The sequence below is a fragment of the Adiantum capillus-veneris genome, chromosome 29 (assembly GCF_014529385.1).
Source record: "Adiantum capillus-veneris isolate H3 chromosome 29, ASM1452938v2, whole genome shotgun sequence".
Classification (NCBI taxonomy): domain Eukaryota; kingdom Viridiplantae; phylum Streptophyta; class Polypodiopsida; order Polypodiales; family Pteridaceae; genus Adiantum; species Adiantum capillus-veneris.
The window spans coordinates 38,225,636-38,297,724 of NC_140959.1; the positions used below are offsets into that span (position 1 = coordinate 38,225,636).

Here is a 72,089-nt window from a genome sequence, read left to right on the forward strand (position 1 = left end):
GATTATAGAGAACCCATTTTGAACGCCAAAAGTGAGAAGAGGGGACAATACAAGGCAATACAACAAGGTAGTCCAATCGCATGGAAAGAATGAGCCGATTACAAGAAGTTTAGGAAAAAACAAGCACCCCAATTACAGTGGTAGAGAAAGTATACCAAAGGAGAAAATGTGGGGACACCGATAGGCATGGCAAAGACTGAGAGTTTGCAAGGGTGTCATCATAACATATACTCTGGTGAGAGGGTAAGTGACAGAAGAGAGAAAGGAGATGCTGGAACATATACTAGAGATAAAAACAACTACAAACAGTGAAACAATTATAGATAGCTTACTAAGAGGGATAATAGCATTTGATTTGGGAGCCATTTACCAATGGTGGCAAGGGGACACCTTCCAAAGTCACTAACTGGTTCACTCCTTGTGGAAAAATCTCTTGTACCATGAATGGTCTTTGCCAAGCTGGACCAACTTCTTTGCTTTTTTTGATATCTAGCTTGATACAGTAGCACTAGTGATCTTTTCATTATTTTTGGCTTATGAAGATGGCGATCATTCCATGCTTTGCGAGGAAGCTTCTTTGCTTGCAGCACGTAAAACGCTAACCTGTGGCTTTCATCCAACATTGAGAGATGAGACAGATTGGCAGAGGCAATCCCTGATGTGTCATGGAGACTACCCACCCTAGCGGAACCGGAGTTGAATTCAAAAGGTGCGATTGCTTCTAACCCAAAAGACAATTGAAAAGGATTGTAGTTCCTAGTTGCTTTGTGGGAAGTGTGATACGCCCAAATAGTGTCGAGGATTGCTTGATCCCAAGATGTCGCATGCAAATGACAAGCATTGCAAAGTAGAGAAATGAGAACTTTGTTGGTGCTCTCTGCCTGCCCATTTTCTCTGGGATAGTAAGAGCACAACTTGCAATGAAAGGATTTGTAGTTGCCTAGCACTGTGGCGATCAGATCATTGACAAAATGGCTGCCCCCCCTGTCATTGGTAATCTCTAAGGACACCCAAACCTGCAAAATATATTCTCATACAAGAATTTTCTATTGTAGAGCTAGTGAAATCAATCATTGCTAGAACCTCTACCCATTTAGTGGCATAAACTGTACCACCACAAGCAAATAGTTCTAATCACCTGGTTGGGTCGGCGGAGAAATTGGACCCATGAATTCTAGACCCCATCTTTCAAATGGAAGCCATGCCATGGATACATATAAGGGATGGTTTGATTGCTTACGAGGTTTAGGTGCACAACACTGACATACATCACAGACCTTCACATGAGCAATGGCATCCCGAAACACACAGGGCCACCATAAGACACTTTGTAGAATTATTTGAGCTATAACCTGACAAGACAATGGACACCACTGGGACCGCTATAGGGATCTTCTAAGATAGATTCCACTTCATGGGAAGAGACACACCAACTTAGAACACCATTAGGTCCAACCTTATAGAGCTGACTGCCAATCAAAGTGAATGGTCAAGATTTGAACAGAAACCTGCATTTCTACAATGGAGAAGCATTCTCTGGAAACATGCCAGTGGATAACAAGTATAGAACATCGCCGTACCACTTTGGAGTTGTATCAATCTAAAATAGACTGCTATCTGGAAATTCATCCTCAATACCAATAACTTCCTCACCAGAGTGGACGCGAGAGAGATAGTCGGCCATGACATGAAGTTTGCTAGGACAAGGTACCACTTCAAAATCAAACTCTTGGAACAGAAGGAGCCATCGCCAGACTCAGCGTGTAACTTGTGGCTTATTGGGCAGGTAACGAAGAGCATGATGATCAGTAATAACTGTGAAGTGAACCCCTAATAAATAGTGTCAAAATTTTTGAAGAGCATAAACAATGGCCAAACCTTCCCTCTCAGTAGTACTCTAATTGCACTCATCTTTTGTGAGCAACCTGTTTGCACAGTGAATGGGACAATTGAGATTCAATTCCTTGCTAGCCTGAGTGAGGACAACACCCATAGTTGTCTAACTAGCATCAGTACATACATGGAAAGTTAGAGACCAATAAGGGGCTACCAAAATCGGAGCTTCAATTAGGCGCTTTTTTAGCTAAGCAAAGGCTTAAGACAAGCCTGATTGAGTTCATTTTTACAACATGACAAAATATTTCATTGAAGTCAATACCTTTCTTTTGAGAAAACCCTTTTACCACAAGCCTAGACTTGTACCTTTTCTTCCCACTGAAATGGTACATCAGCACTGGTCAGGCCGGCGGGTCAGGGGTTGGGCAACATTGGCATACATCCTAATGAATCGGCGATGATACCCTATATGGCCTACAAAGGAGTTGATGGTTTCAATTGAAAACATATTAAAAATATTTACCATTTCATTGTAAATCACTCCTAGTGTAGAATCTGGCCAATCTATCATAACGAACAGCTCCAAAACTCCCCACCCCTTTAGAATGATTCTTCAAAGTTGGAGTTTCAAATTGAAAATTATGACAATTTTATGTTTTGTTGAATTTTGGATTCTTGCTACGTATGCGCTGCGCGAAACCACGGGAGGCAAAAAATGTCCTATTTCTATGAAGAAAAAGCAACCACACTCTAATACCATGTTGAGTAGAAAGAGAAAAAGAAGAGCAGAAAGATGATATGCAAAATGTGCAATCGCAAAGTGTATAGGATACATGCACATGATGATATATATATATATATATATATATATATATATATATATATATACATATATATATATGACCCACGGATATATTTAGAGTAGCTTCACATATAAGCTCAACACATGCTACCATTCTAGTTTGAAGCTGAGATTCTTGCTTCCATGTCCATGCTTCCATGCATAAATAAGTATGAATAGTCTCTAGACGAGGGTATAAAGTGTCACCCAAGGACCACATAAGTGTCATAGGGTTGCAGAACCCTATCTCCCTTATGTATCAATAGTCTCTAAACCAAGGTATATAAGGGTGATAGAGTTATAATATCATGCCAAACAATCTCTTTCCATGTAAGAAAGATAGGTCTTGAAGACCTTTTTGAGTTCATAATATCATAATTAAAATTCAAAGTCATCATGGTCCCAAAAGCACATACCAATAGCAAATTCTTGGTCATGTAAAATTTAGGAAAGTGCTAAGTTTGACCTTGCTTAATCTACATACCACAGTAAATAGCTCCAAACTAGGATGATTGGTCACATGAAATCTACTAGCAATTCTTGATGTTAGGACAAATGATCAAATGTGAAACATGAGCATGATCTTAAGAGGATGTTAAATTAAAAGGTAAGAACCATGACATCTATTGAATGCAACAATTGACCAATGTCTATGCAAGAGAATGCTAGAAGGAAAGGTATAGATGGGATGCTTGGTCCTGGGACCATGCTAGAATACAAAAACCAAACATAGTTCTCATTTCTTTTTAGGTTTTTTCATCCAAGATCATGTAGAATGTAGTAATGTGCTAAATAATTAGCGCATGATTAACTCTGGCCCATGATGTTTCAAAGCTGCAAGAAGCGGCTCAGTCTTCATCCTCTGATGCACTCATTACTAGTGACGCCTTCAAACCCGATTAGAAAAGTCAAATTAGGTGACCCTAACGACCCTAAGCACATCCTTCTAGCCTCTTGGTTATGGGATCATCCCACACTACTCGATCAAGTAGTCTCACTTATGTACTCAAGATGTTTTTGCATGGTCTTACAAGGATTTGGAAGGAATCCCACCAGAACTGGGTGTCCATACTAGCCCTCTCGTTGAAGGGGCCAATCCAGTTAGAGGACAGGCTTACAAACTCAACCCTAACTATGCCGAAGCTCTCAAGATAGATCTAGAAAAGATGCAAGAAGTAGGGATCATTGTGCGAGTGGAGCACTCTGAGTGGCTATCATGCCATGGTCATCGCGGCTAAAAAACAATCAAATAAAATCCACGTGTGTGCTAGCTACCGTGCGTTGAAAAGGTAACTATCCCATATGGTTTCCCCACCCCCTTCACTGAGCGTTTGAAGATGTGGCAGGGCACGTACTGTAGAGTTTCATGGATGGCTTCAGGGGTTACAATCAGTTAGGCATCCATCTGCATGATCTGATCAAAACGGATTTGTCACTCCATGGGGCTAAAAAAATGGTTCGCCCTCTTTCAATCGCAGAATATATCTCATCTTTTGTCCTTGCTTACGGATCATCTTCGCATCTTCATAGATGATTCGGGTGCTCAATGTTCGACCTCAGTGGAGAATCTAGAGGAACACCTTGCCCAACTCTCAATCGTCATCCTCAGGTGCAGGGAGTCACGTTTGAAACTCAATCCCAGAAAATGTCAATTTTTGGTCACTGAAGATACATTACTGGGCCATGTTTTATATTTTTGAATCCATTTGTATTAAGATTCTTGTTATGAATGTTTGAATTGATTTTTATGCATCATATATAATTGAGATTGCATAAAAGAAATTAGGTCAAAAGTTAATTATTTGAAATTACAATGTATTCAATTAGATTTACATATTGATACGTGTTGAATTTCTTATTGCATGATTCTTAGATTTGATTTTCATGCATCATACGAAATTTGGTTTGTATGAAATAAGTTAGATCAAGAGTAAGCATATTGAATTTACATCATTTTCAATTATATTGAAAGAAGTAGATAATTTGATTGATCTCCATATTTACTCTTTATGTGTATCACATATATTTCGATGCATGATTGTGTATGATGTATGATAAATATGAAATCAAGATTTTCTTTGACTGAATCTACTAAGAGTTACATGATGTTTTTGTAGAGAGAATACTATCCATCATCTAATATTTTACACAGAAATTTGATATATGACGTTTCACTTGAAGAAAGAGATTTCAATTCATTGTAGATATTGAAGGGTTATGCATTTGATGATTCATAAAGAATTATAATTGTAGATATGGAAATGCAAAACCTAAGCAAGAATGCATGGTATTGTGACCATGATATATATTTTGGAACTCAAGACTTTTCCATATACTAGGAATTTGGAGCAAGATTCCTAGCTTCACATTCATCCTTAATATTTCCCTTTCAAGCATGGCCCTAAGATCAAGCATTTTGAGGATTTGTTTTTTCAAATTGAAGTATGCTATTACTATCTAGAATTCAATCTTGGATTTGATCCTTGTAATGATAGAATGGTCTTATGACCATTGTCAAGAAATGTGCATTGTGGCTAGGAAAGCCTCCGGCCTCTTACTGTGAGGGTTTGCAACAAAATCAAGCAAGTCATAGAAGATTTGAAGCTAAAGCAACACTCATAAAGACCAAAACTCTAGTCATGAATGTTTCACTTTGCACTACAAGAGGTTGTGTGCTCTTGTGGCGCTTTTAGCGATGGAAATACACTGGGTTTTTATAACCCCCAGCGTCGCTAAGAGAGTCGCTATGAGCGTCGATATGGGGACGTCGCTATACGCGTTGCTATGGCAGTCGCTATAAGCGTCGCTATATAGCAATGCCTATAGCGACGCTACAGGGCCATCAATAGCGACACTTATAGTGACGCTGCAGAGCCTAATATAGAGACGGTCATAGTGACGGCCGAGATGAAATTTTTTTGGTGGTAGGGCATTTACCCATCAACCATATTTAATGTTTCATTTGTCTATTTACATTTGAAAAAAAGTGCAAAGGTAAATATAGACCCAAAATAGTCACCCACGAGACAATATAATCATTAACTCCATCATCCATAGTTCGTATTGTTTGCAAAATAAAGATACAAAAATGACAAGCGTGAATTGATGAAGGTAAATCAATGACAATTGTACACATAGGAAAAATCACTTGATTGTTAATCATTGCAAATGTAATAGTTACAAACCATTGTCATTATTTAAAAAATATAAATGGTTTTCAAAAAGACGTATAAAAGTCGTCTCATGATACATAATCTATGACAAAAAGAAACTAATCCTATCTAGCTATGGCTAAACGACGTCGTCTAATCAGACGTCTCATCGCGTTGAAGCGCCGTATCTTTCGGATTCTGCAAAAAAAAACAATAAGCTAGCTTTTTGTAAGTATAAACATATAGCAACGTTTATAAAACAATACAATAAATAGAAAATAATAAACCCTAATACTAACCATGCCGCCGCGAGAACTCAGGATGTCTATAAGGGCGTTTAAGCCCTTCCTGCCTGCGTACTCACGCTCGTACAGTGTGGGATTGCGTCCTATAAACGACCACTGTCAAAACATACAAAGAATCCATTATGTTAGAATTTCAAATCCCATAAACCCTAAGCTATCAAACATAGATGCAAAAACACTTGCAAAATCGGCCTCAAATGATGCCCACCCGTCGCTCCCCAAGTGGTGCGAGCTCCCTGCCTCTACTCGGGCTCTGGCTAACTCCTTTTGCTGCTTCCACTTGTCGAAATTCTCGCGCGCTTCTTTCTTCGCATGCTTCCAATTTTCTTTGGCCAGCAAATCTGGTCTACTCCACCCATGCTTGATTGCTTTTTGCACTTCGGAACGGTTATGCTTGCAGTATTCGCGCATTCGAACCTTCATCACATCTTCATTGAAGCGGTCATCTCATGTTGGAACAGGAAACTCGTCATGAAGTATGCTGATGACTCTATCTTTTAATTCATTCGGTACCTCACTCCAGGTGTTTAGTATGTAGTGTCTAAACACCTGAGAGCAAAGACTGCGCATGCGTGAAATCACCTTCTTGCCTTCATCATCCAAGATGGAACCGCCGCTGAAGTCGACGGAGTAAGGCAAGCCCTCTTGCCGCTGACGCGTGAACCTGGGTGTCTCGTTAGGGGTCTCTAGCGGCGTGTCAACTGGAGTCTGAGCCTCGAAGCTAGGAGTGTCCACTGGAGTGACTCCTGGAGGAGTAGCTAGTGCTGTGTAGCTACAGGGAACGGTAGTCAACTGTGCAAATCCAGATGTCGATGGCGATGCCGTGGCTGGTGTCGGGACGGGCAAAGAAGGGGAGGGTAAAGCGCCTCATCGAACATGAGGCAGTGTCGAAGCATCGGTGGCGCCACCCCACAACAACCGCCACCGCCACCACTAGAGCGTCGGTGCCTAGACAAGTGTGAAGATCGTCTCATCGACACCGACGCTTCAGAGCGTGCTGAGGACTCCGAAACAGAAGGAGATGCGGATGGAGTAGGAACGCGCGATGGTACACCAAAGCGATGACGCTCCACGTACCATTGTCTCTACCGGGGTGACAAAGAAGAAAGAAACTCCTCATCATCCATGCCTGCATTAAACACACGAACATTTAAGCTTAATATTGAATGAATGGAGTAGAAAACATGGACAAGTAGATAGATAGATAGATACATAGATAGATAGAGAGAGAGAGAGAGAGAGAGAGAGAGGAGGTGCTTTTCCTCTCTGCTTATGAGAACATACCTAGAGCATACGTACGTGGAGTGGACGCAAAGACCATTAAATACAATGACGCAATGACGCATATAAATACAATGACGTAATGACGCAAATACTTAAAGAGCCAGAGTTTTTAGAAAACGGAGAAAAATTGTTCAAAACGGAGAATCGTACAAGAACTTGAATGTGCTTGTAGCTTTGGAATGTTCAAAGGCTAGTAGCAACAGAAAGCGTTCTTCTTCTATTCAACCTGAGTGATGGAAGAGGCAAGTGCATAACTCTGAATTTACAAAACGGAGCAAAATTGTTCAAATATAATATTTATGGATTCAAGAGATCTCTCTCTCATCCTCGCATAGCTCAGCATAACTTCCTATATATATAGAGAGCTCTCCGTTTAAATAGATGTCCTCTGTTTCATTTTGTAGATCATCTGCATGTACCCCATAGAGAGTGGAAGCTTGATGTTCATCTGGCACCACCTCCACGGCTTCTGATTAAGCATCTTCTCTGATCTCCTCCATTGATGCCGCTGTGATTGGCACATGGTAGCCTTCATACGTCCGTGCAGTACGAGGGGCTACCTCTATGACGTACCACCAGTTTGATGCAAACTTTGTAGGATGAAATATCACCTGCCAGAGCCACATAACTTACATGAGAGCTTCGAACCACATAAATTCTAAAATGGGATGTTAACTATTTACATACTTACTTGTTCACAATGCTCGGGTAGTACGAAAGTGTCTCTTAGGTCAGTCCATTTCTTAGTTGAATCCACCTCAAGAAAACCAGACTCTTCTCTACGCACAGTAGCGTTGCGACCCTCCATGACTATCTTGCACCATTGCACGTCGAACAAGTCGACAAAAAATCCTCTATAATCGATCCTCAAAATCTCTTGTAGCTTGCCGAAGTAAGTGAGTTGCACCACCACAGGATTTGCATCAGAGGACCGTCGTCGACTAGACTGTTCAAATTTTGCCATGATTCCACAATCTTGAGTAAACCGTTTTTTGTCGATCCGTTCCACCCTAAAATGTCGACCTTTACACCATGCTGCTGAGGAATCCGTAGCACACCATCCGAAGATTTATTCTCCTCATCCCATGATGCTAGGGCGGCCATGGACTTACATTCGAAGAAATGATTGATGCGAGGAAGCAGAGAAAAATGTTGCAAAACGTTTTGCGGAATTTTTGTTCCGTGGAGATCTACTCGATATCTTTCGGAATCACATTTCGGACACTTCTCCATGTTTATGTATTCCCCTCTGAAAAGAATGCAGCCATTAGGACAAGCATGGATCGAATTGTAATCCATCCCCAAGTTTCGCAAAATCTTTCTTGCTTCCTCTCGGGAATCTGGCATCACATTATCAGCTGGTAGTATGTGCTCTTTGAGCAATCTACACAACATAAAAATACGGTACAATTATGTAAAAATCTATTAGATCATTATACATTTAGAGTTTTATTAAAGTAAACTAATTATAATAGATCATTTGAAAAGCGTTGTGCGCTAGTGTCACTCCATCCAAACTTTGTCTGCATGTTGAGAAGAACCAGGAGCACTTTCAATCTAGATACACGTGCTCCATTATACAATGGCGTATCGGCTTCACTTTTCATATCATCATATACAAGTCTTTCTGAATCCATGATCGTCTCGATCATTTCATCAATCTCGGGCTCAAACATTGCCTCGTTGGGAATGTGGTCTGCATGATCATCCCCCGAGCTGTCAGAGGCTACATCTTGTGTCCTCACATATGCTGCTTGACCAAAGCGCCTGCGAACACGTCTATTGGGTTGCAAGATTGCTGCCTGTTGGCCAGCGTTAGAGTTCGACGAGTTATAATCGGCAAAAAGTGATCTATAATAGATGGATCAAACTTGCCAAATTCACAAACGTGCTGCAAAGAAATGCGTCTTGTCTGTTGCACAGCATACTTGCAATGGATACAAGGACATAAGATCCTTGTTGAGAGATAGGTGTTTCGGTTGGACGGCCCCACATCCTCGTCACTACTCATAATGAGGGTAAAAATCTTATAATTTGGACAACAAATTTCATCTTCTATTGGCATTCTTCGTGTTATCTCTCTCTCTCTCTCTCTCTCTCTCTCTCTCTCTCTTTGTTCACACTGTAAACTACCTCACATTCTCTAGTCATGTCCAATCCCCGCACACCTCAGTCTAGAGGTGCACGAAGATCAGAACCACCGGGTTATAATATCGTCTTTATTGGTCAATGCCTATATTTGTGGGTACAAGAAATCTACACACCCACATCTACATGATACTGCATGTAGTGGGCAAAACCCCTTTGCCTCTTCTCTAGCTGTAGTATTTCACAACATCTTAACATCTTTTCACAGTAGATCTTTGTTTGTAGCATGCAGGTACACCATTCTTGCAATGTAGCTGATGTCTGCTCAAGGCACTTAATTCTTACTCTAGATTTGACGGGATGTGGTGTGTGTGTGTGTGACCCTTGGAATCGTCATCTTGCATCACTAATTTCTGTGTAGGCTCAATTTGCTCTTCCACTAGCTGAACATGACAGATTATTGTATGGTAGCAGCAGTCGAACAAGCAGGTGGAGTTGCTGGTCCACATGGACTGTCGAGGCTATGAGCGCAGGAAATTTTCTCGCCACTTCTTCTAACCTTATCTTAAACGATAAAAAGAAGAAAATGGTATAACCATTCTATCACCCAAGTGTGGTAGATTGGTTATGCCAATTCCCTCTTCAATAACATGTAAATAACCTAAATCTAATCTACTATAACGTAAATCTAAATCAAACGTAAATGAACCTAAATCTAATCAAACGTAAATCTAACTAAAAATAAACATAAATCTAATCTAATTTAACTTAAATAAACCTGAATCTAATTTAACGTAAGTCTACATCTAACCTAATCTTTAACGTCTTTTGGGATAGTTTCCTACAGCGTTAAAACTCTCTTCTTCTTGTGTGTGTGTGTGTGTGTGTGTGCACGCCAATAAAAAGAGAAAAATGGTATAACCTTTCTATCACCCAAGTGTGGTAGATTGGTCATGCCATTTTCCCTCTTCAATAACAGATAAATAACCTAAATCTAATCTAATATAACATAAATAAACCTAAATGTACTAGGACTTGATTTTGAGGTGTTTTAGCAATAAATTTTGTTTTTCTAGGAAGTTTTGGTCGTTTTAAAGTTAGTCCACTGTGTAGAAGGATGTGTGGATTGTTTTCGTCCAATAAAATTTTTTGATCCAGAAGGCACTTTCTGGGGCATTTTTGAAGGTGTTAACGTGGGATTTTGCAAAAGTGATGTATGAAGCGATTGAAGCCTGTGTTATAAGGAACAACTTTGGTTCTCTGAGTCTTTAGAGATTTTGATGTTTTGATGCTCGTTGAGGGCCAAAGATTAAGAAAAAAGTGGGATTTGCTGTTTTTGCATCGTTTTTGTAGAAAATGTTGTTTTGCAGGTTGATTTTCAGCAAATCAGAGCAGGCTATGGAAATTTTCCATCACATAGCCGTCGAAGAGCGCAACGAGGGCAACAAGATTGTGTGAGACGGACTTGGGCTGTTTTTGCTCCGTTTGGGAGTTTCAAAAATCTGACCTTTACGGATCGCTTCACGATCACGTTTTTCCCCTATTCTTGTAGGTATACTTGGCGCGCAAGTCGAGTCGACCGAACGCCAAAAATAGAAAAGTGGCTATTTTGGGAGGTTGCATGCTTTTGGAGGAAAAAACGAGAAAAGAAAGACGGGTGGTGCGTTTTGGGGATCATTCAACGATCTCTGTTCTACGAGTGTGAGTGTGAGTGCGAGCGAACTGAAGCTCGAGGGTGGTCGGGAGGTTCGAGCTCCGTACAAAGGAGTGCGCCCATATATTTTATTGCTCCTCTGTTGTATCAAACACTATCAATACAAAGATCTCTTTCTCTGTCTTTGCTGTCTATCTCGATTATTCTGTTTCTGTGACACTAAATCCAATCTAATATAACGTAAATCTAAATCTAACGTAAATAAACCTATTTAATCTAATCAAACGTAAATCTAACTAAAAATAAACCTAAATCTAATTTAACGTAACTCTGCATCTAACCTAATCTTTAACGTCTTTTGGGATAGTTTCCTACGACGTTAAAACTCTCTTCTTCTTGTGTATGTGTGTGTGTATGTGGGAGTGTGTGTGCCAATAAAAAGAGAAAAATGGTATACGCTTTCTATCACCCGAGTGGTAGATTGGTTATGCCATTTTCCTCTTGAATAACAGGTCTTGAGTTCAACTCCTCGTCGGCTAGATTTTTAGGTCTCTTTAATTAGTTTCCTACGACGTTAAATTAAACTCTCTTCTTCTCGGGTGTGTGTGTGGGTGTTTGTGCACGCCAATAAAAAAAGGAGAAAAATGGTATAACTTTTCTATCACCGAAGTGTGATAGATTGGTTATGCCATTTCCCTTATGAATAACAGGTCTTGAGTTCAACTCCTGTCGACTAGATCTTTAAGGTCTCTTGGGATAGTTCCCTAGGATGTTAAGACTCTCTTCTTATTCTTCTTTTCTCTCTCTCTCTCTCTCTCTCTCTCTCTCTCTCTCTCTCTCTCTTCCTTTCTCAATGTGTGTGTGCATTTTTTGTTTATGCATGTGTGTGTGCGTTTTTGGTTTATGCATGCTCTCTCTATCTTTTCCTCTCTCAATGTGTCTATGATTTCCTTGTTTATGCATGTGTGTATGCGTTTTTTGTTTATGCTTGTGCTCTCTCTCTCTCTCTCTCTCTCTCTCTCTCTCTCTCTCTCTCAAAAACACAATGTGTGTGTGTGTGTGTGTGAGAGAGAGAGAGAGAGAGAGAGGGAGAGAGAAAGAGGGGAAGGGACCACGAGAGGGAGGAGAGGAAAGGAGCATACCTGGCTCTCCTTTCTCTCCTCGTGTGTGTGTGTGTGTGTGTGTGTGTGTGTGTGTGTGTGTTTGTGTGTGTGTGTGTGTGTGTGTGTGTGTGAGAGAGAGAGAGAGAGAGAGAGAGAGAAAGAGGGGAAGGGAACATGAGAGTGAGGAGAGGGAAGGAGCATACCTGGCTGTCCTTCCTCTCCTTGTGTGTGTGTGTGTGTGTGTGTATGTGTGTGTGGGTGTGTGTGGAGAAGAAAGAGAGAGAGAGAGGGAGAGCGTTACCTTGCTTGCTTGAGCGCGCGTTGAAAACTCAGATCTGAGATCTGAGTTTTCGGACGCTCTCGGTTATGTTTTTTAGCTCTGGCGGCGTCGCTATGTTACTTGTAACATAGCGACGCCGTGCTTTTTCATGTTTGAGCGTCGCACTACGAGCATCGCTACTATTAAGCACGTCTTGTAGTGTTGAAAAAGAACAAAATATAACTTAAAACTCTTGTGTGTGTGTGAAGATTTGGTGTAGCTAGCCTCGTTCCCAATTACACAGATGTAGTGCTCTTTCGCCCTGATAAAAACCTTAGATTAATGCTAGAATTATTTGTTACAACCATTTTATAAAAGCTTTAATGCTTCATTCGACAAGCCTAGTTGAACATTTTGATAGCGTCACATTCTAAAAATTGTAGTGGAAACATCACAGGACTACACTAGTATACCATAGAAGCAAGCTAGGTAACCCTTCACACAAAGAGACTGAACGAAAATATATATCTCTCAATGTTTATTTTTTAAGGCTCTCATAGTCATGGTACCATGAGTGATGTGGAATTTTGAGCCATGTATGACCATTTTTGAGTCATTTTTTGGCATTTTATGACTATTTTTTTGCCAATTTTAGCTAAACAATGCTCCTTTTTTAATCATAAAAAGCCCAAATGAGCTGCTAAGATCGCCCCCATTAAACTTTTTTGGCAAAACAAGCGTGCACACTTGAAATTTGTACAATTATAATCCAATTAATTGTGCACAGTTTAATGTGATAAAACAATCCATAGTGCCACATCTAGTGCCTCATCGCCTCAGTGAGGTAAATATAAGACAATAGTCATGGGATCTGTTCTCACACATTTGACATTATGTAAATTGTTGTGTTTGGTCCCTCATATTATAAAGCACAAAGAGAGGGGTGAAAATTTAGATTCACATTGTAAACATGTCATTTCATAACATCCATCCCCTCTAAACTTGCACATTGGTCAACATGTGCCACACATATTTAATGTCAATTTCATCATTATTTTAAAAGAAATATAATGCATTGCCCTCTCTTTCTTCATCTTTATCCATAACATGTTCATCAAAACCTTCATTTTTACTTTCTAGTAAAACAAAGGGATCTGTATTGACTCTTGTTAGCGGGTGGCCCTGATTGGACGTTTGTAGCTGCATATCTTTTTGGCCCTAACACATTGCCAATACTCAGGGAAGCGACTCGGATGGGGCACTGGACTCTTTGAGGGTGTAAACCTCAAGAAGTGAACCAGTGGAATATTTCTATCTCTAACACATCTCTCGCTCTTAGTTCTGGTAATTTACCTATGTCCTTCTCTATTTTAGCACTCAAAGGGACTCCAAATGCCACAAAACTTTAGGAGGATGTCCTCCACACTTAGGGACACTAACCTATGGAGTTTAATCACATTTTGCGGAGGTACCAAAATCACAATTGATCATAATTGAGGTCTCAAAAACTGCAATTGAACATATCAAGAGGGCCGTCCTAGGGTTTATGAACACTCTCCTACATTAAAAACACTATTTAACGCGCTCAAATCAATAGATTTAGTCTACAACCAAGTAGTCAAAATCAGAGTAGAATCGACAATGAGCATACTCAATTGAAAGAACATCCGAACAAGGAACACATTGCAAATTTCAAAACTGAAATATCATTATCATAGCTCAAAATGTGATGATTACAAGTTGTAGAGTAGAAGTCACTCTCAGCCGTACGCTTTAAACCTTTCAAAACATGATAATGATCCCCCCTTCCCACTTTACAACTTATGCTTTATACCTAGGGCTCTCTTGGCTAGTGGCCGACCATACAAGACTCGATTTCATTACAGACTCTATAACTTCGGTTCTCAGAGTTTTTCCATATTTAATCAAAGATGATCAAAATAATTACAAGGCTTCCAAAAAAGAATAGAAATACATCAAAATTTTAGGCTCTTAGAAGAAGGGGTGGACTTGAAGGGCACCCGTCTGGCTTGACTGCCAACATTCCCCCCTTCCTCGTCTTTGTACTCCCTCGTGCAAACTGCATCTAAAGGTGAAAATTCCCTTGATGGTTAACAATTCCTTGCTTGAACAACATGTTTTGATAGCTCAACTATCAAAATTGAGTAAAAAATTCTCCACGTTGAATGTTAAGGCTATTTAGATCTTAGTGGATCTCATAGAGAGTCTGCAAGAATGTATCAGATTTGTGGGTAAAGATATAGTAGCTCAGAGTAGATGATATGTGATTCATGCTCACTAATGCTTACATGCAATGAAAAAATGATTTCACTTGCACACATGTAGAGGAAATAGAAAGATTTGGAGAAAGGCTTATCATGCACGTGTATACAAATGTGTAGTTTTGCAAGGGAAGTACAATGCAAGGCCACCAAGTTTCGCCCAAATAGTGTTGTTTTGAAAGTTGTAGAAACAAGTATCCAATGCAAACAAGCAAGAAATATTGGCTAGGAGAGTGGCCATATAAAATTTCTCAAATCCAATGCTAGAGGTTATTAGAATTGAGTTACACTAATCTAATCCTAAAGAGTTAAAATTAATTTAGTGCTGTGAAAGAGAGAGAGAGAGAGAGAGAGAGAGAGAGAGAGCACTAAATCTAGTATAAGGATCTAACCAATGTAATTAGGAGATACTAGTTACATATATGTTAGCTCTAATACCACATGTAATTCCTATGGTGGATAGACCAATGAGGCATTCATTATTGTGAGAGCATCACAACCATAAGGAGGGAGTATATTAGAGATAGTTTACTGAATACAATGAAATGAACTTGCTTGATTGGTTGTAGAAATGAGAGAGAGAGAGAGATTATAAGATTTGGAAAATGGCCTTATATAGGATCAAGGTGGAGAAGTGAAATCCATGAGTGGATGAATATGCAACACAAGCGGTAATGGCAAGGGTCATGTGAGCTACCACAAGTAGCATGTCGCTATCTGTTGAGCTTATATGTGAAGCTACTCAATATATGGCTTCTCTATATATGGCACCCAGGTCCCCTCTATATATACATCATCTCATGTGTGTATTCTACACACTTTGGGGTTCTACTTCTGTGTTCTCTCCTTCTCTCTCAACATGGTATCAGAGCAGTACGTTTTTGTTTTCAATTTTTCTCCTGATCAAAATCGATTTTGCAGAAACTACCTGTCAAAGGGATCGGAATCGATGTGGTCTACAACTTTGCAGAAGAAAGTTTCTTCAAATTCTGCACCGATTTTGAGTTATCGTTCACGGACTGCGTACATACCTGAAAAACAGCTTCCGCATTTTGTTTTTGATTTTTCAGCTAATTGGTAACGATTTTGCAGAAACTACCCGCTGGAGAGACCGGAATCGATGTGGTCTACAACTTTGCGGAAGGAAGTTTCTTCAAATTCTGCACCGATTTTGAGTTATCGTTCGCGGACTGCGTACATACCTAAAAAGCAACTTCCGCTTTTTGTTTTTTATTTTTTTGCTAATTGGAAACGCTTTTGCAGAAACTACCCGCTCTGGAGACCGGAATCGATGTGGTCTACAACTTTGCAGAAGGAAGTGTTCTCAAATTCTGCACTGATTTTGAGTTATTGTTCGCGGACTGCGTACATACCTGAAAAGCAACTTCCGCTATTTGTTTTTGATTTTTTTTTTTTGCTAATTGAAAACGATTTTGCAGAAATTACTCGTTAGAGAGACTGGAATCGATGTGGTCTACAACTTTGCAGAAGGATTTTTTTTCCAATTCTGCACCGATTTTGAGTTATCGTTCGCGGACTGCGTACATACCTAAAAAGCAACTTCCGCTTTTTGTTTTTGATTTTTTTTTGCTAATTGAAAACGATTTTGCAGAAACTACCCGCTACGAAGACCGGAATGGATGTGGTCTACAACTTTGCAGAAGGAAGTGTTTTCAAATTCTGCACCGATTTTGAGTTATCGTTCGCGGACGCGTACATACATAAAAAGCAATTTCCGTTTTTAGTTTTTTATTTTTCTGCTTATTGAAAACGATTTTGCAGAAACTACCCGCGTGGGAGACCGGTATCGATGCGTTCTACAACTTTGCAGAAGAAACTACCCGCTATGGGAGACCGGAATCGATGTGGTCTATAACTTTGCAGAAGGAAGTTTCTCTAAATTCTGCACCGATTTTGGGTTATCGTCTCGGACTTCGAATATGTTTGAAAATCAAAATTTTACTTTTTGCTTTTGATTTTTCTCATAATTGAAAACTTCTCAATTATATTTTTCTTCATCAATCATATATTTGTTACTGACGTAACTTTGCTGCAGAAGCCAGCTACACATCGTTCTGATTCAGTCGAGCCGTTGATGATCGTCCAAATTCTATCGAGCTACTGTTGGTACATGATCTTTTGTTATATGATATACTCGTTCATTGATTCTCGTATATTTATTCTTTTAGAGATATAGTTTACGTCGTTTTATTGATAATTTCTCATTGATACCATAGTGATTTTGATGGTACCATGATGATGTTTTGTTAATACTTTGGTCATGGTGATTTTCGTTGATACCATGATGATATGTCATTGATACCATGGTTATTCTCGGTGGTTCCATGATGATATTTCATTGATACCATGGTTATTCTCGGTGATGCGATGATGATGTTTCGTTGATACCATGGTTATTCTCGGTGATGCCATGATGTTGTTTCGTTGATTCCATGGTGATTTTTGTTGATACCATGATGATGTTTTGTTGATACCATGGTTATTCTCGGTGATACCATGATGTTGTTTCGTTGATACCATGGTTATTCTCGGTGATGCCATGATGATGTTTCGTTGATACCATGGTTATTCTCGGTGATGCCATAATGTTGTTTCGTTGATACAATGATTATTCTCGGTGATATCATGATGCTTTTCGTTGATACCATGGTCATTTATTCATTTTTATTGATATAATGATGATATTTTGTTAATACTTTGATGGTATTCATTGATCACTACATTGATAAATGTTGTTTTATGTAGTATATACACATATCATTTGTATCACGTAATCACACATTTTGTACTTTTTACGTTTATACTTTATGTACCATATGTCGTCGTGCGTATATATGTCGTCAAAAGAGTGGCGTCGCGAACCATCTCTTATGGCATTGTGAACGTAATTATTTCATTAACGATGCTAATAATTTTCATGACATATTCTTTTTGGAGTCTATGATCTATGTAGGATTGATCAAAGAATTGATTTTATGAAGACAAACTTGGTGACAATAAAAGATTTATGAAGATATGTTTGGTGATGCCATATTGATGACAACATGAAGACATGTTTGGTGATGCGATATTGATGACAAGCTACACAGCAGATTCACGGAAACACTTTTGATTACAAGCTAATCGATAGCTTTTATACCTCTTTATTGAACCTTTGTATTCATTATTGTATTTGATAGGATAGGAGTAATGTAACTCCTCATAAAACATTCATTGTAAAAGGAGTGATGTAGCTCCTCGTAAACATTTGTATATTTAATGATTTTTATAATATAACGGTGGGTGTATATAGAGCTGTGGCTTTTTCCCTTGATCCCCCAAGGGTTTTTTCATCCACAGTTAGGGACCCTTATTTGAGCGGGGGTGTTGAGCTTATATGTGAAGCTATTCAATATATGGCTTCTCTATATATGGCACCCAGGTCCCCTCTATATATACATCATCTCATGTGTGTATTCTACACACTTTGGGGTTCTACTTCTGTGTTCTCTCCTTCTCTCTCAACACTATCAAGTGTGTAGGATATGTCTAGGGAATAAATAGCACGTGTGAGGCTTATAAGTTCCTTTCCAAAAGTATGACTATGCACATAAATGGTGCATGCTTGGCTTAAGTGTTTGTTCTCAATGTGAGTGTAAGCTACAATCTTACCTCAACAATTCAAAGATCTTGATATGGCTAAGATTGCATCACTCTATTGACATGGTCAAATCCCATGCATAGGGTAGAAGCATTAAACAAATGCTAGAGGAGATGGAACAACATATGAAAGTAGCTCAAAGGGAGATCAAAGTTGTACATCATTGGCATAAACTCTATGCGGATACCCAACATTTAGAGAAAAACATCAAGGAAGGAGATCTTGTTTTCCTTTGAGTTTGACCAAAGAGGAGCTCCCTATCTCTAGGGAACTATAAAAATCTTAGTCCAAAATATTGTTGGCCATGCCCTATCATTAGAAACATCAATGATACAGGCATGACCTTCTCACTCATCTTAAAATACACAATGTATTTCATGAAAGCTTCTTAAAAGCCTATGTTCCCAACCCTATCTTAATCTCCCATCCCCATTTTCCTATTAAACGGGTTGCCTTCTTGCACGTGGAAGCATATTGAGAGCTCCCAAGCTTGATGAAAATCCTTCTCCACCACTCCCCCTTGCTACGTCTATTGATGAGCATCAGGCTACCTTTGGACACCATTTCTACTTGCTCTCTCTCTTGCTAAGCAGACCTTGGTCTCAAGGATACTCAAACAATCTCTCTCTCTCTCTCTCTCTCTCTCTCTCTCTCTCTCTCTCAAACACCTCTCATCCCTAAACCCAAATTAAATTATTATTGTTGGAATTAGGGTTGCAGGAAAACACACACAACTTGGAGAAGACGAAGGAAGCTCAAGGCACACAATAGAGAGTGTATTACTTAGTGTGCAATGGAAAGGAGATAGCCCTAGAGTAATGGGCGTATATACAATGCACGGGGGAAAAAACCTCCTAAAGAGGGAAAAAATGCCCCGGCAGTCCTAGTGTGTTCACACACATCACTACCACGTGTATATAATAACAAATCCCCCCTGGAGTGATGCGGTGAACAAGAGCTAGCACATGAGTAAAGGGAAGTGTCATGCCCTGAGGACATGATCAGTCCACAAAGGGGAGTAAGCCCAAAGCTTTGTGGAAAGCTTCAAACTTCTCATGAGACAATGCCTTTGTGAAAAGATCTGCAAGGACATTGTCCTGTGTTGGCACATAAGCCAAGTTGATCTCTCTTGCTGAGAGCCTCTCCCTGACATAGTGGTAATGCACCTCAATGTGCTTTGTGAGAGCATGAAAAATTGGGCTCCTCACAACTGCCAATGTGCTCTGATTGTCAGTGTAGATAGTGTTGGAAGTGTCTTGTCCAACACCTAAATCATCCATAAGGCATCTGAGCCATACTCACTCAACCGTAGCTGTGAAGATTGCCGTGTACTTAGCCTCATAACTCAAAGTGGCCACAATAGGTTGCTTCTTGCTCAACCATGATATACATGAACTGCTAAGCATGAAAAAAAAACCACTTGTGGACACTCGCGGGTCAAAACAACCAGCCCAATCTCCAAAAAAGCATGTAAGTCTTGCAACAATGATCCCCCCTTGGGATAAAACAAGCCAAGATGTAAAATGCCACTAAGGTAGTGGAAAATCCTCTTGACATCCTACCAATGCTTAGACCATGGGCTATTCATAAATCTATTGACCTGTGAGACTGCAAACTGAATATCCGGCCTCGTGTTGCATACATAAATGAGGCATCCAACAGCAGTTTGGTAAAAAGTGACATGAGCAGGATCACTAGCATCATGAAGACTCAATTTCAAACCTATTTCAATGGGAGTGGCAATAGGTTTGCAATTCTCAAGTCCAAACTTACATAGCAATGTCTCTCTATAACTTTTCTGACACAAGGCAATACCACCATCACACTGCTTAAACTGTATACCCAAGTAATGATACAACAATCCCATGTCTTTCACCTTGAAAGTAGCATTCAAATCAGCCTTAAATTCAGCAATATGTCTCTCATTTAGTCCAGTGATCAACAAATCGTCTACATAAAGAACCTCAATGAGAAGTACATCACCCTCACACTTTACATACAATGTGCTTTCTGTTGGACTATTACAAAAGCCTCGTCTGACGAAATGAGTGTTAGCTTTCTCATACCAAGCAGGAGGAGGTTGCTTTAATTTTCTTTAATTTATACAAAGCCTTCTTACATATGCACAGTTTGTCATCAACTTGTCCTTTCATGACAAAACCGCGAGGCTGCATTACATATAGTTCCTCAAATATGTCACCATTCAAGAAAGCAGTAACAATGTCTGATTGATGTACATCCTAACCAAAATGAGCTAGCAATGCACATAGAAAATGAATAGTAGTCATACGAAAAGTGGGAGAAAAAGTTTCTTCATAATCTATGCCTTTTTTTCTATGCATAGACTTTTACAAGAAGTCAAGCCTTATGATGATCAATCTCACCATCCGGCTTGCATTTCAACTTGTAAAACCACTTTGTACCAATGGCTTTTTTCCAGGAGGCAAATCACATGAAGTCCATGTCTCATTTTCTATAAGTGCATCATATTTTGATTGCATGGCAACCATCCAATTTTTTGAATTTTGTGCTTCATCAAAAGAGAGAGGTTCCTCAACATCATGTAATCTAGACATAGCCAAAGCATAACAATCTGATGCATAAGATGCATGGCGAGAGCTTGAACGAGTACGAATAGACAAAGTTGCAGCAAATTTACTGTCACGCAATGTATGCACCAGCCATTTTGGCATACCTACCCTGCTCATTTTCAACCATTTCCTCATCAAGTACATCATGTACATCTGCATCAGTAATAGACTGATCTGTAACATTTTTGAAAACCCCCATAGGCTGTATATTTGCCTCATTGGAATTTACATTCCAACTTCCACCATTGAAAAGAGGCAACAAAGTATCATAAATGTCTTGTGAGCTTACATTACTATCTCTAGTACATGACAGCAAGGGCTGAACAGAATCTTCCACAAACATTACATCCCGTGAAACCAGAATACACTGTTTTCGGATAATACAACCTGTAACCTTTGCTTTCAACACTATAACAAAATAATAATAATTTGACAGCCTTATCATCCGACTTTCTGCACTGTGTTTGTGGCACCAAAGCATACGCGAAACAGCCAAAAACACGCATGTGCTCAATAGATTCTTTCTATCATGTCATGCTTCATATGGAGTAATAGACTGCAAAGATTTTGTACACTTCAAGAGGTTGTGTGCTCTTGTGACGCTGTTAGCAACGGAAATACACTGGGTTTTTATAACCCCCGACGTTGCTAAAACCGTCGCTAATAGCGCCGCTACGAGAGCGTCGCTATAGGCGTCTCTATAAGCGTCACTATATAGAGACGCTCATAGCGACGGTTATAGCGACGTTTACACAGAAGTCTATAGCGACGCTCATAGCGACGCTACAGAGCCATAAATAGCGACGGTTATAGCGACGCTCGAGAGAAATTTTTTTTGGTGACAGGGCATTGAATGCCCTACCACCCATCAACCATATTGTACTTGATTCACTTTTTAAAAAAAGTGCAAGGGTAGATAATAGACCCAAAATAGTCACCCACAAGACACATTGTTTGCAAAATTGACAAGCGTAAAATTGACAATTGTACACATCATAGGCAAAATGAATTGATTGGCAAATGTAATAATGACAATTGTACAACATCATAGGCATAAAGAATTGATTGGCAAAATGAACTGCGGTGACAAATGTAATAATAAACATGGTTCAAAAAGACGTATAAAATCCGTCTCATGATACATAAGCTATGAGAAACCCTAAACTAATGCTATCTAGCTACGGCTAAACTGACGTCGTTTAGTCAGACATCTCATCGCGTCCAAGCGGCGTATCTGTTGGATTCTGCAAAAAAAGACAATAAGACAGCTTTCAGTAAGTATAAACATATAACGACATTTATAAAACAATACAAAAAATAGAAAAGAGTAAACCCTAATACTAACCATGCCGCCGCGAGAACTGAGAATGTCCATCAGGGCGTTTAAGCCCTTCCTGCCTGCGTTCTCGCGCTCGTACAGTGTGGGATCACGTCCTGTCATCGACCACTGTCAAAACATACAAAGATTTAATTATGTTAGAATTAAAAAACTCATAAACCCTAAACTATCGAGCATAAAGAGCAATGCGAAAACACTTACAAAATCGGCCTCAAATGATGCCCATCCACCACACCCCAAGTGGTGCGAGCTCCCTACCTCTACTCGCGCTCTGGCTGCATCCTTTTGTTGCTTCCACTTGTCGGGATTCTTGCGCGCGTCTTTCTTCGCATTCTTCCAATCTTCTTTGGCCAGCCAATCTGGCCTATTCCACCCATGCTTGATTGCTTTTTGCACTTCGGAACGCTTGTGTTTGCAGTATTCGCGCATTCGAATCTTCATCACGTCTTCATTGAAGCGCTGATCCCGTGTTGGAATGGGAAACTCATCATGAAGTATGCTGATGACTCTGGCTTTTAAATCACTTGGTACTTCACTCCATTTGTTTAGTATGTAGTGTCTAAACAGCTGAGAGCAAAGACCACGCATGCGCGAGATCACCTTCTTGCCGTCATCATCCATGATGATGCCGCCGCTGAAGTTGACGGAGTAAGGCAATCCCTCTGGCCGGTGACGCATGAACCTGGGTGTCCCGGCAGGGGTCTCTAGCGGCGTGTCGATGGGGGTACGGACGTCAGGTGTCTCCACCGGCATCTGGGCCCCGAAGCGAGGAGTGTCGAGTGGGGTGGCTCCTGGCGGAGTAGGTAGAGGTGTGTAGCTGCTAGGAAGAGTCAGCCGCGCGAAACCTGGCGTAGATGGCGATGCTGTGGCTGGTGTGGGGGCGGGCAAAGAAGGGGAGGGTAAAGAGCCTCGTCGAACACGAGGCGGTGTGGAGGCATCGGCGGCGGAATCCCCACAACAACCGCCACCGCCACCACTAGAGCGCCAATGTCTAGACGAGTGTGAAAATCGTCTCGTCGACACCGAAGCTTTGGAGCGCGCTGAATGCTCCGAAAGAGAGGGAGATGCGGATGGAGTAGGAACGCGCGATGATGCGCCAGAGCGATGACACTCCACGTACCACTGTCTCTGCTGCGGTGACAAAGAAGAAAGAAACTCCTCATCATCCATACCTGCATTAAACACACGAATATTTAAACTTAATATTGAATGAATAGAGTAGACAATGACGCAAAGACCATTAAATACAATGACATAATGACGCATATAAATACAATGACGCAATGAATTGAGTGATACAAGAGGCAAGTTGAAAACTCAGAATTTTCAATCAAAAGATGTGAGCTCGAGTAGAAAAGAGCGTTATACACCATGGAAGGTACTTAGAGAGCCAGAGCTTTTACAACACGGAGAAAAATTGTTCAAATACAATATTTGTGGCTTTAAGAGATCTCTCTCTCATCCTCGCATAACTCAGCATAACTTCCTATATCTATATAGAGCTCTCCGTTTAAACACATATCCTCTGTTTCATTTTGTAGCTCCTCTGCATGCACCCCATATAGAGTAGTAGCATCTTGATGCTCATCTGGCACCACCGCAGCGGCTTCTGATTGAGCATCTTCTCTGATCTCCTCCATTGATGCCATTGTGATTCTCACATGGTAGCCTTCATACGTCCTTGCACTACGAGGGGCTACCTCGATGACGTAACACCAGTTTGATGTAGACTTTGTAGGATGAAATATTACCTGCCAGAGCCACATAACTTACATGAGAGCTTTCAAGCACATAACTTGTAAAAGGGGGATGTTAACTATTTACATACTTACTTGTTCTCTAGCTGTAGCACTTCACAGCATCTTAACATCTTTTCACAGTAGATCTTTTCACTGTTCGTCTAACTCTAAACCCTAAACCGTAAGTAATTCTTGCGTGGACTCGATCTAACGTAAATAAGCGTAAATCTAAATAAACCTAAATCTAATTTAACATAAGTCTACATCTAACCTAATCTTTAACGTCTTTTGGGATAGTTTCCTACGACGTTAAAACTCTCTTCTTCTTGTGTGTGTGTGTGTGTGTGGGTAAACCTAAATAAACCTAAGTCTAATCTAATATAACATAAATCTAAATCTAACATAAATTATGTTATATTAAAAACAAAGAACTAAACTAACAGGGATTATAAGAACCTTAAAACTGATTTAACACATAGTTTTTCACATAACTCGGCAAGAGTTGGCATTCTCATCACTAAAGATGTGAGAGTTAACTTCCGGCGATGACGCTGCCTCATCTCCATCCACATCTGATGACAGCAATTGGCCCTTTGGACCGTTCTTGCTCTTGTTACTAACTTTGAAGTTGCTGTTGAATGACTAGAGGTTTTCTAGATGGTCATTGTCGGGGATGTAGTGACTCTTGCCGCCCTGAAGATCCACCTTCTTCCCTATCTTCTGAAGACATTTCACCAGTACTTTTGGATCGACGGAGCCCACCATGAGTGAAGGCAGCAATACCCTATATTCCATTGAGGGCTTTCTTCACCCGCTTCATGCAGGCATCGCAGTCTATGGAGACCTAAATCTAATCTAATATAACATAAATCTAAATCTAGCGTAAGTAAACGTAAATCTAACTAAAAATAAACCTAAATCTAATCTAATTTAACTTAAATAAACCTAAATCTAATTTAACGTAAGTCTACATCTAACCTAATCTTCAACGTCTTTTAGGATAGTTTCCTACGACGTTATAACTCTCTTCTTCTTGTGTGTGTGCGCGTGTGTGGATGTGTGTGCCAATAAAAAGAGATAAATGGTATAACCTTTCTATCACCCATGCCAAGTATGATAGATTGGTTATGCCATTTCCCTCTTGAATAATAGGTCTTGAGTTCAACTCCTCGTCCGCTAGATCTTTAGGTCTTTTAATTTTAATTAGTTTCTTACGACGTTAAATTAGTTTCTCTCTCTTTCTCTCTCAATGTGTGTGCGTTTTTTTGTTTATGCATGTTTTCTCTCTCTTTTCCTCTCTCAATGTGTGCGTTTTTTGTTTATGCATGTTCTCTCTCTCTTTTCCTCTCTCAATGTGTGCGTTTTTTGTTTATGCATGCTCTCTCTCTCTTTTACTCTCTCAATGTGTGTGTGCATTCTTTGTTTATGTATGTGTGTGTGCGTTTTTGTTTATGTTTGTACTCTTTCTCTCTCTCTCTCTCTCTCTCTCTCTCTCTCTCTCTCTCTCTCTCTCTCTCTCTCTCAAAAACACTATGTGTGTGTGTGTGTGTGAGAGAGAGAGACAGAGGGAGAGAAAAAGAGGGGAAGGGAACATGAGAGTGAGGAGAGGGAAGGAGCATACCTGGCTCTCCTTCCTCTCCTCGTGTGTGTGTGTGTGTGTGTGTGTGTGGAGAAGAAAGAGAGAGAGAGAGAGAGAGAGAGAGAGGGAGAGCGTTACCTGCTCCTTGCTTGAGGGCGCCGAAAAACTCAGATCTGAGATCTGAGTTTTTGGGCGCTCTCTGTTATTTTTTTTAGCCCAGCCGGCGTCGCTATGAGCGTCGCAAATTTACTTGTAAATTTGCGACACTCATAGCGACGCCGGGAAAAAAAAAATTGAGCGTCGCTTTTGAGCGTCGCTAATATGAATAGCCTCTTGTAGTGGTAGGACACCTGTTAAGTACATAAGTGGCACACATGATGGCCTCAAGCCAAAAAGAATGCGGCAAAGCTTGACTTTTGACCATACATCATGCCATTTCCGTAAGTGACCTGTTTTTTCTCTCAGTTACACCATTTTGTTGAGGCGTGTAAGGCACTGTACATCGGTGTTTTATCCCACGACTAGCCAGAAATGCATTAAATTCATGAGACATATACTCCCCCCTCGATCAGAAATGGAGGGTGCCCATAGTACATTTTGAGACATTTTCAGTCATAGCCAGAAATTGTTTGAAGCACATAAAAAATTAGGACTTCACTTTAAGCAAAAATACCCATGCATGCCTAGAGTAATCATCAATGAAAGTCACGAAGTACAGGTAATTGCCCAAGGACAGAGTTTGCATGGGCCCACAAACATCACTATGCACAAGGTGAAACCTGCATGTGGCCCTAACGGAATCATCCTTTGGAAACTTAGAACATTGCATTTTACCCAAAATTCAGCCTTCACAAAAATGTTTGACAAGTGCTTCAAGAGGTGGCAAAGAAGCAACCATATCAAATTTCTGTAAATGCACCAAACTGGCAAAATTCAAATGCCCAAAACGTGCATGCCAAAGTTTTGCATCTAAAATAGCCCTTGCATCTGCAACTGCATTTGCAAAATTTTATCCACACTTGTCATACAAAGTGAGCTTATGCAACCCACGGCACAAAAGGCCAGATGCAACAATTTCATCACCAAAATTGAGATCATGAACTGTACATCTGTCATCCACAAATTTGACTACAAGTCCAAGTCTAGCAAGTGCAAATACGGACAAAAGATTCTTCGTGATCCCAGGTACTAAAGTGCATCAACAAGTGTGAAAGAACTTCCATTTGCAGCAGTAAGAACAATCTTCCAACTCCCTGAACAGGATAAGAGGCAAGTGACTCACTTCCCATGAGGGACAGACTCGAGAGATATGAACAATTCACAATGTGAGGTAATGTGCTTTGTAGCACCACTGTCGAAATACCACACATGTGAATCTGCAGCAACTAACATGCAGGCATCATGGACAGCAACAAAAGATTCTTCTTGATCCCAGGTACTAAAGTGCATCAACAAGTGTGAAAGAACTGCCATTTGTAGCAGTAAGCACAATCTTCCAACTCCCTGAACAGGATAAGAGGCAAGTGACTCAATTCCCATGAGGGACAGACTCGAGAGATATGAACAATTCACAATGTGAGGTAATGTGCTTTGTAGCACCACTGTCTAAATACCACACATGTGAATGTGCAGCAGCTAACATGCAGGCATCATGGACAGCAGGGTTGTAAGTGCACTCTGCACTAAAAGCCCATTCTTCATCAACATCAGCATCACAGTCTCCTTTCACAGAAGACTCAAGAATGGCTGCATTTGTAGTGGAACTAGCATTTGCAGTGAAACCACTCTTTTTCTTCTTAGCCTCTTTGGCCTTCAACTTAGGAAACTTCTTGATCATGTGATCATTAGCTTTACAAGAATGGCAATGCATCTTCTTTTGCCCTTATCACCATAATTGCCAGATGAAGTACTGCCAGCAGAAGCATTGGGAACATAAGTTTTGCCATTCGTAGCAGAACCATAAGAAGTGGCTGCATTGTTGTTACTACCCTTTCTTTGAAAAGAAATAAAAGCTTGTTCAATTGCACGTTGTCTAGTCCTGTTCTTTCTGGAAAGTAACTCTTGCAACAGCAATGTGCACAATGCATCAAACTTGACAACTTCAGGATTTCCTTGGGTCATAAGTCTCCAAGTACTAACAAAAGTCTGGTAAGACTCTGGCAAGGCATCAAGAACAGCGTGCACAAGGGAACTATCTGAAATGACTTCACCTATAGAAATAAGTTGCTCATTGATATCCTTAACACCAGTAAGGGAAGTGTCCATATCATCTTCCTCATGCATAATCTTCGACTCTAGCTCTTTACACAGCAATGCAATTTTAGCCTCATTGCGACTTGCATAAAGATCAACCAGATTATCCCAAGCCTATTTTGCAGATTTCGTTGAACGAATGTAAGAAGTAATGGTGCTCTTTACAAACAACGCAATCAATGCATGAGCCTGTGCATCCTTTATATCATAAGGCAAGCTTTTCCATGCATGGGAACCCCCCATATATTTTTGCCCTTTTACCAAAATATTTCCTATTATATAAGTTACTTTTGATTTTTTCTTCCTTTTTCACAAACATTTTAGCCTTTATTAAATAAATAAGACTTATGCTAATCAATCACGATGTAGCATAAATAAGTAAGCTTTCTTTGTTGATCTCTCTTTTGACCTTAAATATTAAATATATATATTCTAAATTACATTATATATTTTAGTATTTTCTAATATATTTTTCATGTATATATATTATTCCACCCTACCAAATATTTTATTCACTAGTTTTTAGTTTCAAACCTCAACCCCACTTTCAAATTTCAATAATACCTCCATCTAGATGATTGCCAATCTTTTCAAAACTCTAGGTCATGTTTTCATACACATGAAGGAGCTTACACTTGAAGGCAAGAGAGAAGTCCACTCAAAGGGGACCACCAAAAGACTTTCATCCTTGTATAGTATGTTTTCCATCTACCGAGCACCCATGTATTGAATCTCTATAAAAAACAAAATTAAAAAAAAAAATCTAAGTCGAGTTAATTTTCTCACTCTCACAATGGCAAGTGTAGCATTTCCAACATTTACTGGTAAGGTGGGTGAGGATGCTGCAGACTTTCTAAACAACTTGGACATATCATGTGTCATCTCTGCGAGAGATGATGATGCTTCACGCTTGCGCATCTTCCTAATTCTAATGAAGGTGGAGGCAAGATCATGGTACAATGCCTTGGCACAAGAAACCAAGGAATGGTGGGACTTATTAAGAGCAGCCTTTGTCAAGCGTTTTGGAGAGGGCACAACATCAGAGAAGCTATGGCAATTGTTGACAGAGTTGAAGCAGGGAAGTATGCTGGAATACGCATCATATGAGTCAAAGTTTGTAGATTTATGGGGGCGATGGGTTCCATCGCTAAGAGAGGATGAGGGGGCACCTGATTTCCTAAAGAAGGATTGGTTTGTGGCTGGGTTATGGCCAACTCTTAAAGACAAGGTGAAGGGAAGGTTTCCTGCTACGTATGAGCTAGCAGTTGAAGTGGCCCGCCTTAAAGACAAGAAGTTGCGCCTACAAGCCAGGAATATCGATGAAGAGGAAGCTGTTAGGAACCGACCACCTCTAGCACCACCTACAACAGCCGCCCAGAGGATTCAACCACAAGAACCAATTGAAGATCAGCAAGACCTGCTCAATCGAATCACCAATCAACTTAAGAATCTCTCAGTCCATTTGATACAACAAGGGCATGCACACAATCGCAACCAAGAGCAATGAAGAGGACAACGAAGGCAAAACCAAGAATACCACTGCTACAATTGTGGGGAGGATGGTCATGGCATGTACTACTGTCCACACCCAAGGAGGCAGAATTTCAACAGAGGAGACTGGCAAAACCAGGTTTCACCACCGAGAGCAAGACCACCACCACTGAGGGCACCACAACAAGCACCACCCGTGCAAATCCTACAACCACCCATTCAACCACATCCACCACCACCACAACCTCTCATTCCACCCTTACCCCCACCACCAGTTGGCAATCAAACAGTAAGCGTCATCAGTCTTGAAGTTAAAGGAAAGGAGAAAGTGGAGGAGGATATCAAGGGAGTAGAAAAAGGTAAGACCGAGTTTGAAGGAGTAGATGCCATAGGGGTAAAACGTGCTAGGCATGGTGAATCTTCCCAAAAGGAATAAAAGATGAAGACTAAAGGGGAATCTAGCAAAAAGCCGTCCAAATCACGACGTAAAATTTACACTGTAGATTTCTCTTTGGGTGAATGTTCTAAACCATATGATTTGGTTCAAGATGTTTCTGTGCAGGGCCCAAAAATCACCTGGCCCCAGTTACTCCACCTAGCACCTAGGGTGAGGAGACAATGGACAAAGATGGTTAGCACTAGACAACCAAAGCCAAAGATAGCTGGGGCTATCTCTGGGAGAAATCTAGATGACATACTACCAGTGATGGATGCTTACATCAAAGGGCAACACATCTCCAATATCTACATCGATGGTGGCGCACAAATATGCGTCATGAGTGAAAAAATGATGCACCGTTTGGGTTTAGAGGTGAGTCGGCTGGCACCATGCCGAGCCGAAATGGCAAATAATGTAAAAGTTCAATGTGTTGGTGTTATAAATGCAGTTAAAATAAATGCATTCAACACCGAGGTAGATGTGGACATCTTTGTCATGCCACACAAAGGGGAGGGCTATCCTATCATTCTAGGGAGGCCTTGGCTTATGGCTATGAGAGTTAAGAAGGACTGGGACACCGGCATAATCCAGATGAAGGATGCAAAAGGGAGGCCAATACTTTATGACATGAAGACAGGTCGGCAATGCGACATGGATCTAGAAACTTCTATGGATGAGTTTTCTAGTGGTGACTCTTCAACCATCTAGTGGTGACTCTTCAACCACTTTAGAGGAGGAGTCAACAGGGAATGAAGGAAGTGATAGCTCCATTGAGGTAATGGGCCTCACATTCAACCACAACAAGGTGGACCCTTCAAATTTGCAACCACAGGTGAAAGTGGTGAAGACACTTTAACTACCCCTATGGCACGAGATTGGTGGAAGACGACCAAAAGTTATATTGACGACCACTTGGCAAGTCCTTTCTAGAGAAAGACTCATGCAGAGAAATGCAATTGAGGTCTACTGGCACTTTAGGTTTTCCTTTCTAACTGTGAACATTGTGTGTAACATTAATTTGGGAAGCTCTTTAAGCTGGGTTGTGACAAGAGTGGAAGGATTGACATCAACAACCAGTGGAATCAATCTAGGACACACCAATCAAGGAAGAATGGTTTTGCATACTAGTGGTAACATGGAGTCATTTTTCAAAATGTGGTTTGCAATTTATCTTTTGTACATGGTGGGCTCTCTTGTGCAGCAGGCATCAACCATGCAATCTATCCATGTGGGCAACAGGTCTCTATCAATTTGGCATGAAGAAGGACAACAAGCAAGATATGAGGATTATGGTTTCTTACTCCCTTTTGGCTATGTGTTTGGACAAGGAAGCCATGCATGGTCCCACTTTGGAATACTTTCAAGGACTGATCAAGTTCTTTTCATACCTTCTATCACTTATGCAAGAGTTAATTCTTGTGCAGTTTGAGGACTCAAGCATCATTATAAGTGTGATCTTCTGAAGAGGACATTATTGCATACAATGGATTTACGCTTAGTGTGGGACCCAGGTGGACACCGAAAAGAACTTTGGGGAGCCTCATGCTTCCAAGGGATCCATTATTCCCTACAAGGATCTACCAGCCACCAAGGAGAAATCCTACTCTATTTCAACATGCTCAAGTACAGAGCTAGAGGCATGAATACCTCTAGCCTTAGGGGGAGGGCTAATGAGGCAAGCTTTTCCATGCATGGGAACCCCCCATATATTTTTCCCCTTTTACCAAAATATTTCCTATTATATAAGTTACTTTTGATTTTTTCTTCCTTTTTCACAAACGTTTTAGCCTTTATTAAATAAATAAGACTTATGCTAATCAATCACGATGTAGCATAAATAAGTAAGCTTTCTTTGTTGATCTCTCTTTTGACCTTAAATATTAAATATATATATTCTAAATTACATTATATATTTTAGTATTTTCTAATATATTTTTCATGTATGTATATTATTCCACCCTACCAAATATTTTATTCACTAGTTTTCATTTTCAAACCTCAACCCCACTTTCAAATTTCAATAATACCTCCATCTAGATGATTGCCAATCTTTTCAAAACTCTAGGTCATGTTTTCATACACATGAAGGAGCTTACACTTGAAGGCAAGAGAGAAGTCCACTCAAAGGGGACCACCAAAAGACCTTTGCAGCCACAAATAATACATTATTTGGCTGAATTTTTTAAGTAAAGAAGAACCCCGAACCAGCGTTCAACATGAAAGATGTAGCTCGCGATCTCAACTTTTAGCTCAAATTTTTTCAGAATTTTTGGAGTTATGAACACGGAGATACGATTTTTGTAGTGGACCCCAGTTTTCTCGTGTAATGGTGACACAAGCCATCCCCAATTTTCTTCCCTCTAGAATGGCTATGGTTCTACAAGTCTTCAAGCATGATTACAAGAGACAAGACTCTTTTAATGAGGTCTTGGCAAGTCTAGAGTGACTATATCACCATTTTTGGAGGATCCATCCTCATCAACAACTATCCACCTTTGACAATCTCTCTTGTAAATTTCTTACCTCTCTCTTCTCTCCCTAATAAGCTTATGTCTAGCCAAAGCTAAACTATTGTAAATATCTCCTATCCTCTACATCCTACCCACATTCTCTCATCTTCTCTCTTTATTGAATCTGGTATTTTAAATAATGAGGAGACAAGATGGGAGCCACAGTCACATGCACCCCATTTTCCTAGTCACCAAAGTGGGACACTCACCTCAAATAGAAATATTGCTAAATCGTCCCCTCCTTCCCTATATAAGGAGGCCATGAGGGCTCACACACACACACACACACACCTATCCATACACACTCTTGTGCTACATGCTTGTAGCATGAACCCTAATCACATAATCACAACGTGTCGCTTTGGATACATCTCATTGTGAGTATGGTATATTCTTGTTCCTTGCCCTTTTTTTTTTTGCTTATGTAAAGGTGTGCGGATTCGCCACCATACACACACACTCTCTCTCTCCCTCTCATATTCCTATCATCTTGCCATTTCCATCTTGAGGTGTGCGGATTCGCCACCTCTTGTATGATAAGTAAGCATACTCGCAAGTTTCCACTACCTCATTATCTTCCTTACTAACATGCACGAGTAGAAAGCCCATTCTCACTCATTCACCACTCCTCTCACCTTATTCTCCGACCACCCCATTCCACATTTGGGCGTGGATCTTGAAATTGTTTTCCATGGCATGCTTCATTGTGTATATGTATGCGTCCTAGCCGCATATCTTGCTAGGTGGTGCCCCTATTGTGTATCCCCCATGATGAGGCCATTGTGCATAGTCTTGGTGTAGAGGCCACCGGGTCTATTTTTTCACTTCCGCCTCTCAATCCCAACGAACTTGTTCTGTCGTAGGCAAAACAACATCAATGCCCTGCTTGAAACAAGAACATGTTGCATCATCTAATCCCTCATAGGGTAATTGTCCCCATCCAACTTGTCCTCAACAAAAAACATCTTGAACACATCTGTATTGTTGTTAGCCATGCAAAATGTATGTACTTGATGTGAAAACTGCCCGAAATGAGGAGAAATTGAGTGACAATAGCACATGCTATATAGCACAACTCGCAATATAGGACCTATTATTCAGAAAACATTACTGATAAAAATTCAGTACTAAATGAAATCGCATGTGTAGACCTGCCTATAGTGGAAACGGAGACCGAAATGAGCCCGAATCAAAAATCGGAGCAGACTAAACTCTACAAGCTATCCTGAAATTTTTGTCGACCTGCGAACGCTCACCAAAGCTCACTGAAATCGGAGAAAAGGAGCAGGCGTGTGCTGGAGCTGCTGACGACTAAGCTCAGGAGGACATAACCTACTCTGATACCAATTGTTGGAATTAGGGTTGCTGGAAAACACACATGTACACAGCTTGGAGAAGGTGAAGGAAGCTCAAGGCACACAATAGAGAGTGTATTACTTAGTGTGCAATGGAAAGGAGATAGTTCTAGAGTGATGGTCGTATATACAATGCACGGAGAAAAAAACCTCCTAAAGAGAGAAAAAATGCCCCGGCGGTCCTAGTATGTTCACACACATCACTACCACATGTATATGGTAACAATTATGAGCCTAATCAACTTAAGATTCCCAGTATAATTTTTCATTGTCTTCATGCTTTATAAACCTTGTTTCCTTTGTGGTCAAGGGCCACAAAATTCCTCAAGTCTCTCCTTCCCTACCAAGAAGTTTACAGCAACGCAAAGACAAGGTCGTGGGTAGGCCCAAGGATGATGGGGATGAACCATATAAATGGTAGATTCCAATGTCAAAGAAATGGTTGAAGTAGAGACTTCCCTTCTTGAACCTCCTAGCAAGGATGGATCTATTGATCCTCACCTTGCATTAATGGATTATCAAATGCCTCATCATCGTGTAAGTATAACTTGTTGTTTCAATTAGAGTTTCATTTTGATTTTACATGGCTAGAATATTGGTACAATATTTGTTTTGAAGCAAGATGTTAAAAGCTTGGATTGCTAAACTTTTATTAAAAAGTTGTTTTCGTACCTTGGAAACACCAAGGATAACCTTCTTGGTAGGGGGCCAAGAAGGGGTTACCAATGCTGGGTTAGTACACTTAACTATGAGCAAATCCTCACCTTGCATGGTAACCAATGACGATCGAGGGATCGCACTAGGGTAACTACATATGGATTGAACCCATATTTTAGGTAGGGATTGAACCCATATTTCAGTTAGGGATCGCACTAGGGTAACTACTTATGGATTGAACCCATATTTTAGGTAGGGATTGAACCCATATTTCAGTTAGGGATCGCACTAGGGTAACTACATATGGATTGAACCCATACTTTAGGTAGGGATTGGGTTCTTGTTTGAGAATGCACAACGAAGCTAGGGGCTCATTGCGAGACTGAGTTGGAGTGCAAGAGGACGTCTCTCAACTAATGTGATCAATTGAGGGTGTGATTTTTTGTGTTGAGATTGTTACACTATGCAATTCTCTCGTGAGATACAAAATTGAAAATGATGAGTATTGGGGTTTGTTTATACTAGTAGTTGACTCATGTGTACCATCAAATTAAGGGTTTTTCTCCGTTTCTTAAGTTGTGAACATATGAGGTAATTTTTTGCTTGTGGTGAGTTATTTTAAATGTTTACATTGTAGAATGATTAAGTAACACGTAAGGCACTTGGAAATTAAGCCACCCCAAAGACCTATGTGTTGTGTATTGCATAAGTGAAAATTTGCGTTAAAATAAAAAGAAGCACAATTCACTTTTTTCATTCATTAGGAAGAGCATGGAGTGTAGGAGGGCCTCTTTATTTTCCATGAGATTATGGAAGCGATTAACATTTTGACAAATGGGTGCTCGCCATGTGTGCATCAATGGTGGGTGTGTAAGAGAGCTGTAAGAGTGGTCAAAGGATGCACTTTCCCCTTCAAAAAAAAGGGTGAACAACTTTATGATTTTCAGTCTTCCATAACTCTTACATACGATCTAAGAGTTGAGCGGAGATTATAGATCTATGATCAACGTCCAAGCTCTTTCCATAGATGTATTACATGATATGGTTTTGTCCGCTAGATTTTAAATTCCATTTTGGGGGAAATTTTTGAATTCAAATAAATTATTCATTTTGTCTGTTTGAATTCAAAAGCTATCCTTTGATTTCTTTCTTGATACTAGAGGTTTCACTCCCTTAAACTGCCAAATAAAGAGGCCCTCATAGACCCCGTTCTCTTCCTAATATGGAAAGCCGATGGCTAAGTGGACTTGAGAACACGGGTGCTTTCCTTGATGTAAGTAAACTACTGCTGCAAGGTAGAATCCTCATACAAGCATACTACCTTGTATTTCCTCGTGTTTTGAATAGATTGAGGGATAGACAACCCCTTTAATGGGGATGGACTACCAAGTGGATTCTTTCTTGAATTTGGCCTATGGAGAGGTATCTTACAATTGGGCCAATGTTGAGAAGGATCTATAAAATGTTAGCCCTCAAAAACAAAAGCTCCAAGTTAAACAAAGCTACTAGCATTATAATCATGAAACCACCCAAAATGAGATGACATGACATGCTTCTTCTTTATCAATAACATTGGATAAGCTCATGGAAACAAACCAATTTGAATGAAACCTCTACTCACAAGGTAATGTTCCACCTCAAAGGCTTCAAATTGATCAAGTCGCTACCCTATATTACTAGTGGATTTATTGTCTTGAAGAATGCCGATGCTACATTACTTTGACCATATATGCTACAACCTTGTAGGTAGATAAGTTGGAGATGGCGGCTAAATAATGTGAAGGTACATCCTGTCCCCAAAGAGTTGGTCTAACGGTAAGGCTTTGGCCTCTCAACCTTTGGGTTGTGAGTTCAAATCCCACGTTGGGTCGTACTCTAGAGGGACAACTTGTGCTCACTTAGTGTTCACGTTGATAGGGCTCTTGCCCTTGGACAATTAAGTGCATCCTCCTCCTGGGATGGGTCACCCGAGAAGGAGGTTTATAGCTGGTTTCTTCATCCTTTCCAACACATGGTGCATCAATTGGTTGGCCATGGTGATGCCTACGCATGGCTCTTGCTCGATGGTATGCGGCCCTTGCCGACCATGTAACGTGGCTAATATTTGGAAGGGATAAGCACCTCCCCACGTGAGCCCTCCGGTGTGTCGGAAAAAAATAATTGAAGATACATCCTAGGAATTGAAGATAATCCTAGGGTTAAGCACCTCCCCCCGTGGTCACTAAGGATACATTACTAGGCCATGTTTTATATTTTTGAATCCATTTGTATTAAGATTCTTGTTATGAATGACGTTTGAATTGATTTTTATGCATCATATATAATTCAGATTGCATAAAAGAAATTAGGTCCAAAGTTAATTATTTGAAATTACAATGTATTCAATTAGATTTACATATTGATACGTGTTGAATTTCTTATTGCATGATTCTTAGATTTGATTTTCATGCATCATACGAAATTTGGTTTGTATGAAATTAGTTAGATCAAGAGTAAGCATATTGAATTTACATCATTTTCAATTATATTGAAAGAAGTAGATAATTTGATTGATCTCCATATTTACTCTTTATGTGTATCACATATATTTTGATGCATGATCGTGTATGATGTATGATAAATATGAAATCAAGATTTTCTTTGACTGAATCTACTAAGAGTTACATGATGTTTTTGTAGAGAGAATACTATCCATCATCTAATATTTTACACAGAAATTTGATATATGACGTTTCACTTGAAGAAAGAGATTTCAATTCATTGTATATATTGAAGGGTTATGCATTTGATGATTCATAAAGAATTATAATTGTAGATATCGAAATCCAAAACCTAAGCAAGAATGCATGGTATTGTGACCATGATATATATTTTGGAACTCAAGACTTTTCCATATACTAGGAATTTGGAGCAAGATTCCTAGCTTCACATTCATCCTTATCATTACCTTTTCAAGCATGGCCCTAAGATCAAGCATTTTGAGGATTTTTTTTTTCAAATTGAAGTATGCTATTACTATCTAAAATTCAATCTTGGATTTGATCCTTGTAATGATAGAATGGTCTTATGACCATTGTCGAGAAATGTGCATTGTGGCTAGGAAAGCCTCCGGCCTCTTACTGTGAGGGTTTGCAACAAAATCAAGCAAGTCATAGAAGATTTGAAGCTAAAGCAACACTCATAAAGACCAAAACTCTAGTCATGAAAGTTTCACTTTGCACTACAAGAGGTTGTGTGCTCTTGTGACGCTTTTAGCGATGGAAATACACTGGGTCGCTAAGAGCATCGCTATGAGCGTCAATATGGGGACGTCGCTATACGCGTCGCTATGACAGTCGCTATAAGCGTCGCTATATAGCAATGCCTACCGCGACGTTGCAGGGCCATCAATAGCGACACTTATAGTGACGCTGTAGAGCCTAATATAGCGACGGTCATAGTGACGCCCAAGATGAAAATTTTTTGGTGGCAGGGCATTCACCTATCAACCATATTGAACGTTTCATTTGTCTATTTACATTTGAAAAAAAGTGCAAAGGTAAATATAGACCCAAAATAGTCACCCACAAGACAATATAATCATTAACTCCATCATCCATAGTACGTATTGTTTGCAAAATAAAGATACAAAAATGACAAGCGTGAATTGATGAAGGTAAATCAATGACAATTGTACACATAGGCAAAATCACTTGATTGTTAATCATTGCAAATGTAATAGTTACAAACCATTGTCATTATTTAAAAAATATACATGGTTTTCAAAAAGACGTATAAAAGTCGTCTCATGATAAATAATCTATGACAAAAAGAAATTAATGCTATCTAGCTATGGCTAACCGACGTCGTCTAATCAGACGTCTCATCACGTCGAACCGCCGTATATGTCGGATTCTGCAAAAAAAAACAATAAGCTAGCTTTTTGTAAGTATAAACATATAGCGACGTTTATAAAACAATACAATAAATAGAAAATAATAAACCCTAATACTAACCATGCCGCAGCGAGAACTCAGGATGTCTATAAGGGCGTTTAATCCCTTCCTGCCTGCCTACTCACGCTCGTATGGTGTGGGATCGCGTCCTATAAACGACCACTGTCAAAACATACAAAGAATCCATTATGTTAGAATTTCAAAACCCATAAACCGTAAACTATCAAACATAGATGCAAAAACACTTACAAAATCGGCCTCAAATGATGCCCACCCACCGCTCCCCAAGTGGTGCGAGATGCCTGCCTCTACTCGGGCTCTCGCTGCCTCCTTTTGTTGCTTCCACTTGTCGAAATTCTCGCGCGCTTCTTTCTTCGCATGCTTCCAATTTTCTTTGGCCAGCGAATCTGGTCTACTCCACCCATGCTTGATTGGTTTTTGCACTTCGGAACGCTTATGCTTGCAGTATTCGCGCATCTTCATTGAAGCGGTCATCCCGTGTTGGAACAGGAAACTCGTCATGAAGCATGTTGATGACTCTATCTTTTAATTCATTCGGTACTTCACTACAGGTGTTTAGTATGTAGTGTCTAAACACTTGAGAGCAAAGACCGCGCATGCGTGAAATCACCTTCTTACCTTCATCATCCAAGATGATGCCGCCGCTGAAGTCGACGGAGTAAGGCAAGCCCTCTTGCCGCTGACGCGTGAACCTGGGTGTCTCGACAGGGGTCTCTAGCGGCGTGTCAACTAGAGTCTGAGCCCCGAAGCTAGGAGTGTCCACTGGAGTGACTCCTGGAGGAGGAGCTAGTGGTGTGTAGCTACAGGGAACGGTAGTAAACTGCGCAAATCCTGATGTCGATGGCGATGCCGTGGCTGGTGTCGGGACGGGAAAAGAAGGGGAGGGTAAAGAGCCTCATCGAACACGAGGCAGTGTCGAAGCATCGGTGGCGCCACCCCCACAAAAACCGCCACCGCCACCACTAGAGCGTCGGTGCCTAGACGAGTGTGAAGATCGTCTCGTCGACACCGAAGCTTCAGAGCGCGCTGTGGACTCCGAAACAGAGGGAGATACGGATGGAGTAGGAACGCGCAATGGTGCGCCAAAGCGATGACGCTCCACGTACCACTGTCTCTGCTGGGGTGACAAAGAAGAAAGAAACTCCTCATCATCCATGCCTGCATTAAACACACGAACAGTTAAGCTTAATATTGAATGAATGGAGTAGAAAACATGGACAAGTAGATAGATAGATAGATAGAGAGAGAGAGAGAGAGAGAGAGAGAGGAGGTGCTCGTCCTCTCTGCTTATGAGAATATACCTAGAGCATACGTACCTAGAGTGGACGCAAAGACCATTAAATACAATGACGCAATGACGCGAATACTTAAAGAGCCGGAGTTTTTACAAAACGGAGAAAAATTGTTTAAAACGGAGAATCGTACAAGAACTTGAATGTGCTTGTAGCTTTGGAATGTTCAAAGGCTAGCAGCAACAGAAAGTGTTCTTCTTCTATTCAACCTGAGTGATAGAAGAGACAAGTGCATAACTCTGAATTTACAAAACGGAGCAAAATTGTTCAAATATAATATTTATGGATTCAAGAGATCTCTCTCTCATCCTCGCATAGCTCAGCATAACTTCCTATATATATATATAGAGCTCTCTGTTTAAATAGATGTCCTCTGTTTCATTTTGTAGATCATCTGCATGTACCCCATAGAGCGTAGAAGCTTGATGTTCATCTGGCACCACCTCCACGGCTTTTGATTGAGCATCTTCTCCGATCTCCTCCATTGATGCCGCTGTGATTGGCACATGGTAGCCTTCATACGTCCGTGCACTACGAGGGCCTACCTCTATGACATACCACCAGTTTGATGCAGACTTTGTAGGATGAAATATCACCTGCCAGAGCCACATAGCTTACGTGAGAGCTTCCAACCACATAAATTCTAAAATGGGATGTTAACTATTTTCATACTTACTTGCTCACAATGCTCAGGTAGTACGAAAGTGTCTCTTAGGTCAGTCCATTTCTTAGTTGAATCCACCTCAAGAAAACCAGACTCTTCTCTACGCAAAGTAGCGTTGCGACCCTCCATGATTATCTTGCACCATTGCACTTCGAACAAGTCGACAAAAAATCCTCTATACTCGATCCTCAAAATCTCTTGTAGCTTGCCGAAGTAAGTGAGTTGCACCACCACAGGATCTGCATCAGAGGACCGTCGTCGACTAAACTGTTCAAATTTTGCCATGATTCCACAATCTTGAGTAAACCATTTTTTGTCGATCCGTTCCATCCTAAAATGTCGACCTTTACACCATGCTGCTAAGGAATCCGTAGCACACCATTCGAAGATTTATTCTCCTCATCCCATGATGCTAGGGCGGCCATGGACTTACATTCGAAGAAATGATTGATGCGAGGAAGCAGAGAAAAATGTCACAAAACGTTTTGCGGAATTTTTGTTCCGTGGAGATCTACTCGATATCTTTCGGAATCACATTTCGGACACTTCTCCATGTTTATGTATTCCCCTCTGAAAAGAATGCAGTCATTAGGACAAGCATGGATCGAATTGTAATCCATCCCCAAGTTTCGCAAAATCTTGCTTGCTTCCTCTCGGGAATCTGGCATCACATTATCAGCTGGTAGTATGTGCTCTTTGAGCAATCTACACAACATAAAAATACGGTACAATTATGTTAAAATCCTATAAGATCATTATACATTTAGAGTTTTATTAAAGTAAACTAATTATAATAGATCATTTGAAAAGCGTTGTGCGCTAGTGTCACTCCATCCAAACTTTGTCTGCATGTTCAGAAGAACCAGGAGCGCTTTCAATCTAGATACACGTGCTCCATTACACAATGGTGTATCGGCTTCACTTTTCATATCATCATATCCAAGTCTTTCTGAATCCATGATCGTCTCGATCATTTCATCAATCTCGGGCTCAAACATTTCCTCGTTGGGAATGTGGTCTGCATGATCATGCCCCGAGCTGTCAGAGGCTGCATCTTGTGTCCTCACATCTTGTTGCCCTCGCTACGCTCTTTGACAGCTATGTGATGGAAAATTTCCATAGCCTGCTCTGATTTGCTGAAAATCAACCTGCAAAATAGCATTTTCTACAAAAACGATGCAAAAACAGCAAATCCCACTTTTTTCTTAATCTTTGGCCCTCAACGAGCATCAAAACATCAAAATCCTTAAAGACTCAAAGAACCAATGTTGTTCCTTATAATGCAGGCTTCAATCGCTTCATATATAACTTTTTGAAAATCCCACGTTAACACCTTCAAAAATGCCCCAGAAAGTGCCTTCCGGATCAAAAAATTTTATTGGACGAAAACAATCCACACATCCTTCTACACAGTGGACTAACTTTAAAATGATGAAAACTTCCTAGAAAAACAAAATTTATTACTAAAACACCTCAAAATCAAGTCCTGTTACAATCTCCCCTTTTCAAAATTAACTCTATCCTCAGTGTTGGAAGGAGAGAAATTCGCTTTGCAAAACACTAAGATCAACCCATGATGCATCCTCTACTGGATATTTCTGCCACTTAACCAAAACTTCCACAATGTCTCTATTTCTCAAATGTTTGACACGCCTATCTAGCACTAAGTCTGGTTCTACTGTCAATGTTCCGTCATCTTTCAACTTAGAGTTGTCCTGTAAAACATGATGCACGTTAGGAACATAATTTTTCAATAAACTCACATGAAATACAGGATGCACTTTGACATGAGAAGGCAATTCCAATTTGTAAGCTAATGAACCAATTCGCTTCAAAATTTTAAATGGCCCAGCAAATCATGGAGACAATCGCTTATTCTTTCCAAGAATCAAATGAGACTTCTCTAGAATAACCTTTAAGAAAACCATATCCCTAGTTTCATACTCCACAACACGATGTTTCTTGTCATAATACAATTTATGTCTCTTTTGGGCTTCTCTAATATTCCCCTGATTTTGGCCAACTCGTTATCCATTTTCTCAAGCATCTCACGTGAGAGTTCTACCTTATTCCTCGATCTAATAAAATTTATAGGTGTGGGACACTTATAGCCATCGATTCACTCTCTCTGTTTCCCCATCGGTTTGAGGATGAAAAGCAGTAGACATGCGCAACTGAGTACCTATAGAGTCAAAAGTCGCTCTCCAGAAATGAGAAGTGAACTTAGAATCTCTGTCAGACACTATGCTCTTGGGCACGCCATGCAAACAAAATATCTCTCAAACAAGCGTGTGATGGTCAAAGCAGTATCAGTTATTTTCACGGGAAATAAGTGAGCCTGTTTTGTGAGTCTATCTACCACCACAAAGATCGAGTCATACCCTCTACGAGTAGTAGGAAGTATAATGATAAAGTCCATGGATATAGACTCCCACTTCTATAAAGGAATGTCTAAGGGTTGAAGGTCACCAGGCATCCTCTTATGTTCAATTTTAACTTGTTGACATTGAAAGCATTCACGCTGTCGTGCTGTGACACGTACATAGTGGGAACGCATGCTACAAGATCTATCTTGTATTTTTTTAGATACATAATTATATTTCCTATAGTGTACATATGCATATTTAAGTATAATAATAATCCTTCGATCTCATCCTATTATTTTTCTCAAGGGTAACATATCCTTACTTTACCATCAGAAAATACTATGGGAAAAGCATCAATAGCTCCGCCTCTTTAACTTGGGGCAAAAAGCATTGATTGTTTATTTCTACTATTTCATTATCATCTCACACCCTAGATAGATCCTATATCTAGGGTAAACTCCAATATATATATATTCTATGTATTTTTTATACTTTTCTTAGATTTCTTTTTAAATAGCTACTAGAGAGAATCAAATCCTAGTGGGACACTAGGTGGCATGATTTCAAAGATACACTTATTCTAATGCATTATTGCAAGAATGATTACAAAACTTTGTCAAGGAGCAATGTCATGCTTTCATATGGCATGAGGTGTCCTTGTGAATTAAATGAAAGTTTAGGCTAAGGAGACCACATGAAGACTTTTGCTGCCATAAATGGACCCTATTTTGATGAATATTTTACACAAGGTTCCAATCCGAATTGGAAAACAATTTTAAAATCAAAATCTTAGCTAATGAGCTGACGTTTTTTCCCATATTTTTACTTTTTTATTTGGAGCCACGGTGTTAAGGAGATATGATCAAAATACTGGACCCCAGTCTGCCCACATCATGCAGGGACAGCTCATTTCCAACTTTTCCAATTCTTGTTCACACTGGCTCCTCTCTTCTTGTGTAAACCCTTGGGGGTTCCCTTCACCTATAAAAGGGGACCTCTTCTTCCTTGAAAGGAACTCAAGCATTCAAGACATTGATGAGAGGCATTCTTGAGGGAGTGAGTAGTAATGCCTAAATTGTACTTAGCCATTAACATAAGCCCAAGCCTACACTTTCTCCTAGAAGGAGACTAGCCATTCTTGCAACAAGCTAACCTTGAAAGATCAACTCTAATCAAAGAAGGTCTTGCACTTGGTGTATCAATCAAAGTGGAATTATCCACTCTTCTTCTCTCTCCATCAATAATGGTGCCGAAGGGTTTGTCAAGTAAGATGTGTTCTACATTGATGTTTTCTTGATTTCTTATTGTTTTCTTTTTCATCTTTAATCCGACACACACACACACACACACACACACACACACACATATATATATATACATATATATATATATATACATACATACATATATATATATATATATATATATATATATATATATATATATATATATGTATCTAATCTCATCTCCTTAACCAAATCTATCTCTCTCACTCTTAGTAATTCATCCTCTCTACAAATTTTAGGTTCTCTTTGCTACAGGTACATCTCTCCCCGGCGCAGTATCCTTATTGTCTACGGGCAAGAATAGGGTTTGGGAGGGAAAATTCTCATCTCTTCACTTCTCTTATATCTACATTTTTCTCATATCTACATTTCTCACATACTATCCTAGATGAATAACCCACATGATGATCATTTCTATCCCTTTCACTCTGTACAATCTATTAGAATTAACGTATAGATTAGCCGTAAAATACACTTTCAACAACGTATAGTGTTTCTCTTTGGCCCTGAAAGGCTCAATGAAATACTTCTATCACCGGATCCCATCATACTACCTCTCATAGACTATAATTTTTCTTTTGATGTAAGCATAGTTATGTTGCTATGAACTAAGAGGATTTGTACACACAATTAATCCCGATCACTAGACAAAATATATATATTATGGTAAGCACAAAACTACAATTCCAAAGAACAATTCGTAGCCTATTTGGTCAGCCAAGATTGAATGCCATTACCGCATCCATTAACCCTTTCATATTACCCATGATACGATATGACCATAGCCTTGATGTTTTCATCTTCGTATTGTTTTAACATTTTCTTTTGCGTTCTTTCTTTGTGTGTGAGTGAGTGCAAGAGAGAAAGAGTGAGTCTTCTTTGATTGCACTTCTTTCCAAACCCTAGTCTTCATGGCATCTATGGTTTAACTCCTTCATATAGTTTTTGTTGAGTTCGCTCACAAACTCTCACAGCCATAAGCCCGGTGCTTTCCTGGCAAGACCGCAAATTTCTCGATATATTTTTGGTGAAACCGATGCGAATCTGCTAGGGTGAGAGTTTGTGGGTAACCATGGGTGATCATGTTGAGCAACAGGGTATGCATTTTGACCCAGCAACAATGCAAATGTTTCAAGCATTTGCAATGTTCATGCAACAACAACATGCTACTGAAAGAAGGGAGATTTCAACAACGAAGGCCATACAAGCGGTCGTCAATAGAATGGATCAGTTCAATGGCAAAGATGTAACCAAGTACTTACGCGAGTATGTGAAGGAGATGGAGCTGCATCGCATGTCAGAAGGTGAGATGATTCAAAGCTTTGAGCTAGTTGTTGCTCCAAAAATTAGGGAGCATGTTAGGGCAATTAAAGATGGGCATGGGAGAAATTGGGAAGAACTCAAAGTAGCTTTAAAGGAGGAATATTTCATGGAGGACTCAGAGAGAGTGACCAAAAGGACATTCTTAGAATGAGTAGCAAGCCAAAGTAAGGACTATCAATAACAGAGCTACTTAGGGAATTTGAGCGGCGCTATGCACAACTCACTAGGACAGAAAGGGCCACACTAGATGTAGAGAAGACAGATCTTTTCTTACAAGCTGCAGGTAAAGAGTTTCAAGAAAATTTGGAGCTTCTTCTTGAAGATAAAGATGCTGAGCAAGGACTAAAGACCGACTGGAATGAGGTTGAAGGTGTTGTCTCACTGCTTGCCAAACGACAAAGAAGAAGGGACAAGATGGTAGTAAACACTACAAGTCCTTCCACCTCAACTTCTGACAAAATGGTAAAGCCTACTTTTATCGCTCCTAAGTTTGATGAGTCCATGCTAGATGAGCTTGTGAAGGGAATGCGTGACTTGAAGGTGAATTTTGCAAAGCTTGAAGAAAAAGGCGAACCATCAGGGCCACTTCCTAGGCAAAGACAACAGCCCAAAGAAGGGTTTGTTAATAGATGTATTTGGTGTGATAGTACAGACCATGTAAGAAGGGATTGTGATGATTTTAGTGATGCTTTGTCAAAAGATGTTGTCTTTTTTAAGGATGGTAAAATCCACTTAAGAGAGACAAGTCTACCCTTGAGAACTAACTTTGGGAAGGGGGAATTGTAAACCTTAGTTGAAGATATGGCAACCAAGCATGCCACCTCTTCAGTTGAGGCAGCTACTTATGGAGTAAAAATTGAACATTTTTGTGATGAAGAGGTGAGTGACCATCATGGTCAAATTTGGCCAAATGTCATGCAATTAGCTAAAAAGGGAAAGCTTACAAAAGATATTCTACATGAAGCAGGTGATTGCATACGTCTAGAAATAGGATGAAATGATCCAGTGGACTCATTGTCAGTGCATGCCTACATTACAAAATGCCAACAAAATGAGGCAATTGTAGAAGAGAAGCGTAGACGTGAGAATGCTGATGAACGACCATCAAAAAGAGCTTCTAGAAGTGGGGGAAGAAGCGACTCAATGCCTTCTCAAACACCCTCAACACAAGGAGCATCTCCACCTGAAGTACTCATGGAGGAGTCTACAACAGGAAAGAAGAAAGAGCCAACGAAAGATAAGACAAAAGGCCCAACTTATAAACTACAATTTGATATTGAGGTTGCTACAGATTTAAAGAAAGTCTTGGAGGAAAGGATCTTGAATAGCAAGATTGAGTTTACTCTGGGAGAAGTTCTTGGCATTGCAAAGCGTGAATTCCATGAGGAGATCATTGACATCATCAAGAGAAAGAGGCAAACCCTTGCTAAAGTTTCTCGTCCACAAGTTGAAGGGGAAACCTCAAAGACACAAGGGATGCAACTGCAAAATAAGGAGAATGATGGAGCTGTGGTGGGATGCTACCAATCTAGTGGGAGAGTGAAGCAAGTGTATTTCTCAAATGATGATGAAGAAGTTGAAGATATTCCTAGGAGTTACTATTCACGAAGTCATTGGGCAAGGGCTACTACAGAAACTTTGGTCAAGGTAGGTGATCTTGAAGAGCCATTTGTTGCCTTGATTGACCATGGTTCAGAAATAAACATAATGTCAAAGAGTCTCTACAACAAGTGCAAATGGCCGATGGACACAGATCATGGCTGGATGGTAAAAGTGGAAAACAATTCATCCTGTGAATTGTATGCAGCATGTCCAGGTGTGAAGGTAACAATAGGTGATGTAAAGATTGACCAAAACTTCTTTGTACAGGATACATCTTCATATCATCTCATCCTTGGACAACCCTACATTGTGGGAGTTCGAATGGAAACAAAGGTAATGGACGATGGTTCATCATATGCTAGAATACATAGCAAAGATGGTAAACGAGCTGTCCAATTTCTCACAGTCTGTGTAAACCATGAAAGAAATAGTGACAACCTCAGAGAACATCCTCTACCAAAGGTAAGCAAAGAGTTTCATGATCATAGAGAAATGATGGGTTTTGGCCAAGTACCATTGCCAAGCGGGATTGCAGTGGTACAGAAAGAAAAAGGGTCTCGCTTGATCCAAAAATAGGTGAAACTTTCTCGATGAGCTCCTTGGTAACAAGGAATGGATCAGTATGTTTTACAAAACTTGAAGATTTGAAGAGATATGAGAGGCATTATGTGCATAATGTACAAATAGGCATGAAAAAGAGTGGGTTGCTAAAGCCTACTGAAAATGTTTTGGGTTTGTGTGAACAAGTTTCTTTTGTAGATACTATTGGTGAGCTTGATGCTATAATGAGGTCTAGTTTGCATCTTGAAAATGAAGTTGTGGAAGTTTGCTCTATGGAAATGTATCAAGTAATAGAAGCCTTTAAAGAAAGCCAAACAGTTGGCCCAGAAGTCCATGTTGAAACTAAATACAAGAGTGTAGCAAAGAAGGTGAAACCAGTAGCTTCACCCTTACCACCCAACAACAAGGAAAAGATTGAACAGGATTCTTTACAACCAAGTTTGCGGAATCCTAAAAAGATCGGGCATACCTTCACAAAGGAGTCTTTTCAAGAGTTGCAGATTGGTTGCGAGGAGTTTCTAACACAGGAGGAGACAAAGTGCTTCAAAGAAATGCTTTCAAAGCATGGTAAGGCTTTTGCATTTGAGCCACATGAGATAGGATGTGTTGATCCTTATATTGTAGCTCCTATGGTAATTTTCACAATACCTCATGTGCCTTGGAATCTGCGGCCTATTCCAGTTCCAAAGGCTCATTTTCCAAAGTTAGTAGAGTTACTGAATGAGAAAATCAAAATGGGAATCTTGGAGCCTTCTTGTGCTCCATACTCAAACAGGTGGTTCACAGTTCCAAAGAAGAATGGTTCTCTACGCTTCATCCAAGATATGCAACCAGTGAACAAGGTGACAATTAGAAATGTAGGTACAGGTCCAATTGTGGATGAATTTGCAGAGGCTTTTGCAGGGAGGGCAATCTACTCAATGGGGGATCTCTACTCAGGGTATGATCAATTTCACCTTGCAATCGAAAGCAGAGACTTGACAACCATGAGGACACCTTTGGGTTTGGTAAGGATGTGTACCTTGCCACAGGGAGCAACCAACTTGGTTGCACATATGATGAATGGGATGAATAAGGTCTTACGTGACTTTATTCCTCAAATCACAATGCCTTTCATTGATGATTTGCGTATCAAAGGATGTGAAGAAAGTGACAAAGATGAATCTTTAGATCTCAAGGGATGTCGCAGGTTTGTGGTAAATCACATAAATGATTGTGATAAAATTTTGTCTAGGTTGGAAGAAGTGAATCTTACATTGTCAGGGAAAAAATCTATGTTTGGTGTCAAAGAAGTGCTCATTGTGGGGCACATGTGTGGGCCATATGGTAGGAAACCTTGTCCATCAAAGGTAGATGCCATCCAAAGAATGAAAGAAACATGCACTAGCATCACTGAGGTTAGAAGATTTCTGGGAGCATGTGTCTTCTATGTTATTTGGATTCCACATTATGCACATGTAACTGATCCTCTTTATCAGCTACTTAGAAAGAATCAAAAGTTTAAATGGACAGAAGCACATGTAAAATCCATGAAAAAGCTAAAGGAGTTACTCCAGTCAGCAACGACTTTGAGAAAGGTAGACTATGAGTATCAAAGGCCAGTGATTGTGACAGTAGATACCAGTCCTACAGGGATTGGATGGGCAATAGGGCAAGATGACAAAGAAGGACACATGTACGTGGTAAGATTTGGAGCAAAGGTACTAAGTGCTCGCCAAAGAAACTATCCACAGATAAAGAGAGAGTTATGGGGTATGGTTACAGCCTTGAAAAGTGGGAAAGAGTACCTAATTGGTGCATGTGTGGTTGTAGAAATAGATTGTCTACCACTTCTTGGGATGATTACAAGCTGCTCAACACCAGACATTGCTATGTTGCGGTGGATTGCCTACATTAAGTCCTTAAATCTCGAGTTTAAGCACATTGCAGGTAAAGACAATACAGTGGCAGATATGCTATCAAGGGCAAGGTATGAAGAAGAGTCACAAATGATTGATGAGGGAGATGATGTAGGCACAAAATTCTATTCTATCTCTCATGTCAAAGGTAACAATGTCTGCATGACTAATTCACTTGAATTGTTCTTGAAAGATCTTTATGAAGGTGATTGGCTTTCTATTGGAAGGTACTTGAGTACTCTAACAAAACAGGATGATTGGTCTGAACAAGAACTCAAGAGGATACGCAGGAAAGCATATGGGTACTTTTTAAGGGATGGTTACTTGTGAAAGCATCCTAAACAAAAGGGTGCTACACCACAACGGGTTATATGTAAAAAAGAGACTCAAGTAAAGCTCATGCAAGAGTTTCATGAGAGTCTATGGGCTGGACACAGGGGTGTGTGGGCAACCTTCTCCAAGTTGAAAGAAAAATACTGGTGGAAGGGTATGTATAAAGATGTATCTCAGTTTGTAGAGTCATGTGTAACTTGTCAAATGTATTCAAATGTTCGACATCGTGATGGATTGCACCCTACATATCCACTAGCCATGCACTATAAATGGGTTGTGGATCTAGTCACGATGCCTTCAGGACTCTAGCAGATGAGATACTTGGTTCTTGCACGAGAGGACCTAACTAACCAGGTTGAAGGAAGAGCATTAAGAGCTAAGACCACAGAAGCTGTGTGCAAATTCCTTCTTGATGAGGTGATTTGCCGTTATGGTTGTGTGGGAAAAATCACTGCAGATCGAGGTGAACTGGATGCCGAAGAAGCAAGGGAGTTCTTTTCTAGATTAGGGATCAAGATTTCTCTTACTACAGCTTACAACCCTGAAGGCAATGGAAAGAGTGAAAGAGGGCATCCCCCTATCATCAAAGCTTTGGCCAAGGCTTGCGAAGGAAGAGTTGGTGAGTGGCCAAAATTGTTACCATATGCTTTATGGGCTGATCGTACAACACATAGCTCAGTAACTGGCTACATGCCTGCGGAGCTAATGTATGGTCAAAAGCCAGTGATGCTGATTGAGGATACAATTCCCACATGGAATGTACTACCTTGGCAAGAGGGGCTTAGTAGGGAAGATCTCCTTGCACTGCGTATAAGACAGCTAGAGAGAAGACCTGGAGACATTGAAGCTGCAAAAGAACGACTCAAAAATGCAAGGTTGAAAAACAAGGACTATTTTAATAAGAGACATCGACTCAGGAGAAAATCAATTGACAAAGGTGACTGGGTTTTAGTGTATGATAGTAGCCTTGATAACCAGCACATAGTCATGCGTAAGTTCTCAAAAAGATGGTTTGGACCGTATGTTGTAAAGCATGTGCATGAAAATGCTACTTACAGCTTGTCTGAACTAGATGGTACAGAAGTAAAGATTCCCATTGCAGGAAAAAGTATTAAAATGTTTAACACTAGGTTGGTAATGGGACACTTTTATGTCCTGGGACACTTTTATGTCCTGTTAAGTGACCATTTTCCTTGAATTATGTCAAGAGTTTCAAAATGGATTTTGAGGTGTTATCTATCTAGAAAGTTGTCTCATGAGCTGAAAAAAACTCGACATTTTTTTGGAATATCAATTCCATCTTTAACATTGTCCTTGCACAACATTTCACAACCTAAACTGTGTGAAAAAACGGGTCCAGTTTTTGGTTTTTTTTAACTTTTTGCAACTATACCACTCTAGAATTCATGTTTGTGAGGTCTATAATTCTAGAGAACTATCTTTAGTAGTCCTCAACATGTCCTGATGCTTCTAGGGAGAAATAAATATTAAAGTTGTAAGTTATGACCAAATTACAAAAATTGTCAAATCCTGTTTTTTAGCCAATTTTAGCTCTTCTATGATTTTTTTTGGTGGATTTCATGATATCCAAATGCATTTCTGATTTTCTATGTCGCATATTGTAACATAAAGCTAACATTCTTTGAGTTTTGGGGCACCTAATACCCTATTTTTCATAGTACACAACGATGGTTGATTTTTTCAATTATAGAAGAAAACGAAACATTCTAGTATATGAAGTATAGCTTTTTCAATATTGTTAGTTTCTTGTGACAACTACATGCATTTTGTAGGTAGTAACCATATCTAGTCATAAGGATCAAATTTGGCTAGATATTGAATAATTTCTATGGGATTCTACAACTCATAATGTTGAACCCAGTTTTTTCATGTTTGCTGTATTTAACACTTCATCTTTGTCCCCAAGATTCCCCTTGGTAAGAGATGTATTATTCTTTTGACATGCTCCATGTCTCCTTATGAACATAAAGGACAATAGGGAACTAAGAAAACATGCATATATTATTTGTATTGAGCATGGCTATAGAAACTTTGATGATATGTTTGCAGAATGGTAAAAATTCAACTTTTTTGTACCTATTTATTTTGGCAAAACAAAAAATAGTGAGTGAGAAGCAATCATATGTTCTGATCACCAACCCATTGAAGTTAACTAGGGAATTTATCTCAAGTCCTACAAAAATCCCTAATCTTATTTTTATGCAACAAAACGTAAGAAATGACTGTTTTGATGAAAATGCACTGGTCCATCAACTTTGGAGGCTTGGTGTGACCAAAAGATGAGAAATTTTACAAGTTTCTTATTCCATGTGTAGTAGGCCTTGAACTATAACCTCATGAAAGGATTTTACAAAATGAGTGGATCTACTATGGTTTTGGAGGTTTTTTTCAAAACCCTGAAAGGACACTTTTATGTCCTGTTAGGTTACCAACCTAGTGTTAAGAGAAGAGGAGATAATGATCTAGAAGATATGGATGAGGAAGAAGAGAAAAACATAGGTGAAGATAAAAGTGAACATGAAGCTCTGGAATCATCCAGTGAAGAAGAAGACAAGGAAGATGTACAAGAGGTCTAATCTTACAAAGAGACAATGTGGCACATACCGGAGGATGTGCAGGTTTAGAGGGGGTGGATGTCGTGCTGTGACATGTACATAGTGGGAACGCATGCTACAAGATCTATCTTGTATTTTTTTAGATACATAATTATATTTTCTATATTGTACATATGCATATTTAAGTATAATAATAATCCTTCTATCTCATCCTATTATTTTTCTCAAGGGTAACATATCCTTACTTTACCATCAGAAAATACTATGGGAAAAGCATCAATAGCTCCGCCTCTTTAACTTGGGGCAAAAAGCATTGATTGTTTATTTCTACTATTTCATTATCATCTCACACCCTAGCTAGATCCTATATCTAGGGTAAACTCCAATATATATATATTCTATGTATTTTTTATACTTTTCTTATATTTCTTTTTAAATAGCTACTAGGAGAGAATCAAATCCTAGTGAGACAGTAGGTGGCATGATTTCAAAGATACACTTATTTTAATGCATTATTGCAAGCATGATTACAAAACTTTGTCAAGGAGCAATGTCATGCTTTCATATGGCATGAGGTGTCCTTGTGAATTAAATGAAAGTCTAGGCTAAGGAGACCACATGAAGACTTTTGCTACCATAAATGGACCCTATTTTGATGAATTTTTTACACAAGGTTCCAATTCGAATTGGAAAACAATTTTAAAATGAAAATCGTAGCTAATGAGCTGAAGTTTTTGCCCATATTTTTACTTTTTTATTTGAAGCCACGGTTGAGGAGATATGATCAAAATATTGGACCCCAGTCTGCCCACATCATGCACGGCAGCTCATTTCCAACTTTTCCAATTCCTGTTCACACTGGCTCCTCTCTTCTTGTGTAAACCCTTGGGGGTTCCCTTCACCTATAAAAGGGGACCTCTTCTTCCTTGAAAGGAACTCAAGCATTCAAGCCATTGATGAGAGGCATTCTTGAGGGAGTGAGTAGTAATGCCTAAATGGTACTTAGCCATTAACATAAGCCCAAGCCTACACTTTCTCCTAGAAGGAGACTAGCCATTCTTGCAACAAGCTAACCTTGGAAGATTAACTCTAATCAAAGAAGGTCTTGCACTTGGTGTATCAATCAATTGGAATTATCCACTCTTCTTCTCTCTCCATCAATAATGGTACCGAAGGGTTTGTCAAGTAAGATGTGTTCTACATTGATGTTTTCTTGATTTCTTATTGTTTTCTTTTTCATCTCTAATCTGGCATATATATATATATATATATATATATATATATATATATATATATATATATATATATATATATATATATATATATATATATATATATATATATATATATATATATATATATATATATATATATATATATATATATATATGTATCTAATCTCATCTCCTTAACCAAATCTATCTCTCTCACTCTTAGTAATTCATCCTCTCTACAAATTTTAGGTTCTCTTTGCTACAGGTACATCTCTCCCCGCAGTATCCTTATTGTCTACGGGCAAGAATAGGGTTTGGGAGGGAAAATTCTCATCTCTTCACTTCTCTCATATCTACATTTTTCTCATATCTACATTTCTCACATACTATCCTAGATGAATAACCCACATGATGATCATTTCTATCGCTTTCACTCTGTACAATCTATTAGAATTAACGTATGGATTAGCCGTAAAATACACTTTCAAAAACGTATAGTGTTTCTCTTTGGCCCTGAAAGGCTCAATGAAATACTTCTATCACCGGATCCCATCATACTACCTCTCATAGACTATAATTTTTCTTTTGATGTAAGCATAGTTATCTTGCTATGAACCAAGAGGATTTGTACACACAATTAATCCCAATCACTAGACAAAATATATATATTATGGTAAGCACAAAACTACAATTCCAAAGAACAATTCGTAGCCTATTTGGTCAGCCAAGATTGAATGCCATTAACTCATCCATTAACCCTTTCATATTACCCATGATACGATATGACCATAGCCTTGATGTTTTCATCTTCGTATTGTTTTAACATTTTCTTTTGCGTTCTTTCTTTGTGTGTGAGTGAGTGCAAGAGAGAAAGAGTGAGTCTTCTTTGATTGCACTTCTTTCCAAACCCTAGTCTTCATGGCATCTATGGTTTAACTCCTTCATATAGTTTTTGTTGAGCTCTCTCACAAACTCTCACAGCCATAAGCCCGGTGCTTTCCTGGCAAAACAGCAAATTTCTCGACAACGCACATAATTCTTAACATCCAATTTCATACGTGGCCAAAAGAATGAACTTTTAATCTTTTCATATGTCTTATTCAATCCAGGATGACCAGAAAAAGGTGAGTTATGACACTCATGTAGAATTTGACTCTTAAAAGCAGAATTTACAGGAATACACAAGCGGTCATAATAATACAGATTTCCCTTATATAAGTGATACCTGTTCTCATACATCTCACCAATATTCTCACGCACGAATTTCAAAATAGGCATGTAAAAAGAAGCATTTCCAATTTCGGCATGTATCTCATCAATCAAATTGGATCGCACAACAGTCAACAAATTACACATGGGCCTATGACTCAATGCATCTGCAACTTTATTTTCTTTCCCACACAAATACTTCAAGTCAAAATCATACTCAGCCAGCAATTCTATCCATCTCCTTTGTCTGTTGTTTAACAATGGCTGAGTGAAAATATACTTCAAACTTTGATGATCAGTACGCAATTCAAATTTGACACCAAGCAAAAGATGACGCCAATATTTCAATGCATGAACAACAGCAAGCAATTCTAGATCATGTGTTGCATAGTTCAATTCATGTCGTCTTAATTTCCTAGACTCATATGCAACCACTCTTCCTTCTTGTGTCAAAACACACCCTAGTTGTTCACCACTAGCATCACATGACACAACAAATGGTTTGCCCATCTCAGGAACTTTCAAAACACAATTTTCTGCTATCTTAGCCTTCAAGGTCTCAAAAGCAGTCTCACAGGTAGAAGTCCACACAAAACCCTTGTCTTTCTTGGTCAATTCGGTCAAAGGACTTGCTATCTTAGAGAAATCTTTAATGTGTACTCTCTCATATTGTGCTAGACCCATAAAGCTTCTCACATCCCTTAATGACTTTGGTGTTAGCCACTCCACAATAGTCTTATCTTTGTCAAGGTCAATGTGAATCCCCTCTTTAGAAATCATTCTTCCCAAATACACAATCTGATCCTTTGCAAAAGAACACTTACTTGCTTTGGCATTCAATTTATATTCACGCAAAACCTCAAATGTTTTCTTTAAGTGCAATGCATGATCTTCTTCATTCTTAGAATACACAAAAATATCATCCAAGAATACCAGAATGAAGTCATCAAGATACGGGTGAAAAATATTATTCATTAAGCACATGAAAGTTGCTGGTGCGTTAGTCAAACCAAAAGCAAGAACTGTAAATTCATAATGCCCATAACGTGTACGAAAAGCAGTCTTTGGAATGTCCTCGACCTTAATGCGGATTTGATGGTAGCCAGAACGAAGGTCAACCTTTGAAAATATTGTGGCACCACTCAAATGGCTAAGCAATTCATCTATGTGAGGAAGAGGATATTTTTTCTTAATGGTCTATTTGTTTAACCCCCTGTAGTCAATGCATAACCTATATGTACCATCCTTTTTCTTTTGGAATAACACAGGACTACCGCAAGGAGATACACTAGGTTTAATGAAACCCTTTTTCAAAAGATCATCAAGTTGTATCTTGAGCTCTTTAAGCTCATCAATATTGAACCTGTATGGAGCCCTTGAATAAGGTGTTGCTCCTGGATATAGATCTATGGCGTGGTCTACCGCTCTAGGCGGAGGCATACCAGGAAGATCGTCCGGGAACACATCCTTAAATTCATGTAAGAGATCCTCTACAAATTTTGGATTTTCCTCTTTCTGTTTATTCCCAGAATCCTTTGTAATCTCGTTAGCAAACACAAGAAACGTCTCACACCCTTGTCTCACCCCCCTCAAAAGTTTCATGGCAGAAATCAGAAGTGATTTAGTATTTCTCTCCACAGCTTTAATCGCATGACCATCTCTGTTTTTAAAAACCAACTCACCCCTCTCACAATCAATCAATGCATGATTCGCAGCCAACCAATCCATTCCCAAAATTACATCTCGTTCACCCATGCCAATAACATAAAATTCTCCCGAATGTTTCTCTTTGTTCAGCAAAAAAGGTAAGTTTTGAATATGACCCTGTGTATAATGTTTCTTCCCATTGGCCAATTCTACAGGTCTCCTTATGTGGGAATCAGAATTCAATTTCAAAGTCTGCGTGAGCTTGTTAGACATAAAACAATGCTTACTACCGGAATCAATGAGGAAATTCACAATTTCAGTTCCTATCTTACCCCGAATTCTTATAACGGATGCCCTTAAATGATGAACAGACGTTGTCATACATTTCATAGGAATTTCAGAGCACTTACCTTCCTCGCTCGCTTCCTCAATCGTGGTGTCCATCGCATTTTGGGCATTCGAATGTCTTGTGACCTTGCTCACCACAACGGAAACATAACCCAAATCTCCTTGCTCGTTCTAGAAAAGCACGATCATGTTGCCACCCCAGCGGTTGTCGTCTTCTTTGATTCTGATTTGCATCATTCTGACCCAAATTTTGATTGCGGTTGTTTACAGCATTCTTATTTGTACTCTGATTTCGATTGAAATTCTGATTCTAATTTGACAAATTATTGGGTGGTCTTCTCTGATTATTTGTAAAATTCCTTCGGGGAAACTCAGTTTTTGTCTGAAAAGGCCTATTCTGCGTTCTATGCCTGGTAGGTATAATTCTGCTTGGAGTAGGGTTGCGCCTCTCATACTTCACCTTCTTCTCATAATTTTCGGCCTTCGCAATAGCATCAAGAAAATCAGTAGCCCCTGCACCCTTTACTTGATAAAACAGATCTTTACGCAGTCCTTCGATAAATTTGTTTGTCAACGCCTCTCCTTCTACTTCCGGTGCATACTTGTGAAGTCGCAAAAACTTCTCCTTATACTCATGTACAGTAAGACTTGGCTCGTCCTCAGGTTACTGCAGAAACTTGTAAAAATCCATCTTTTTATCCATTTCATAGTGTGGAGAACAGTACCTTTTATACGCTTGCATTTTAAATTCCTCCCAAGTGATTGGAGTAACCTTTGTTTGTTGTTTAAGGTATGCTTTCCACCAAAGCTTTGTGGTTTGTCGAAGATGAACAACTGCAACCTTTGCTTTTGCTTCTTCAATGCAAAATAATCTTCTAACTCTTCAATCCATGCTTCGAGATCTTCGCCAGTTTTCTCGATGCCATTAAACTCGTTAATCTTTGCCTTCTTGAAGACTTGCTGCAAAGCTGCCCTTTCATAATCTTCATCTGCATCTTCTTCATCACGTTTCCTTCTTCGTCCTCTCCTTTCATTAGTTTCCGCTTCGCCGTCATTCCGCTCTCTTTCGTGTGGACGACCTCGACGTCCATCACCACCGTTCCCATCATCATCATCTCCATCATCACCACCATCACCACCGCCAGGTGCCCCAGCGCCGACATGTTGATTATTGTTTCCTGGTGGAATAGCATGGTTTCCGTGTTCATGTTCGCCATTAAGTTCCACATAGATATCAGGTTCTCGTGCTGCTTTGCCTCGCAGAGCCTCAGCACGCTCCCGATTTGAAATTTCCAGATCTTCTCGTAGTCGTCGAATCGGGTCTTCTTGCTCCTTTATCTACTTCTCGTATCCGTCCATGTCCAGAATCAACCGCTTGCTCTGATATCAATTATCACAGGAACAGAATAATAGAGATAGACAACAAAAACAGAGGAAGAAATCTTTGTATTGATAATGTTTGATACAACAGAGGAGCAAAATATATGGGTGCACTTCGTTGTACGGAGCTCGAACCTCCCGACCACCCCCGAGCTTCCATTCGCTTGCATGCAGCGTCTCACTCGCACTCGCACTCACACTCGCAGAAGAGAGATCGGTGAATGATCCCCAAAACGCACCACCCGTCCTTCTATTCTTATTTTTCCTCCAAAAGCATGCGACCTCTCAAAATTGCCGCTTTTCTATTTTTGGCGTTCGGTCGACTCGACTTGCGCGCCAAGTATACCTGCGAGAACAAGGTAAAAACGTGATCGCGAAGCGGTCCGTAAAGGTTTTCCACAAATTTTTCAGCTGTCTTCAACTAAACATAACTCCCAAACGGAGCCAAAACAGCCCAAGTCCGTCTCACACAATCTTGTTGCCCTCGCTACGCTTTTCGACGGCTATGTGATGGAAAATCTCCATAGCCTGCTTTGATTTGCTGAAAATCAACCTGCAAAACAGCATTTTCTACAAAAACGATGCAAAAACAGCAAATACCACTTTTTTCTTAATCTTTGGCCCTCAACGAGCATCAAAACATCAAAATCTCTAAAGACTCAAAGAACAAAAGTTGTTCCTTATAACGCAGGCTTCAATCGCTTCATACATCACTTTTTCAAAATCCCACGTTAACACCTTCAAAAATGCCCCAAAAAGTGCCTTCCGGATCAAAAAAATTTATTGGACGAAAACAATCCACACATCCTTCTACACAATGGACTAACTTTAAAACGACCAAAACTTCCTAGAAAAACAAAACTTATTACTAAAACACCTCAAAATCAAGTCCTGTTACAGTCAACCTAGGAAAACCCATGTATGCTACCTCAATTTTTACACCCAATAGACACAAATATTGTGTGCTTTAGAAAATAGACCTAAAGTCTCGCGGGACATTAGCCATTAGGAGATTTCGGAGGTCATTTGAAGGGCCTTCTACGAAATTCCATTTCTCTCTCTAGAAAATGTTCTTAAAATATACTTGCACTTGTTGTGTACATTCAAAAGGACAACTGAATACTCTGAAAAGTGAGCCTAACCTTTTAAAAATCCTTGAAAAGGGTCACTTTTTCATTCAATGTGTGTGTCGTTTTCATGAAGTACACAACGCTCATTCAATATAGCTTTCATCATCATTGAAATTACAAAATACACAAAATTATCAGTTGGTGTTAGAGTTTAAAGTTTTTGATACTACCAATGCGTCCAAAATGACCAAAAACTTTAAGAACGTCTATCTACTTGCCTAAATCTGACAACCAGAGAGGGAGAAATTGTCAAAATACCCCTAAAAATGAGATTTTGCCTCACGGCATGCGGGGAGCCGGAGATTTTGGATCTTGGCGCACAGAGGGTCATTTAGAATTCTCCATACGGTCCCTCGGGCACCATGATCCAAAACCCTCTTTTTAGCGGTTTTTTGGCGATTTCTCCCTCTCCGGTGTTAGATTGAGGCAAGTCGATAGGCGTTTTTAAGGTTTTTGGACGTTTTGGATGCATTGGCGGTGTCAAAAGCTTCAAATTTCAACATCGATTGATAATTTTGTGATTTTTCTAAATTTGAATGATGACAAAAGCCATATTAAATGAGCGTCGCCTACCTCATGAAAAAGACATTCGCATTGAATGAAAAGATGTTTGTTTTCAAGGACCACTGACACCTTTTTTGTATTTCTCTCAATATCAATATATTTTTCTACGTAACGTAAGCTCTTCTTTCATTGGAGGAGCGCTTTTTCCTCTCTCTTCTAAAAGGCCGTCCAAAAGACCTCCGGAATCTCGTAATGGATCAAGAGACATGATGCTTGAACATTGGTCGCATATCTCAAGTTGGGAAATTGGGTTGGGTCCTAGTGTGGTTGTGGTCATTGAGGGCCTTTTGAAAGCCTAACCATCCCTCACTTCTTGAGATGCTACTCTTAGTCTTGTCTTTTGTGGATGTAAGATAATGGTTCCCTATAGTCAACAATATTAAGCCACTTGTGCTTCTCCTTTAGATGGCTTATGCTCCAAAACTTATGGACAATTGTTTTGGAAGAAAAGTTTGGGCTCTGTCATCCAAGTGGTGTTCTTCCTAGCTATGGGCCTCCTTCAAAAAAAAATCATGTGAATGCTAGTGAGAAAAATAAGAAAAAAAAAAGGACGAAGGAGGTTGAGGACTCTAAAATTACTACATTTAAAAAACCTTGCAAAAATAAAACCTTTGATTCTGGTAACTTCAGCCCTTTAGTGTATGATATATGCCATAAAACTTCTTGAATTGAGACCATAATCACTTTAGATGAAGCACAATGTTAGGAAAGTGAGGGAAAGATCCACATACTATCAACATAGAGATTCAAATGAATTATGTAGAAGATGGTGAGGGTCCATGATATAGTGATTGAATAGTATTGTCTACTCTTCCCCATGAAGAGATCTCCATATTGAAAATGCAAATGCACTAATGTGTCATGCATAGGATTGCATTACTTTGGGATTGGTTGCGTAATTTTCATTTACATGAGGGCATACTTGGAGGGGATTTCACCATGGTGGAAAATACTACCTTTGGTATACTCGTGTTAGGTCCAAATCTTGAGAGAATTTGGTAACTGTACATCACTAATAGATGCATGGTTTCTTATTCACCATACTGCACAAGGGTCGCATTCCATCCTCGTACACATCCTTTATCTAGGCTAGATAGAATGTATTTTTTAAGTATTAATTGGTGACCTAGCTCTAATGTATTGAGTTAGATGTGGGCTCTATTTTTCATATCACTACCTTGTTACTTTATGCTTGACTGATATTGAGTGTTCTGGCGAGATAGTGGGGTGAAAATGCCCTTGATGGTTAACAACTCCTTGCTTGATCAGAATGTTTTGACAGCTCAACTATCAGACTTAATTAAAAAGGTTTCCATGTTGAATATTAATGCTTTTTAGAAATAAGTGGAGCTCAGAGAGATTTTTCAAGAATGTATCAAATTTGTGGGTAAAATATAGAGAATCTCAGAGAGAATGAAATGTGATACATACTCGTCAATGCTTACATGCAATGAAAAAATGAGCTCACTGGCAAAGATGTAGATTGAGAAATTACCCCGGCTAAGAAGGTGCCAAGAGAGCTTGAGAAAATTAATGTACAAGAGGCCACAATGTTATGAAGAATCACGGAGTTAGCTGATGTTCATGATCCCCTTAAAACGTTCCTAAGGAGACTACACTCCAAAAGGAATAGCAAACCTTTAACCAATTTGGTGATGTAAGGTAGGTCTATGGTAATTGAGGACAAGAAGCGTATACATCCATGTGTTAAACATAGAACTTGGACACAAGACAAGGTTAGTTTATAGAGATAAAATACCACCAATTGCAGGTTGACTGTTAACACCTTCAAAGGAGGACCCTTGACTCTAAGTGCCATAGGGCCCTAAGTACAATTTTCATATGAGAAAACCAATTAAGCGCCCCATGTCTAATACTTTTTCTAAAGCGAGGTGCACTATAGGGTCAAACCCCCAATAGGAGGCCCCCTAGGATGAACAATGAATTTTACTTGATGTGCTACAGAGTTTGCCGATGAAGGGGTGCATTCGAAAGCTAAGCGTCAGAAGTACTAGCAAGAAAAGCCATAGCCTGCACACTGGAATAGAGGCGACGAATGCGAGCAATACATTTCTCCTATATAAGAAAATGAGAGGTGAATGAGAGGCTATGGTCGTGTGAATAAAAGTACAATGCGCCAACAAGACTAAAACTCTGGATCTCGCTCATCAAGGGTTTCGTTTCAGCCACCTTATGCACCTTACTAATAACCCGTTTGTGTACCACGGCTGGTGCGTCAATAATAAGTTAATTCTAGGGATAGACGGTCCCTCGATTTTTATTGTGTATTTCACGCTCAGGTCACTAGTTGAGGAAAAGCCCACGAGACACTCTCTAGCAATTTCATGAAGTCAACCTGTCATTTAAGCTAGGAGGTCAGATCAAGGACTGTGTGGTGACATGTGAGATGTACTAACAAGAAAAGCCATAGCATGCACGATGATACCCAAGCAACGAACGAGGGCAATACATTTTTTATTTTGTGAAACAAATTAATAAGGGATGAATGAGAAGCCAAGGTTGGGTGAATCAGAGTATAATGTACCAGTAACGCCTACGGTTTGGTTTCAGTTGCCTTACGCACCCTACCAATAACCCGTTTGTGTACTACAACTTATAGCGTCAATAGTAAGTTAGTATTAGGGATAGATTGGTCCCTCTAGAGGACCCGGATTTCTAATAGGGAAAGCTGGCGAGACTCTCTCTCTATATAAGCGATTCATTTTCAAGTCGGGCAGGGTCGACTGCATTTAAGCAGCTAGCAGGTCGGATTAGGAACCGTGTGGTGACATGGCAGTATAAAATGGTGACTTGGCAGTACAAGGTGCTGCCAAATCAGCCAATGCCAGTAGCGTTAATCCTCCTCAGCGCCACCTCAGCCAATGCAAGTAGCGTTAATCCTCCTGATCAGCGCCACCTTCAGCCTTCTCTCTCGCTCTGCAACAGATCGGGTACGTACACGGGCAGTCGATATTTTGCATGGCGGTGAAGATTATTATATTGCAGAGTTCTGTTTATATCGCAGCAGGTACCCAAACTAACTAACTAACTAACGCATTCATGCAGGGTCTTGGAGCTCTGATCACGGGCCAAGTCCAGAAGACGATAAGGTTTTCATGTCTCTATTGGAGCACTGTTTTGAGAGCTAGAGACTTGCTACAATATAGGAAACGCAGGCCTGTGAAGCTGGTTCTTGTCTCTGATTATAATTTGTGCAGGTAATTAAGAATGGTATCTCATGATCCCAAGAAGAAACCGGCTATGAAGTGCAGGACAATATTAACAAGTTAATGGGTCCCCGACGGGTAGCAGGACGTAAATGGTGGGGAGAGGTGAGAGTGCCAGCTGATGTGCCACAAGGCCGCTTTAGCAATGCAAAACCGCGCACCAGCATCTCATGTGGCTCTCATCATAGCGCGCAGGCCGTGGCCAAGGCCCGAGACTTCATTGTGGCCTTCATCTACCAGGATGAGGACCACTTTGACTACCTCCTCAATTATCCCCAAGATGCCGATCACCTCCGCAGGATCGTGAAAGAGATTGCAGGGTCTCAGAGTTCCCACCCACGAGAATACATCGCGAGCCTCGCCCGTAATGTGGGTGCGTCTTATGACCACCAGCTTCATCCTCATGAGCTTGAGCAAGAGCGGGATGCAGAAGACGCAGAAGCAGAGCCAGAGTTGCAGGTGAAACCGGAGCCGAAGCCAAGACAGCTAGATCTAGAGCTGAGGTTGGGGAGTTGCATGTACAGTAAACCATTTGATCCACTAGAGCGAGAGGTGCAGCTGAAACCGAAACCAAAGCGAGAGCAAGAGCTTGTGGCGGGGCTAGATCTAGAGCTGAGATTCGGAACAAATTTAAGGTCAAATTAGACGTTTACAGAATGAAGCAAACGTTCAAATTCTGCATTTTCGTGAGTAAGGTACTTAGTTTTGAAAGCCGTGAGGACTTATTATTATCCTATTTTCTTAACCTGGAAGATTCGCCCTTATTCTGTAGTGCTGTTTAACCCAGCTCAACTTTAAGTGACCTCTTCTTTCTTTCAATCTCAGCTCATCGTGTCATTGTTGAATCTGACATTTATTGCGCTCTTAGTGTAGCAAGCAGTACTTCATGCGAGCTTACTCACTCTGCTTTTAATAACATTGTTTTTTTCAAAATTGTGCTTATTACAAATCTAATATGGAGTAACCTCTTTTAATGACCTCAGATCAAAAGTACATCAAGTTTGTTCATCGCCAATGATAGCGAAAGCTTACTTCTGATGTTCTTTATACACTCGATCACATGATCTTGACTCGTTGTTTTGAGGATGCACCTCTATGCATCGGGCTTGAGTCCTTTGTTCAATTTATATATGGTCAAAGCTAGTGGAAAACCCCCCCCCTCTGAATCGACTCCTTTGTTCTTCTTTCCTCAAAGATATGTTGCTTTTTGTTTACTTCTCTACACCATAAAATGATAGAAATGGCTCGCAATCCTCGAAACAGTACATTCCACCCGAGTAGGAAACTTGAGAAGTCAAACTTGCTAATTTGAGTTTAATGAAGTATTCACGTTAGCGACAACCGAACTAAGTAAATCTTGGATGCATATAATCTCTCTATTAGTAGGTTAGCCTAACATTTGTAAAGAAGAAAGCTTTCTAGGATACAACAAACAAGCATACTTCTGGCTTGCTATAGGCTCAATGTACATGAAAATATGTTTCTTTTTTACAGATTTCAATGGTATTGTACTAGGTACATGTAGATATAGGTTTCAATGGCATTGTACTAGGTACATGTAGATATAGTTTCAACTTACATGCATTCATGAAACTTATTTATTACTGGGGTTGGGAACTACACAACCTACAATGCTACTAGATCGTCTCCGTTGGACTTCTTACTCAGCCTTGGGATGCATGTACTGCTCCATCTAGTCATTTTATTATTGCCCAATTTATATTTTGTGTTCCTTTTAATCGATTATCAATTCTACCACATCATTTTACCAGCCAAGAGCCATGCTTCAATGCTATGCTAGCCATCTTCTTCATCTCCATGACTATGCTACTATGCTATGCTAAGATCTATGAGAAATGGTATGAGAGGACACTATTTCTTTCTTGAAAGAACACTTCTTCTTCATCTTCCCTACCCTCATTTCTTGCTATCTCTCTCCACCTTTAAAGGTGTTTGGGGTCTTGGGACTGAGGCCGGGGACAAGTTAATGCTTCATTTAGCTAAGTTACGGGCATAATTGTGGTGCATGAAGCTCTCTATCTTCATTGCACCATCAAGGTCTCAAGGAACACAAAGCACAACCTTGCAAATCATGATGAGAGCATATGATATATCACACTATGTGAGTGTGCAAGCTGAAAGGAGTAGATTGTCCTCCGGAGTTGCAATGTCTGCATGAGAACAAATGTGTTTAGGTACCTGTTGGCGCTAGGATTTTGCGATAGCAAAGAGGACTGGGGAGTACGATGAGGGTGTTCAGATAGGGCCTTAATTGAAAAGGAAAAGGGAGAGGGGTCAGCGGGTAGATCGGGCGAGGAGTACAGAGTGGGTAGATAGGGGCATAGAGGACAGAGAGGAGGAGGGGGTGCGCAAGGCGAGAGACATGCAGGTATGGGTGAGTGAGGTTACAGAGGGCGAGAGGCATTGGTTAGTGGTGAGTGAGGGTAGATAGGGGTGAGGGAGGGTAGAGAGGGGTGAGGTCTAGTGGGTAGGAGCGAGTGCATTTAGGTAGGGCCAAGGGAATGTAGAGAGGGGCGAGGGCTAGTGGGTAGGGCCGGGGAAGGTAGAGAGGGACGAGGGCTAGTGGGTAGGGGCGAGTGCAGCTAGGTAGGGGAGAGAGAAGGTAGAGAGGGGCGAGGGCTAGTGGGTAGGGACGAGTGAAGGTAGAGAGGGGTGAGGGTTACTGGGTAGGTGGAGGCGAACATTAGTGGGTAGGGGCAAGGGGTTGAGAGGGACTTGTAGTTTAAGGGGTGACTCAAGCGAGAGAAACGTAGTTAATCCATGGCAATCTGAAGTACTACACAGAGAGAGCAAAGAGATTGGGAATGAATTTTATCAAGAGAGATGGTGTGAAAAGAAGGGTTATAGAGTGACCCAATATTAGCACTTAGAAAATGATGGGATGATGAAGAAAAAGAAGGAACTCCGTGCTTCTGGAAAGAAGAAGTGAAAGAAAATTACTGCATAGAAAAAGCTTGACCCATAGTGTTTTACACTTAGAGCCCAATTTGATGAGAAAGTTTGATTATAGAGAACCCATTTTGAACGCCAAAAGTGAGAAGAGCGGACAATACAAGGCAATACAACAAGGTAGTCGCATGGAAAGAATGAGCCGATTACAAGAAGTTTAGGAAAAAACAAGCACCCCAATTACAGTGGTAGAGAAAGTATACCAAAGGAGGAAATGTGGGGACACCGATAGGCATGGCAAAGACTGAGAGTTTGCAAGGGTGTCATCATAACATATACTCTGGTGAGAGGGTAAGTGACAGAAGAGAGAAAGGAGATGCTGGAACATATACTAGAGATAAAAACAACTACAAACAGTGAAACAATTATAGATAGCTTACTAAGAGGGATAATAGCATTTGATTTGGGAGCCATTTACCAGTGGTGGCAAGGGGACACCTTCCAAAGTCACTAACTGGTTCACTCCTTGTGGAAAAATCTCTTGTACCATGAATGGTCTTTGCCAAGCTGGACCAACTTCTTTGCTTTTTCTGATATCTAGCTTGATACAGTAGCACTAGTGATCTTTTCATTTTTTTGGGCTTACGAAGATGGCGATCATTCCATGCTTTGCGAGGAAACTTCTCTGCTTACAGTACGTAAAACGCTAACCTGTGGCTTTCATCCAACATGGAGAGATGAGACAGATTGGCAGAGGCAATCCCTGATGTGTCATGGAGACTACCCACCCTAGCGGAGCCGGAGTTGAATTCAAAAGGGGCGATTGCTTCTAACCCAAAAGACAATTGAAAAGGAGTGTAGTTCCTAGTTGCTTTGTGGGAAGTGTGATACGCCCAAATAGTGTCGAGGATTGCTTGAGCCCAAGACGTCGGATGCAAATGACAAGCCTTGCAAAGTAGAGAAATGAGAACTTTGTTGGTGCTCTCTGCCTGCCCATTTGCTCTGGGATAGTAAGAGCACAACTTGCACTGAAAGGATTTGTAGTTGCCTAGCAGTGTGGCGATCAGATCATTGACAAAATGGTTGCCCCCCCTGTCATTGGTAATCTCTAAGGACACCCAAACCTGCAAAATATATTCTCATACAAGAATTTTCTATTGTAGAGCTAGTGAAATCAATCATTGCTAGAACTTCTACCCATTTAGCGGCATAAGCTGTACCACCACAAGCAAATAGTTCTAATCACCTGGTTGGGTCGGCGGAGAAATTGGACCCACGAATTCCAGACCCCATCTTTCAAATGGAACCCATGCCATGGATACATATAAGGGATGGTTTGATTGCTTACGAGGTTTAGGTGCACAACACTGACATACATCACAGACCTTCACATGAGCAATGGCATCCCGAAACACACAGGACCACCATAAGACACTTTGTAGAATTATTTGTGCTATAACCTGAAAAGACAATGGCCACCACTGGGACCGCTATAGGGATCTTCTAAGATAGATTCCACTTCATGGGAAGAGACACACCAACTTAGAACACCATTAGGTCCAACCTTATAGAGTTGACCGCCAATCAAAGTGAATGGTCAAGATTTGAACAGAAACCTGCATTTCTACAATGGAGAAGCATTCTCTGGAAACATGCCAGTGGATAACAAGTATAGAACATCGCCGTACCACTTTGGAGTTGTATCAATCTAAAATAGAATGCTATCTGGAAAGTCATCCTCAATACCAATAACTTCCTCACCTGAGTGGACGCGAGAGAGATAGTCGGCCATGACATGAAGTTTGCTAGGACAAGGTACCACTTCAAAATCAAACTCTTGGAACAGAAGGAGCCATCGCCAGACTCGGTGTGCAACTTGTGGCTTATTGAGCAGGTAACGAAGAGCATGATGATCAGTAATAACTGTGAAGTGAACCCCTAATAAATAGTGTCAAAATTTTTGAAGAGCATAAACAATGGCCAAACCTTCCCTCTCAGTAGTACTCTAATTGCACTCATCTTTTGTGAGCAACCTGCTTGCATAGTGAATGGGACAATTGATATTCAATTCCTTGCTAGCCTGAGTGAGGACAACACCCATAGTTGTCTAACTAGCATCAGTATATACATGGAAAGTTAGAGACCAATAAGGGGCTACCAAAATCGGAGCTTCAGTTAGGCGCTTTTTCAGCTAAGGAAAGGCTTAAGACAAGCCTGATTGAGTTCATTTTTACAACATGACAAAATATTTCATTGAAGTCAATACCTTTCTTTTGAGAAAACCCTTTTACCACAAGCCTAGACTTGTACCTTTTCTTCCCACTGAAATGGTACATCAGCACTGGTCAGGCGGGTCAGGGGTCGGGCAACATTGGCATACATCCTAATGAATCGGCGATGATACCCTATATGGCCTACAAAGGAATTGATGGTTTCAATTGAAAACGTATTGAAAATAATATACCATTTCATTGTAAATCACTCCTAGTGTAGAATCTGGCCAATCTATCATAACGAACAGCTCCAAAACTCCCCACCCCTTTAGAATGATTCTTCAAAGTTGGAGTTTCAAATTGAAAATTATGACAATTTTATGTTTTGTTGAATTTTGGATTCTTGCTACGTATGCGCTGCGCGAAACCACGGGAGGCAAAAAATGTCCTATTTCTATGAAGAAAAAGCAACCACACTCTAATACCATGTTGAGTAGAAAGAGAAAAAGAAGAGCAGAAAGATGATATGCAAAATGTGCAATCGCAAAGTGTATAGGATACATGCACATGATGATATATATATATACATACATACATACATACATATATATATATATATATATATATATATATATATATATATATATATATATATATATATATATATATATATATATATATATATATATATATATATATATATATATATATATATATATATATATATATATATATATGACCCAGGGATATATTTAGAGTAGCTTCACATATAAGCTCAACACATGCTACCATTCTAGTTTGAAGCTGAGATTCTTGCTTCCATGTCCATGCTTCCATGCATAAATAAGTATGAATAGTCTCTAGACGAGGGTATAAAGTGTCACCCAAGGACCACATAAGTGTCATAGGGTTGCAAAACCCTATCTCCCTTATGTATCAATAGTCTCTAAACCAAGGTATATAAGGGTTATAGAGTTATAAAATCATGCCAAACAATCTAGTTCCATTTAAGAAAGATAGGTCTTGAAGACCTTTTTGAGTTCATAATATCATAATTAAAATTCAAAGTCATCATGGTCCCAAAAGCACATACCAATAGAAAATTCTTGGTCATGCAAAATTTAGGAAAGTGCTAAGTTTGACCTTGCTTAATGTACATACCACAGTAAATAGCTCCAAACTAGGATGATTGGTCATAGGAAATCTAAGCAATTCTTGATGTTAGGACAAATGATCAAATGTGAAACATGAGCATGATCTTAAGAGGATGTTAAATTCAAAGGTAAGAACCATGACATCTATTGAATGCAACAATTGACCAATGTCTATGCAAGAGAATTCTAGAAGGAAAGGTATAGATGGGATGCTTGGTCTTGGGACCATGCTAGAATACAAAAACCAAACATAGTTCTCATTTCTTTTTAGGTTTTTTCATCCAAGATCATGTAGAATGTAGTAATGTGCTAAATAATTAGCGCATGATTAACTCTCGCCCATGATGTTTCAAAGCTGCAAGAAGCGGCTCAGTCTTTATCCTCTGATGCACTCATTACTAGTGACGCCTTCAAACCCGATTAGAAAAGTCAAATTAGGTGACCCTAACGACCCTAAGCACATCCTCCTAGCCTCTTGGTTATGAGATCATCCCACACTACTCGATCAAGTAGTCTCACTTATGTACTCAAGATGTTTTTGCATGGTCTTACAAGGATTTGGAAGGAATCCCACCAGAACTGGGTGTCCATACTAGCCCTCTTGTTGAAGGGGCCAAGCCAGTTAGAGGACATGCTTACAAGCTCAACCCTAAGTATGCCGAATCTCTCAAGAAAGATCTAGAAAAGATGCAAGAAGTAGGGATCATTGTGCCAGTGGAGCACTCTGAGTGGCTATCATGCCATGGTCATTGCGGCTAAAAAACAATCAAACAAAATCCACGTGTGTGCTGACTACCGTGCGTTGAAAAGGTAACTATCACATATGGTTTCCCCACCCCCTTCACTGAGCGTTTGAAGATGTGGCAGGGCACGTACTGTAGAGTTTCATGGATGGCTTCAGGGGTTACAATTAGTTAGGCATCCATCTGCATGATCTGATCAAAAGGGATTTGTCACTCCATGGGTCTAAAAAAATGGTCCGCCCTCTTTCAATCGCAAAATATATCTCATCTTTTGTCCTTGCTTACGGATCATCTTCGCATCTTCATAGATGATTTGGGTGCTCAATGTTCGACCTCAGTGCAGAATCTAGAGGAACACCTTGCCCAACTCTCAATCATCATCCTCAGGTGCAGGGAGTCACGTTTGAAACTCAATCCCAAAAAATGTCAATTTTTGGTCACTGAAGATACATTACTGGGCCATATTTTATATTTTTGAATCCATTTGTATTAAGATTCTTGTTATGAATGTTTGAATTGATTTTTATGCATCATATATAATTCAGATTGCATAAAAGAAATTAGGTCAAAAGTTAATTATTTTAAATTACAATGTATTCAATTAGATTTACACATTGATACGTGTTGAATTTCTTATTGCATGATTCTTAGATTTGATTTTCATGCATCATACGAAATTTGGTTTGCATGAAATAAGTTAGATCAAGAGTAAGCGTATTGAATTTACATCATTTTCAATTATATTGAAAGAAGTAGATAATTTGATTGATCTCCATATTTACTCTTTATGTGTATCACATATATTTCGATGCATGATTGTGTATGATGTATGATAAATATGAAATCAAATTTGCTTTGACTGAATCTACTAAGAGTTACATGATGTTTTTGTAGAGAGAATACTATCCATCATCTAATATTTTACACAGAAGTTTGATATATGACGTTTCACTTGAAGAAAGAGGTTTCAATTCATTGTAGATATTGAAGGGTTATGCATTTTATGATTCATAAAGAATTATAATTGTAGATATCGAAATCCAAAACCTAAGCAAGAATGCATGGTATTGTGACCATGATATATATTTTGGAACTCAAGACTTTTCCATATACTAGGAATTTGGAGCAAGATTCCTAGCTTCACATTCATCCTTATCATTACCTTTTCAAGCATGGCCCTAAGATCAAGCATTTTGAGGATTTTTTTTTTCAAATTGAAGTATGCTATTACTATCAAAAATTCAATCTTGGATTTGATCCTTGTAATGATAGAATGGTCTTATGACCATTGTCGAGAAATGTGCATTGTGGCTAGGAAAGCCTCCGGCCTCTTACTGTGAGGGTTTGCAACAAAATCAAGCAAGTCATAGAAGATTTGAAGCTAAAGCAACAGTCATAAAGACCAAAACTCTAGTCATGAAAGTTTCACTTTGCACTACAAGAGGTTGTGTGCTCTTGTGACGCTTTTAGCGATGGAAATACACTGGGTTTTTATAACCCCCAGCGTCGCTAAGAGCGTCGCTATGAGCGTCGATATGGGGACGTCACCATACGCATCGATATGGCAGTCGCTATAAGAGTCACTATATAGCAATGCCTACAGCGACGTTGCAGGGCCATCAATAGCGACACTTATAGTGACGCTGCAGAGCCTAATATAGGGACGGTCATAGTGACGCCCGAGATGAAAATTTTTTGGTGGCAGGGAATTCACCCATCAACCATATTGAATGTTTCATTTGTCTATTTACATTTGAAAAAAAGTGCAAAGGTAAATATAGACCCAAAATAGTCACCCACAAGACAATATAATCATTAACTCCATCATCCATAGTACGTATTGTTTGAAAAATAAAGATACAAAAATGACAAGCGTGAATTGATGAAGGTAAATCAATGACAATTGTACACATAGGCAAAATCACTTGATTGTTAATCATTGCAAATGTAATAGTTACAAACCATTGTCATTATTTAAAAAATATACATGGTTTTCAAAAAGACGTATAAAAGTCATCTCATGATACATAATCTATGACAAAAAGAAACTAATGCTATCTAGCTATGGCTAACCG

General features: G+C 39.8%; 1 pseudogene; it reads right to left on the bottom strand.

The window, feature by feature from the left end:
* Positions 1–5,982: 5,982 nt before the first annotated feature.
* LOC147419060 (uncharacterized) lies at positions 5,983–57,901 on the bottom strand (annotated as a pseudogene).
* Between the last annotated feature and the right edge of the window lie 14,188 nt (positions 57,902–72,089).